This window comes from Globicephala melas, chromosome 16 (assembly GCF_963455315.2).
Source record: "Globicephala melas chromosome 16, mGloMel1.2, whole genome shotgun sequence".
Lineage (NCBI taxonomy): Eukaryota > Metazoa > Chordata > Mammalia > Artiodactyla > Delphinidae > Globicephala > Globicephala melas.
This window is the reverse complement of record NC_083329.1, coordinates 50,298,726-50,368,898: the sequence shown is the minus strand read 5'-3', so window position 1 is coordinate 50,368,898 and position 70,173 is coordinate 50,298,726. Positions and strand designations below refer to the sequence as shown.

Genomic DNA, 70,173 nt, shown 5'->3' with positions numbered 1-70,173 from the left:
AAGCCACAGCAATGAGAAGCCCACGCACCCCAATGAAGAGTAGCCCCCCTCACCGCAACTAGAGAAAAGCCTGCGCACGGCAACAAAGACCCAACACAGCCAAAAATAAAATAAACAAACAAATTAATTAATTAATTAATTTTTTTAAAAAAAGAACACAAATAACAGATGTTGGCAAGGATGTGGAGAGAAGGGAACCCTCATACACTGTGGTGGGAATGGAAATTGGTGCAGCCACTGTGAAAAACAGTATGGAGGTTCCTCGAAAAACTAAAACTAGAACTATCATATGACCCAGCAATTCCACTCCTGGGTAGGTATCAAAAAAAAAAAAACAAAAAAAACACTAATTCAAAAAGACACATGCACTCCACTGTTCATATTCATAGCAGCATTACTTACAATTGCCAAGGTATGGAAATGACCTAAGTGTCCATCAACAGATGAATGGATAAAGAAGTTGTGATATATAAATATACACAAAGGAATACTACTCAGTCATGAAAAATAATGAAATTTTGCCATATGCAGCAACATAGATGGACGTGGCGGGCATTAGGCTAAGTGAAATAAGTCAGATGGAGAAACACAAATACTGTATGATATCACTTACATGTGGAATCTAAAACTTATGACTAATGAATATAGCAAAAAAGAAGCTGACTCACAGATATAGAGAGCAAACTAGTGGTTACCAGTGGGGGTGGGGAGGGGCAATATAGGGGTAGGAGAGTGGGAGGTACAAACTGTTGGGGTAAGATAGGCTCAAGGATGTATTGTACAACATGGGGAATATAGCCAGTATTTTGTAATAGCTACAAATGGAAAGTAATCTTTAAAAATTGTATACAGTTTTTTTAATTTTTAAGAAATAGATAAATAAAATAAAATATATTAAAACTTTTTAATTTAACAAATAAATAAAGAGCAGCACTACTATAAAAAAAGAAAGAAAGAAGAAACATCCATGTTAAACAAGAGGAAAAAGTTGTGGCCTGTTTTCTATCCCTCCATTCTACTTCCATGTACTGGCTCCCGGGTAGATGCCTTCAGCAGATCTCCGAGGGAGCAGCCCCCTTCTCACCCATGGCTTCATTTTCTTTCAGTTGCTGGGAGGATTTAACTGTTGAGGTTGGCACAGTTTTGTCTCTCACCCAGAGTCAGATGCTGGCTCTGTCATATAGAACACGCCATGGTCTGTTGATGCCCATCTGGGTGTCTTGCCCATGCATATTTCTGGTGACCCCTTCACTATTGAGCAGTGTCTTGAAGGGTACAAACAAGCTGGCCCATGCTCATAGCTACAGTCTTGAGTTTATCCAGGCCTCAGGGATTCTAGGACTCTCTGACATAGCAAACTTTAAGACCAAGAGAAAACAGGGTGAGGAAGATCTTGACTCCTTCATACCTGCTTTGTTTTCTGCCACTTAAACACTATTTGAGAAGTTGGTCTCCTGCGTTCAGAAATGTCACCAAACTTTCAGAGAAGAGCACCTTTGTTGGGAAACACGGTGACCACATGAGACCCCGTTGGGGAAGGCAGAGAATAAATGTCACAAATTCCCTTTTCAACTCTCTTTCAGCCATACCACATCTCCTGATGGAAAAGTCTAGTAGTGTTACTGAACATAAGTTCTGTAAGGTCGGATCTTAACAAACGGCACCGCGAAACAGAGGAAAGCTTCAAGTGAGCTTTATTAGGGAGCGCTCCCGGGCGAGATTCACTGGTCCTAGAGAAAGGGGCCAGAGAAGTGCACCCGGGCGAGGGTTGGGCAAGATTTTATAGGGGAAGAAGGGAAAGGGGTGTGGTGAATCTGGGAGGGCGCAGGGTATTCCTTATTTGGTGGTCTTTTCAGGTATCCTGGGGGACCGTTTGTCCCGCCCCTCGAAAGGCGGGAAGGCTGGGCTGGGTTCAAAGTCCCCAGGTCAGTTCCTGGAACTGGGTGGTCCGGAGAATTTCGGTCTGATGCAACCTGTGAATCTGATTGTGTTCCCCTGCCTCGGGACAGTTGGCCTTACAAGTTCGTGTGGCCAGTGGACAGTAAGGCCAAACAAACCAAAATTTGTTTGAAGCAGAGAAAGGTTTATTGCAGGGCCAAGCAAGAATGGGTGGTTTATGCTGAAAAACCCCGAACTCCCAATGGTTTTTAGGGAGAAGTTTTTAATGGGCAAAATTTGCGGGGAGGGCTGCAGAGTGTGTGACTTTCTTCTGATTGGGTGGTGGTGAGGCAACAGGGCGATACCCCAGGAATCAAGAGCTCAGCCTGAAGTTACCATCCTCCACATGGGTGGGAGATTTTGTTCCTGCAGAAGAACTTAAAAGATATTATGTACATTCCATGAGAAGGAACCAGGAACCTGCCCCAAGGCTGCATTATTGTTTCTTCACTGCTCCTCCCTTGTTTCTGCATTCCCCCACTTCCCTGATTGGCAACTGTTTGAATCTGCTCTTTGGAGCTCAGGGAAGATCTAGGAGGCTGAAGCCTTTATCCTGCAAATAAGAAATGAGGGACCTGGAAAGGCTTTTGCACGCAGAAGGGCCCTTCAGCATCTTGCTCAGTTTCAGTAAGACAGGGTGAGGGTATTTATTTTAACTAAAAAGAAATAAAATATTTTTAGTCCTCGAGTCTGATTTTTCTCCTCTATAACCCACTCTCCACTTAGCCAGCAAGTGGAGGATAAGAAACCACTCAGCAGCCTTTAATAAAACTTGTAGTGTATATACAGCATTAGGATTTGTGATTCATGACTTTTTATCTTATCTGTCCTATGCTCCAAGGTCTTAGAAGCAGAGAAATTACAATTTAACACTTCATACTGAGTTTTATCTACTTCCCCCACATTTGTACCTCATCCTGTAATCTATCTCTAAACTAATGGTGCAATTATCCACACAGTTTCACTCAATTCAGAACAGAGGGATTATCCTGGGTGCCACCCTCTTCCTTATCAGTGATAGTCATCAGTCATTAAAACCTGTAAATTCCTCCTTAGTCGTTTATCTGTCATACACCCCTTCTCTGTCCCTCTGTCTTAATTCCAGCCTTCATCACTTTTTGCTTAAACAATTGCAGTAAATTCCCAATTGGTTTCAAAGTCAATGAAACCTCTCCTCCCTCCACACTAAGCATATCTTCCCAAGGATGTGACAAGGTAACTCTCCTGACTCAAAACATTTAACAGCTGTGTAAACAACACTAGCCCCATAGGTAAGAAAAGGAAACATGAAATCAGAAATGTTTCTTCTTTTTTGAAGATAATAAACTTTAATCAATAATCTTGAAGCAATTCACTAAGACTTAAAAAGGTATTTCGTTTATTCAGGTACTGTGTTGTGAATGCCTTCTCTTTGCTGGTAACAGAAGCTCTAGGGGAAAAATAGCACTAAGGGAACTAAACAGAGAACTTATTTGCTAGCTGATTAAATTGGGTGAAGATCTAAAGTAAGATTAAATTGATCATGCTCGATCTGTTCACTATCTCAAGCGACAGATTTCTCCAGTGTTTTCCTGCCATTTTCAGAGTGAATAAGACCTGTGTGCTGCCAAGCTGTTTTATTACCCACATAAAACGCAAACCTTTTTGTTTCTCAAGATTTACATGGTTAGAGGATTATCGTAAATCACAATTAACAATAGCTTAGGAGATTAGGTTCATGAATTTTACATGTTATTAATCACCTTATCGAAATAGTGCCCGTCTAGGGTTTTACGCAGATTTATTTTTCTTCTTAGTACTTATCACTAACAAACATTTTGTCTATTTTCTTGTCTCCACCAGAAAGTAAACGCCATAAGGGCAAGGAGTTTGTTTTGCCAAAACAATGGTACAATATGTCTTTTATTTGTATGTATCCCTAGTACAGAATTTGGTACAAAGTGAGCCTCAGTAAATATTTGTTTAACGGGTAAATGAGAATGATAGGAGGGGAAAATCTTCCTCACGTAGCCAAGAAATGGTTTTTCAACTTACAAATTACATGCATACGAATAGATCTCAAAACAACCCTGGGTAAGAGGCAGAGCCTGTTGTACCAACCTATTATACTAGCTAGTATTCACTGAACCTTGAAAATGTGTCATGGGGAGGTCACAAAGCAATGAAAGAACTCCTAAAATCCGGCCAGGCGGCTCTCCCACCTCGTGCGACTCAGCTCCTTTTGTAGATTTCACATCCGCCGCAAGAAACCCGTTGGCTCCGGTCTGAAACTGCCAATTTGGCACACTATCTGGAAATAAATTCTTGACAAGAGGAAAGAAACGGGACGAAGGAATAATTTTTAATTCTCATACTACCCTCTTTCAATTTTAAAATAATTTTTTAACTGCTGCAAGTGAAACTGTTGAGAGAAAAACGAAGGTGAGCTCCGCTACCCAGAGCTAAAATGGCTGAAATGCCTTCTCTGCCCACACCCGCGATGGACGTTGACTGCAAGGCTCCCAACAATCCTCCACTGGCCCCGCCCCTACAACTAGGAACCCCTCCTTCCTACTACCCGCCCTTCCGTTAGGCCTCCGCTCATGATTGGCTGTCCGTAGTGTTTGCGACTTCTCCGGATGTTGCGTCACGCAGCGAGCTAAAGAGACTGCGCTCACAATCAGTAAGAGGTGGGCAGAGGGCGCGAGAGGTGGTGGTCGTTGCGTTTCGCCGGCCCGGAAGGGGAGCTGCGCGCTTGAGTTGACCAGGGACTGAGGTAAGGCTCCCCCGGGCCGTGAGGCACCGCGATCCACCGTACTACTGACAACCGGCCCCGTTGGGCCGCTGCGTGTGTGTGGGGAGGACTGGAGGCGGCGGCGCTGCGGGCTGCGTCACGGGCTGGCGGCGTGTCAGGGCCGTCCTGCAGGTGACCGGGTGGAGGGGACGGCGACTTCGGGGCCTGGGGCAGGCGGGCAGGGGCCCGCTGTCTCTGCCTGCTTCTCCCTGGGCAGCGAGGTGCTGAATCATCCCCGCGGCCGGGCCGCCCAGGCGCCGCTGTGGTAGATAAGGGGGTGCCTGCGGCTGGTGTGCTGTGGAGTGCGTTGACTTTGGGAGGCTAGAGTTTTTGCTGCCGGGCTCTCATCCGAGTCTTGTGATCCGAGCTCATCGATGCACACGAAAGCGTACGGGGTCGGTAATAGTATCTATTTTGTAGTTAAGGCACCTGAGTCTCAGGGATCAAACATTCGCACGAGGCCACTTCTAGCCTGTGATAGAAGTAGAATTCCCACTCTGGAGGCCTCTCTGAGCTGGTGCTCCTCAGTAGATGTGTTGAGGTATGAGAGGCACAGCATCTTTAGGCTGAGATGATGTAATGCCACGAAAGTGCTAGAATGATTCGGTATTTTTCCAAAGAATAGGTGTCAGTTTTGCACACCCCTCGCAGATCCCGTGGCAGAGTTGGAAGTACATTCAGATAGGTATTTAAAAGCAAAGATTCTTAGCTTTTGGGGTGCTAGTTAAAATACATATTACTGTGTCTTATTCCAAGGGGTTAAATCATTAGGACCGAAGTTAGACCTAGGAATCTACATTTTTAAGGTACATCCCAGGTGGTTTCAATACCTTGAATATTTTTACATCATATTTTGAAGGGAAGTAATACTTCGCATGCTTGATTTCCACCGATGTTGTATAACCTTGCAATGTAGTATGACCTTGAAGAGTTAATCACTTCTTGGATGACATTTTTCCTCTGCTCAGAAGTTATTCTTAGCCCTTTTTTAAATTTTCCCACTGAATGCTGGTATAAATCTTCAGACAAAACCACATGTATAAAATCCATCACACACCCCTTAATTCTCTTGATATTAAATCCACTCTGTATTGGACACATAAAAGTCATTCCTCTTGTTATTGTTCCGATTGGGATTTAAACCCATTTTGGTGGTCCATCCCAAACCAGTTCTGTGGGATGGATATCTTGAACTAACAAGGGACGAGCAGAGTATTCATCATTATCATTTTAAAAGGTCACTTTATTTCACCTTTTCTCCTAAGAGATGATTGGTTCTTTCTTAGAGCCGGTGGGTTGGTTAATGGGTGATTTTTTTGTCTCTGTCTCTAACTAGCGTTTCAGATCTGCTTGGTAAACCTGGTGCACCACCATGCTGGCCGCAAGACTTGTGTGTCTCCGGACACTACCTTCCAGGGTTTTCCACCCAGCTCTCACCAAGGCCTCCCCTGTTGTGAAGAATTCCATCACGAAAAATCAGTGGCTCTTACCACCCAGCAGGGTAAAGATAATCTGAATATTTTTATATTGTCTGTCTCTCTGTATGCTCCTGGGACCATTTTTTTGACAGATTGTGAAGCTCCCTATTCTACCATTAGTGATTTACTGAAACAGCGGTGAAAATGTACCAAATCAGCTCTTTCTCCCTATTAGTGTTCTGTTCCATCTTTATCATATATGAAAAAGAACTCCTGTAACTTCTCCTTTACTTACAGCTCTTGGAATTTCTCATTCAGAGAATTTAGAGTAATTTGTGAAGGATTGAGAGCTGTATGGTTCAACAGAGAGATCGTGGAGCCTATTTTCAAAAGCTTAAGAATATTACGATTTGGCCAATAACTTATTAATAAGTTACTAAACATGTCATTTCAGCTCTTGTTTAGAGAATGGTAAAACAAAATCTGTCAAGTTAGAGAGAAACCCATTTCCTTTTGTAGTAGGTTTCTGCTCTAGCATTCAAATTAGGAGTATAAATTTTGAAATGTGAGGTAGATAAGGAAATATACAGAAGCTAGAAGAGGCAACTTTTTTCTCTTAAATTAAGTGTTCCACTGTTGAAAAAGAGCTAAAATAGAGGTAGTAGTCATCCATCCCTTTGGCTTTGTGTTAAAGGAAGGATTGAGCCCATTTCCCAGATGAAAAAATGCAGCTAATATTTACTGAATGCGTATCTTTTAAAAGTTAGTGTTTAAAATATGATAATTCTAGAGATATAAATAAAATTTGTAGTTTATGAAATAAACAGTTCTGAAACCTGAACTAAGAAGTTAGGTTGTAATGAATTAGTGAATCACTTCGAAGATAGAGCACAAGTAGGGTCTACATTTAACTTTTTAGATTGGCTAACATACTTTCATAGTGACGTATGTATGATTTACATACATTATACAGAGTTTTCTAGGGTGATGAGATTCTCTGTTTTATTTTGTTGTTAACATTCTTTTGGTGTGGGTGGTGTGTGTCTTTGTTTCCATGTGTATCAGGAATATGCCACCAAGACAAGACTTGGAATTCGTCGTGGGAAAACTAGCCAAGAACTCAAGGAGGCAGCTTTGGAGCCATCACTGGAAAAAATATTTAAAAGTAGGTGCCAGCCTTTAGTAAACTCGTGTTTTAAAAAAAGGTCCATGAACAGCCTCCTTAAAGTATATGCAAACTTGTACATATGTGCATTTTGTGAGAAGAAGGGCAGTCATCCTCAGGTATCTGATGACCCTGAAAAGGTTTGTACTTCACACTGAGCTCAGTGGTCCCCAGTCACGTTTCTTCCAGAAAAAAATTTTACTTTCACCATTTTTTTTAAAGGATTATTAGGTAATGTGCCATGATCTGAAAGTTATAATCTGTTATTGAAGTTCATTTGAAGCCACGTAGAATCTTACTTCAAACATAATATTTGTATATGTTTCAGGTCAAGAGTAAATCACCAAAACATAGATGTTAATAAAAAGCTAGTTGTTCAAGAGGGGTCATCTTGATTGGCTGCCCATTTAGGGCCTCTCAGGAAGCAATACCCTAATGACATCAGTTTGGTTCACAGTTTGGATTTCAGCTTTGCAAGTTCAGAATCTAGATTGGTAATCTACCCAAAATCAAAGAACACTACTGCTCCTTCACAGCCTTGCAAAAGGTCAATACCCATCTTCCCTGACTTAAAATGGAGTTATGTCCTGATAAACCCATCATAAGTTGAAGATGTCCTGAAGTTCAAAATATATTTAATATACCTAACTTACCAAATATCATAGCTTAGCCTAGCCTACCTTAAGCGTGTTCAGAATACTTAACATTAACCTACAGTTGGGCAAAATTATCTAACACCAAGCCTATTTTATAATTAAGTGTTGAATCCTTCCTGTGATTTATTGAATCCTGAAAGTGAAAAATAGAATTGTTGGGTGAGTACAGAATGGTTATAAGTGTATCGGCTGTTTACCCTCATGAGCAACTGGCTGACTGGGTGCCGCTGCCCAGCATCACAAGGGAGTATCGTACTGCATGACAGTAGCCCAGGAAAAGATCAAAATTAAAAATTCAAAGTACAGTTTCTACTTGAATGCATATCGTTTTTTAAAAATCTTAAGTTGGAGACCATCTGTATTTTAAAATGGGAGAGAGCCCTAGTTGGCATCCCTCAGGGCATTTCTGTCGGTCAGTTGGCCCTAGAAACCAAATTATATGAATCATAGCAACAGTGTAGTAACATTCTCAGGGAACAAACTTTGACTAAAGGGAGCAAGATGCTCTTTGTGAATACCTCCGTCCAGTTAAGAGTTGATAAATTATTTCCTCTCGGTACTCTAAAAAAACAAGAGCACCCTCTCCCTTGATCCTGCTGCATAAACACTAATTACATTTTTCTTTGGTTCATTTTTTTCTTGACTCCATGTAAAGCATCATCTTTGTTAATAGCACTTTAGACACAATATTAAATATAACATGTGATGTTAACATGTTTTTCTCATCTTTATTTTCTAAGAATGTCACGAGAACACACATCTCTTATGAATAAAATAACATATCACAGAAGTACCCCTACATCTACAGATACACCACCTCCGCAAATTTTGTTAGAGTGAACTTAAAGATTAATTAAGTCTAATCATTTTAGTCAAGACAGCAGTATTAACTTGCATTTCCTCCTGTGTTCTGCAGTTGATCAGATGGGAAGATGGTTTATTGCTGGAGGGGCTGCTGTTGGTCTTGGAGCTTTGTGCTACTATGGCTTGGGAATGTCTAATGAGATTGGAGCTCTTGAAAAAGCCGTGTAAGTAAATTGTTCTCAAACAATTCGTGCCTTAAAGGTTCCAGTTTTCTTCTCATCCTTATCTTTCACCACTTTTGGAGTATTTTGTGTCCAGTGTTCCAACTATGTGGAAATATACATGAAAAAAAATAGAATCTCTCATTTCCTTGGCATATATTTATTCAAACAATAAATAAAAATCTTTTACCAAGGTTATATATGTTTAAGCAAGAAGCAAATGTGTTGTTTTGTATATGTGCCAAGGGCTTATATGTTTTATATTACTTAATTTTTTATGGTAACTCCAACATGCATCATTATTTCCATGATACTGGAATAAGATTTAGAGCAATAAAGTGATATTTCTCAAGATCTCCCACCTAGTAAATGATTCAACCAAAATTCACATTCATAATTCTATAAATTAACTGTGTTGTGTTTCTTACAGAATTTGGCCTCAGTATGTGAAGGATAGAATTCATACCACCTATATGTACTTAGCAGGAAGTATCGGCATAACAGCTTTGTCTGCCCTGGCAGTGAATAGAACTCCTGCCCTCATGAACTTCATGATGAGAGGCTCTTGGGTGGTAAGTTAGCTTGTTTTTGTTTTCCTTTCCCACTAAATAGCAAAAGATTAAATGAAAACTATCGGAGGAGGGGATTAAATGGAAAGAATACCTTACTATATTAAACAGATCTTTGTTCAAGTAATATATGAATTATTAGTGCAGCTGAAACAAAGTAGGAAATACCTTCTTAGGCAAGTCAGCTATTATTCCTTGTTGAATATGTATTTTAGTAGCAGCAAAGATGTTGGAACCTAAACTTACAGGAACATTCTACTTATCTAGCAGCAGATATCAAACAGCTCTATTTTGTAGTAATTTACTAAAAAATAAAGCCGATGAAAATCCATCTTATGTGGCACATATATACAGTGGAATATTAGCCATAAAAAGAAATGAAATTGAGTTATTTGTAGTGAGGTGGATGGACCTAGAGTCTGTCAGACAGAGTGAAGTAAGTCAGAAAGAGAAAAACAAATACCGTATGCTAACACATATGGAATCTAAAAGAAAAAAAACGGTTCTGAAGAACTTAGGGGCAGGACAGGAATAAAGACGCAGACGCAGAGAATGGACGGGGAGGGGGAAGGGTAAGCTGGGACGAAGTGAGAGAGTGGCATGGACATATATACACTACCAAACGTAAAATAGATAGCTAGTGGGAAGGAGCCGCATAGCACAGGGAGATCAGATCAGCTCGGTGCTTTGTGACCACCTAGAGGGGTGGGATAGGGAGGGTGGGACGGAGACGCAAGAGGGAAGAGTTATGGGGATATATGTATACATATAGCTGATTCACTTTGTTATACAGTAGCAACTAATACACCATTGTAAAGCAATTATACTCCAATAAAGATGTTAAAAAAAAAATCCATCTTGGAGGTCAGTGGAGAATAGCTGTCACAAAAACCCAAGCACTCTATACTACTAGGAGTAGAATAGTGCTGGCACTATTCTGAACTTTTCTTGACCCTATATAAGGTTTTATATTCAGTGAGAGTTTCTTGAGCATTTGTTGTTTTACTAGCATTTTTTTATTTTAGTAGGAGAGGACAGGGTAGTCGAGTTTTGTGAAAAAAAAAACAGCTTGGGCAAAGGAGAGGAGGTAGTCATTACAAGTGACTTTATAATCCCATTCAAGTGAAGTTTAAGTGTTTGAGGTCTGGAGTGTGAAGAAGACACAATTAGAAAGGGTGTGTTTGATTGCCGAGCTGAGGAGAGCACCTAAGCGGTTAGAGGCCATTGCAGATACTAGGACAGCAAAAGTATGATTTGTATTTGAGCTTTAAGAACTAATGTGGAAGAGACGGGAAGCAAGTGTACCAGCTGTGCCTTTTCAAGGTCTAAAATGATGGTAATGCAAACTAGAGCATCGAGTGTGAGACTGGAAGGGAATGGGAGATGGGAAAGTTTATATAACACACACTTCCCACAGCAAATTCCCACTGATTCTTCCCATGGGCAACCCAGATCCCTATGACTTCCAAATCTGTAATGTTTCCACTATTCTGTACTTTCCAAAAGGAGAACCATTTCAGTTGTGTAGCCATTTAGACACTTCAGTAGTAGGGTCTTGCTTCTCAGATGGGTGTCATGAATCTCCTAGCCTAGAGGTTATTGAAGGCACAGAATCAACTTGTTGCATTCTCATCAGGTATGTCAGTTTTAATCAGAGGTAAACAGTTTAAAGCAATGCTTTTGTAATAAAGCAAACATGAAAGATTAAAATATACAAAAGAGTTTAGCCCCTAAAATAAGACTTCAAGGAGGTTTTGTGCTTGGGCCATATTCTCAGGTGCTTGTGGGCATAAGATCAGTCTCACCTGCCTTTAGGGCTGCTTAAGTAAAATAGTTTAGAAAGCCAGACAGGTGCTACAGAGAGGAAGAAGCCTTTGGGAGGTGACAGACATACACACAGATAATGTCAAAGTTTGTACCAAGTGCTTTTGGAACAGAGTAGAGACATCTGACACTGCTTATTACAGCCAGGGTAACTACCAGAAAAACTTTTCAGGCAAAGAGGTAATCCTTGAATATGTCAACCAGATAGGAAGGAGGTATTTTTAGGCACAATAAACAAAATTAAAGAGGTGTGAAACTGGGGCATGTTCGCAGCCTACCAGTTCAGTGTACCTGGAGTGTAGAGTATGGGAAGGTAAAAGGCAAAAAATGAACCTGGATGATGAAGGACTTTAAAAGAAAAATATATAATTGTGTTAAATATCCTGAAAATGCTTTGCATAGAGATAGATGAAGTAGCTTTTAGTAATTGTTTCTCCATTGGAAGGTGGTGAAGTAGAACCCAGCGTGCTTTTCTGTGTTTTGAGTGAAGGCTTTCGCATTCTCAGCAAAAACAGCTGTTATGTTTACCTGTACTTTACCTCAGAGGCTGACCGTTCAGATGCCCATGGGTTAGACATAATGCAGATGAGTGAGGCAGGCCTGGTATGTCACGTGGGATTTTGGCATCTAGAGAAAGCCTTCCAACTAAATGCGTTCTCACTCAATTGTTTTTTGAATAGTTGGCCAAACAAAACATCTGCTGCCTGATCTTGCCCAAGGGCTGCAAGTTTGCAATTTCTGCTTTAAATTTCCTGAAGATTGATTATCATCTTTCATTACAAACATTTCTTCCTTGTTATGCACAAGGAATATTTAAATGTATAACAATGGATAATCGAAGATAGACAAAGAAAGGAGATGAGGGCCAATTCAGCCAGAAAATTGGGAGGATAGAAATGTAGAATCTTATTTCTCATCTTTTCCATGTGCTGCTTTTTTTCACGTTTTCATTTAGCAAATATAGAGTTTGAGACAATGTGAGAGAGATATATATATATATATTCTAATTGGTGTATCATGACTAACTTTTTTAATGTTACTTGTGCTATACCAAAATAAATATAATTAAAAATAATTATTCTGGGATTTTTAAAGGGGTTTTGTTATACCTTTGTCTAACAAGAATAAAATTTTTTAAAGATGATGTTATCTTCCAGAGCTCTACTCATTCACTTAAAGTTGTCTGGAAAACTTTATGTATGATAGTAGGGGGTGCTCTTGCTAATTTGACCAAACTGAAATAAGCACAAGGCCTTTTAATGTGCTAGAAAAATATAGGATTCTGTTTATTATCCTTCATCTTTTTAAACATGGTTTATTGGAGGGACTAACTGGACTTGGAACCTGTGAGTTTCTACTTTGTTGTTGTATAAGGATCAATTTTTCTTAGTAATACATGTCTTTCAGACAATTGGTGCAACCTTTGCAGCCATGATTGGAGCTGGAATGCTGGTCCAGTCGATATCATATGACCAGAGCCCAGGCCCAAAGCATCTTGCTTGGTTACTACATTCTGGTATGTTCTGTTTTACAATTGTTGTTAAACAATCTTAAATACTGCCTTTTTTGATGGCTCTTCACAGTCATAAATGATATGTACACAATTTAATTAAGCCTCATGTCTGCTAAATACTTACGGTTTTCTGCACTTATTCCTGGTAGTATTATTGCCAGATCTCCACTCTGGAAAGTTAATGATTGTGATACTAAGACCATGGACAGCCCCAGTATTACACTTGCCTCTGGTGACAGTCTAGTATATGCAGAGATTTCCTTTTATGTATTTTATCTAATACCAGGAGGATTTCAGATCTGATACACATCACTTGAGAATTGTTCTTGTTGTATATCTTTAGAAAAATAAGAAACTGGGGGTCTCTACCAGAGAAGGAGGACGTAAGATGTGTGAAAGAATAGGAGCAGAGGTTTTTGCAGTGGAGCATTGGGAAGAAGAAAGCAGTCAAAAAGATCTTTGGAAATTCACTTCCGTGTGTGATGCGGTTAGCTGGGTCAGTAGATAGTTTTTGGCACAAAGTTACTGTGGGCAGGACAGAGGCTGTCCAACCCTGGTATTGCGGAACAGTATTAATATTCCTTTAGGTATATGTAATATTTTCCTTAATTATGGAAAGACAAATATTTTAAAGTTTACATAAAGTATTTTCCATTGCAAGTATCCCAGGGTATTGTGCCTCTGGGTTGAGTAAAGAACACCAGATGCAGAAACAAAAATGCTCTAGATGCATGATCTTTACCACAAGCCAAGAGAAATTTTATAAGCATTTCCCTGAAAATTCCAGGGAGACAGACTGAAATGTTTTTAACGTGGGTTAATAAATGGAAATTAGTTTTGGGGTACCCAGTATGATGAATTTCCAGTGTGAAATACATCATTTGTATTCTTCATGTGCTGGCTTTGTTTTGGTGAATGTGAGAGAGCATGACTTCCCAGCCTTGGTTTTCAAGCCTCTCTTCCATTAGGTCTTAGGTAATTCAACCATAGATATTTTCCATGGACCTTTACAAGACAGAACTTTTGTGGTTGGGAGGGCGATGGTCCCAATATTTTCTTCTAATACCAGTAACATGCTTTTAAGAAAAAAATTACTTAAAACGTAGTGTGTGCATTTGCTATAAAATTTAATATCTCTTAGTGCCATATAAATATTCAAGGATTATTCAACGTCTTAGCCAGTAAATAGAGTTCTACACCTGTTTCCCATTTTAGACACTGTTTCCTTGAATAAACAGGTTCAGTGTCATTTTATCTCTGATAAATAGTAGATCCACTTGTTGAATTAAAGTAGCTATGTAGTTTTAATTCGAGCTAGAATAAGTAAGCCTTTCTACCTGTGTTGCTTAGAAAACCTCTTCTTATCTGATATTACTGTAACATATAAATTACTTAAGTTCTGGGTGGTTTTGGGGGGGTTTTTTTGGTTTTTTTTTTTTTTTGCGGTACGCAGGCCTCTCACTGTTGCCTCTCCCGTTGCGGAGCACAGGCTCCGGACGCGCAGGCTTAGCGGCCATGGCTCACGGGCCTAGCCGCTCCGCAGCATGTGGGATCTTCCCAGACCGGGGCACAAACCCGTGTCCCCTGCATCAGCAGGTGGACTCTCAACCACTGCGCCACCAGGGAAGCCCAGTTCTGGGTGTTTTATGTGTGTTGGAGGGCAGTCCCCAAGGCCACCCATTCATTCAGCAATTTGTTAGATGGAGTCACAGGACTCAGCATATAGTTATACTCAGAGCTAAGGTTTATTACAGTGAAAGGATACACAACAGGATCAGAAAGGGAGAAAGAGACAGGCAAAGTCTAGAGTGTGGAGAAATCCACACACAGGCTTTCAGTGCTGTCTCCCCCCTTTGAGGGCACACGGCAAGAATGCGAGATGTGCAGTAACATGTACACTGTTTCTGCCCAGGGAAGCCCATTAGAGACTCAGCACCCAAGGTTTTTATTGGGGGCTGACCATTTAGGGACCCTCCTAGCAACTACCAAAATCCAGACTCCCAGAAGGAAAGCAGGCATTCAGCATAACTCATTTTTTGCATAAATAGTCTAACCCTAAGGTTAGAGAATGGTTCCAGTGCCAAGTTCTCAGATGCCAGCCAAGGACTAACCTTGCAAGCAGGTCTCGGTAAAGGTAGGCTTAGGTCTGCTCTGTTAACCCTTTCTTGCGCAGTATGAATGCCATTTTTTTCTTTTTTTAATTTGTTTTCAGAATTTGCTTTATTCTTCATAAACATCTTGGGAAGCTGTGTGTGCAGGCATTAGCCTGTCCATATGTTCATGGATGAGGAAGCTGAGGCTGGGTGAAGTCACAGCAGGAAGTGCCAAAATCAAGACTGACACCCCCCAATGTTATTTCTCTTTTTTTCTTTTCTTTTTTTCCCATAAACTTACTATTTATTTATTTATTTTTGGCTGCATTGGGCCTTCGTTGCTATGCGCAGGCTTTTCTCTAGTTGCGATAAGTGGGGGCTGCTCTTCGTTGTGGTGTGCGGGCTTCTCATTGCAGTGGCTTCTCTTGTTGCGGAGCATGGGCTCTAGGCACATGGGCTTCAGTAGTTGTGGCACGCAGCCTCAGTAGTTGTGGCTTGTGGCTTCTAGAGCACAGGCTCAGCAGTTGTGGCACACGGGCTTAGTTGCTCCGCAGCATGTGGGATATTCCTGGACTAGGGCTCGAACCCATGTCTCCTGCACTGGCAGGTGGATTCTTAACCACTGTGCCACCAGGGAAGCCCCTAATGTTATTTCTTAAAGTCCAACTCTCTGTCTAATTCTTCATTCACTGGCATGATGGAGTTTCAGACCCCTTTAATCCAACGTGGATGACCTAAGGGCAACCACTCACAGAGTCAAAGAGACATCAAAGCCAGGTTTTGACCCAGGATAAACATCCCAATGCATTCTATTTTCATTTTTCATACAGATGTTTAATACCTTGTGGACACAGCTGTGGTCTCAATCAGGCCTAAGTGATACTGTGCAAGAATTACTGAAACGCTCGCTGAAAGCTAGTCTCTTCTGTGTTTTCCCCCTGCTTTATTGAGATATAACTGATACATGATGTTGTATAAGTTTAAGGCATACAACATGTTGATTTGACACATTTATATATTACAAAATGATTACTACCATAGCATTAACCTTCATTTCGTATTTACCGTATCTTTTTTATGATGAGAACATTGAAGATCTACTCTCTTAGCAGCATTTATGATGTGGTATTATTAGCTGTAATCATGATGTACATTACGTCCTCAAACTTGTTAATCATAACTGGAAGCTTGTACCCCTTGACAGGTATCTCCGCATTTTCGTCTCCCCCCAGCCCGTAGTAACCACCACTATGCTCTGTTTCTCTGTTTGACTTTTTTAGATTCCATGTATAAGTGAGATCATACGATATTTGTCTTTCTCTGTCCGACTTATTTCACTTAGCATAATGCCCTCAAGATCCATCTGTATTGTCAAGAAGTGCAACATTTCATTCTTTTTTGAGTCTGAATAATATTCCATTGTTTATATATACCGCATCTTCTTTATCCATCCATCCATTGACAAACACTTGGGTTGTTTTCATATCCTGATTTCAGTTCCTTTGCTTATAAACCCAGAATTGAGATTGCTGGATCATATGATAGTTGTGTTTATTTTTTGAGGAACCTTCATACTTGTTTTCCCCAGTGGATGTACTAATTTCCTGAAGGGCAGTTTTCATTCACAATAATAATCTTGAGCTATTCTTATTAGTTTTGTAATTGATTTGTCCTTAAGCAGCAAACATCTATTGCCATTTAAGATTTCTATCAGTATCACTGGAAAAAATCTCAATAATCTCCTTGAAAGTTTTTCTTAAAATTTTGCTGTCAGTTGCAAAACTGATAGGAATTCTGATAGAAATGTCATACAGACGAATTTCTATCCAATGTCTTTCCTAGAGCCAAAAATTTTTTAATTTTTCATCATCATGTGATAAAATATGCCCTATTACTTGATCTAGAAATGTTAGTCTCAAGAGACACACTGGTATTAAAATTTCAGTGTGAAGGTAGCTCTGTGCTTATTCCATGAGTTCAACTATGCACTTTTTTTTTTTTTTTTAAACGAAACCATTTTGGTGGATCTTTATTTTTAACAAGAGAACAAATCCATACTTTTATTTATTTACTTTTCAATAAGTTTAAATCCTTGAACGGTACAGTATCACTTGGATTCTGTGTCCAATGGCCTTAGCAGGAAGGTTGCTTCGGAATTTGGCACGAATCATGCCACTGTTTCCATCAATGCAAGTTGCATTTCCCTAGATTACTCTGGTTTTTTTCGATTTTCCACCAGGAATTACTGTGTGGTTCTTTGCTTTGTGCACCTAAGCACACCTCTGGCCTACATAGAATTCAGTTGCATATCAAGCATAAACACCTTTAATTTTAAGAAGAGCTGTGTGCTCCCTCAAGTTCCGGGGACCCCACTTATAGCCAGCAAAAATGGCCTTGGACCACTGCCTTCCAGACGTATTTGTCAGTTTAGAAGTCCTGTGCCCAGTAGGCTTCCACGGGCTCCAAGGCAGCTGAGAGAGCCTTTCTGGTGTGATCTTCAGGATATTGACCTCTTTTTTTTTTTTTTTTTTTTTGAACTTCATAAAGGACAGCTTTATTATACTTCTGGTTTAGTTTGTAACTTCTTTCTCCTATACAATTTTTTTTTTTTAAACATCTTTATTGGAGCATAATTGCTTTACAATGGTATGTTAGTTTCAGCTTCACAACAAAATGAATCAGTTATATATATACATACATTCCCATATCTCTTCCAGCTTGCGTCACCCTCCCTCCCACCCTCCCTATCCCACCCCTCCAGGCGGTCACACAGCACCGAGCTGATCTCCCTGTGCTATGCGGCTGCTTCCCACTAGCTATCTACCTTACGTTTGGTAGTGTATACATGTCCATGCCTCTTTATTGCTTTGTCACCGTTTACCCTTCCCCCTCCCCATAGCCTCAAGTCCATTCTCTAGTAAGTCTGTGTCTTTATTCCTGTTTCACCCCTAGGTTTTTCATGACATTTTTTTTTTTCTTAAATTCCATATATATGTGTTAGCATACGGTATTTGTCTCTCTCTTTCTGACTTACTTCACTCTGTATGACAGACTCTAGGTCTATCCACCTCATTACAAATAGCTCAATTTCGTCTCTTTTTATGGCTGAGTAATACTCCATTGTATATATGTGCCACATCTTCTTTATCCATTCATCCGATGATGGACACTTAGGTTGTTTCCATCTCTGGGCTATTGTAAATAGAGCTGCAATGAACATTTTGGTACATGACTCTTTTTGAATTATGGTTTTCTCAGGGTATATGCCCAGTAGTGGGATTGCTGGGTCATATGGTAGTTCTATTTGTAGCTTTTTAAGGAACCTCCATACTGTTCTCCACAGTGGCTGTATCAATTTACATTCCCACCAACAGTGTAAGAGGGTTCCCTTTTCTCCACACCCTCTCCAGCATTTATTGTTTCTAGATTTTTTGATGATGGCCATTCTGACTGGTGTGAGATGATATCTCATTGTAGTTTTGATTTGCATTTCTCTAATGATTAGTGATGTTGAGCATTCTTTCATGTGTTTGTTGGCACTCTGTATATCTTCTTTGGAGAAATGTTTATTTAGGTCTTCTGCCCATTTTTGGATTGGGTTGTTTGTTCTTTTGTTATTAAGCTGCATGAGCTGCTTATAAATTTTGGAGATTAATCCTTTGTCAGTTGCTTCATTTGCAAATATTTTCTCCCATTCTGAGGGTTGTCTTTTGGTCTTCTTTATGGTTTCCTTTGCTGCGCAAAAGCTTTTAAGTTTCATTAGGTCCCATTTGTTTACTTTTGTTTTTATTTCCCTTTCTCTAGGAGGTGGGTCAAAAAGGATCTTGCTGTGATTTATGTCATAGAGTGTTCTGCCTATGTTTTCCTCTAAGAGTTTGATCAACTATGCACATTTAATGTTTAAGAAAAGGGTATAGTTGAGAATTCCCTGGCTGTCTAGTGGTTAGGACTCTATGCTTCCACTGCAGGGGACCCAGGTTCAATCCTTGGTCGGGGAACGAAGATCCCACAAGTCACATGGTACTGCCAAAAAAAAAAAAAAAGAAAAGGGTATAGCTTGTTCTACTCAATACGGAAAGAATGCCTTATCTGAGATCTGTTTTTTTTTAAATAAAAGATTTCTATTTACCTTTGCTAATGAAATTATTGTTACTATACTTTGGGTGGACATGTTTATAAATATCTAACAACTAAAATTGCTTTTTCCAAGCTGTGATTACATTCCCTATTACACAAGGTAACAGCAGCATCTGTCCGTGAAGTTCCTACTTTAAGATTAGCATCATATACTTAGTCTTTCCTTTTACTGTGTTCTCTTTCAGCACAGTAGATTTGACCTTCAGTTATTTTAAGCCTTTCATCTCAGTTCTTCCAAATGTGAATATTGTTATAAAGACTATTGGTAGACTCAGATCCAAATAATGAACTACACTGAATTTGACATAGTTACTAAAACTCTAGATTAGTGTTTTTACTTGTGTGAGTTTTGACTGATTGACTAGGAATCGTGTTAGTTGTGATTTAGAATTTGGATAGGTACAAGTTTTAGTTGTGGGGTTTTGGGGATAGCGTCACCTAAATAAGGAGAAGACTTTTTGTAATCACATTGTTTAACTATAAGCTACAATATGTTCAGATGGCATGTTAGAAGAAGCATTTTCCTTTTGGTTGTTGTTTAGTAAATATTTAACTGCCTGCTTGCTCTTTCTCCAGGTGTGATGGGTGCAGTGGTGGCTCCTCTGACGATATTAGGGGGGCCTCTTCTCCTCAGAGCTGCATGGTACACAGCTGGTGTTGTGGGAGGCCTCTCCACTGTGGCCATGTGTGCACCCAGTGAGAAGTTTTTGAACATGGGAGCACCCCTGGGCGTGGGCCTGGGTGTCGTCTTTGTGTCCTCACTAGGTAAGCCACTGTGCTTTGACGCTTGGTTCTTGGTTCGTGATGTCCTAAAATCATCTGACATACTCAGGTATCCTAATGGAGAGAATTTAGTAAGTGTCATTTTTAAAAGTTGGTTAAAACATATATGCTAATTTGACTGGATTTGCTCGTTTGGCATCATGGCAAACCATTATTATTGGTTTTACCAAATACATGTAAAATGGGAAAGTTGGTCTGGAGAACATGAAAATTGCTCTGATGCAGGAACTTTCCTATAATGTGGGCAAGTGACCCATTGCAAGAATGAGTATAATGGGTTTTGAACTGAATGTATGTAAAATTAGAGCACATATTCGGATGTTTCCTTATCTGTGCAACATGCCAAAGAAGAAAACTTTTTTAAGTGATGCTGATTGTAAATCCAGTTACAGAAAAATACTTTTTCCCAGAAAAACTTTTTTTCCCCATTTTGATTTCAGGATCTATGTTTCTTCCACCTACCACTGTGGCTGGCGCCACGCTGTACTCGGTGGCAATTTATGGTGGATTAGTTCTTTTCAGCATGTTTCTTCTGTATGATACACAGAAAGTAATCAAGCGTGCAGAAGTAGTACCAGTGTATGGAGTTCAAAAATATGATCCCATCAATTCGTAAGTAGCCTTTAATGTCTTTTCTTTGTTGCATAAGGACATTTGTGTTGCTTTGGCCTGTTTTGTTTTATGACTGTGTTAGTTTCCAAGGACTGCTATAACAAATTATATAAACTGGCTGATTTAAAACAACAGAAATTTATTCTCTCATAGTTCCAGAGTCCAGAAGTCTGAAATCAAGGTATCATCAGGGTTGGTACCTTCTGAGGGCCCTAGGGGAGAATCTCCTCCATGCCCCTCTCCTAGCTTCTTGTCATGGCCAGCCATCCTTGGCATTCCTTGGCTTGTAGATATATCACTGTAATCTTTACTCCTGTCCTCATATGATGTTCTCCCTGTATCTCTGTCTCTTATAATGATGCCATATTGAATTAAGGCTCACCCTTCTCCAGTATTACCTCTTCTTAACTCACATCTTAATTATAATCGCAAAGACCCTATTCCCAAGTAACGTCACATTCACAGGTACCACAGATTAGGACTTGAACATATCTTTTGAGTTCAACCTGCAACAATGACTTTGTTGAATTTTACTATTTTATTTCTGTTATTATTTGGTCTGTTCTCTTTCCTTAGTAAGCTATGTATACACAGAACATTTGATTATATTGCAACTAAGTGTAATAATTAGGTATATATTCAATTGATTCAGAGTATTTTACCTATTTTGTTAATTAGCCTTATAGTGCTTTTGTTGGTCAATTAATTTTGCGTGTGTGTAATTTATATTTAACAGACTTTAAAACTGAAGAAAAGATGTATTAGTCAAGTGTTATTTTTGGAAAGTGTACATAATTGAAATTTTTAATAGAAAAGCCTATTTTATTAAAAATTGGAAACACTTCAATTTTTAATTTTTTATTAAAAATTGAAAATTCCATTTTGGAGATATTCAACTGTAGCTGATGTTGTGTTGTACAATAATGCTTTTTCCTTTCCTTGGCCTCTCCACCAAAGTAGGTTATTTTATTTAAGTAATTTCCTTGAGTTTCATGGTGTCTACCACATTTTTTAAAGTAATTTATTTTTATTTCTTTAAAACTTAATGTAATGATTTTTTTAAACATTGCTATAATGCTCACAGATTTGTGGCAGGTTTTTTGGGGGTAATCAGGGGAGGCATTGAGGGAGTGTGTTATATTTTAAAATGCCAGACTTGTGTCTGACACATTTTTGTGAAGGTGTTTCTTTGGTTTTTATTCTGATTATTTCATTGTCTATCACCCATTTCTTTTTTTTTAAAAGCAAGATACTGTACTCATAGTAGAGTGTCAGAGAATATAATGATTTTTAAAACTGCCCTTTAACACTTAAAACATTAATCTGCCAAAAGAAAAATCTTGATAGTTTTCTAGTCTAGGACTTCCTTAGTTGGCGTCTTTTTTAAAATTTCCATTTCATATACCTGGGACAAATAATCAGTGTTGCGCTTTCTTCTCTCCTACATTACGAAATAGTTTTTGTCATTGTTATGAGAATTACATCATATTTAACAGGCATAATTTCTTTCCTAGGATGCTGGGAATCTACATGGATACATTAAACATATTTATGCGAGTTGCCAGTATTCTAGCAACTGGAGGCAACAGAAAGAAATGAAGTGACTCAGCTTCTGACTTCCTTAATACATCTGGCTTGTTTAATAGGGGCAGATATTCTTTAAATAGTTTGTGCAAGCAGCTTTCGTTGAAGTTTAGAAGATAAGAACTTGTCAACATGTTTCAGGTATTCCAGTAATGTGATGCTTCAGGTCTGCTTTTTCTTCTGGAGAATAAATTCAGTAGTTCTCTTCCAAATAGCACACACATTTTCAATTCTTGTGTTTGAGTAATTCTAAAATGTTCTAATGAATATGAAAACCAAGTTTTGTGTTGCAGGAATTTAAGTATTTTATCTATTTTTAAATTTATTTGGTTAAGTGAAATTTAGCAAACTTGTATACGTGCATTTTTCATTTTGGATTGCAGAATATTAGCAAGTAATGTCATAAGTGATGTAGGGGTTTGGTAAAGGGACCAGAGAGAAGTAAAGCGACACCTGCAGTCTTTCTTTGAATACTTAGAACTTAGCACTTGTGTAATTGTGGTGAGCCAGTGAGGGGGTCTGGATGTTTGGAAACAAGTCATGGCTGTACATCTGCTGAACTTATCAGAAGCACTGAGCAGAAAACAAAGACATAGGTGATTCTCCAGGCTCTCCTTACGACGTGGATGTGATCATGTTTGGCTTCTCATTGTTTGACACTGTTAGGAGAGTCCACGATGCTAATCATGTGGAGAATTCCTGTTACATATATTATGTGTGTGTGTAAGTCTTACTTTTGAATCGTCTAGTAGAACAAAATATCCTTAAAACACTCAGGAAAATAATATTCGAAGCAGGAAAATTGTTGCATTTTAAGTATACAAACAATATGTGCATAGTTGCTGAATATTTTTGCAAATTTATTGAAATGTTTAAAGGAATAAATGCTTGCCTTTCTTATCTCTTCAGGCTTTAACTTTTATATCAGAAAAGCCTATTCGTGGTTTACACTTGAGATTATGAAAGCAGTTTTCCCCCTCAGATTTAGTTTCTTGCATTCCCTCTCAGAGGAATCACTAAAAAAAGGAAGGCAGGGCTTCCCTGGTGGTGCAGTGGTTAGGAATCCACCTGCCAATGCAGGGGACACGGGTTCGAGCCCTGGTCTGGGAAGATCCCACATGCCGCGGAGCAACTAAGCCCGTGCACCACAGCTACTGAGCCTGCGCTCTAGAGCCCGCAAGCCACAACTACTGAGCCCGTGTGCCTAGAGCCCATGCTCCGCAACAAGAGAAGCCACCGCAATGAGAAGCCTGTGCACCTCGACGAAGAGTGGCCCCCGCTCGCTGCAACTAGAGAAAGCCCGCGCACAGCAACGAAGACCCAACGCAGCCAAAAATAAATAAATTAAATAAATACATTTATTTAAAAAAAGAAGGCGGCAAAGCGAGGCTTCTTTCGTGAACTATATCGATCAAAATTGTAATGGAGAAAATGCTTCACTAGAGTTTCCCTTAGCAGAATTCTCCTTTCCTCCATAGGCCATTATTTAACTCTCTTGTGCCATTTATAAGTTTTTTGATACAGAAGAGTTATTTTTGGAAGTTCTTATGAATGAAATAAGTGTATGATTATTGAGATAGTTGGTGTTTTGACAAATATTTACTACAGTAATCCATAAATAACTATTCTCCCCACCTCGTTACATAGGATGCCTATTTCTGAAATAATAATGGTTCTAGCCAGATGGTGATTGGTCTGTAATTTTTCCAGCTGAACCATATGCATGTTATTGAATAGGAGATTTGTTCAAGAAAGCAACTTAATCCCTTACTGATGTAGTATATAGAGTATGGTATGATTATAACTATGGTCCTTACAGCTAGACTGCATTTATCTGAACCCCAGCTCTTCCACTTATTCCTTATGTGACCTTTGGCAAATGACTTAACCTCTCTGTGCCCATTTCCTTATCTGTAAGATGAAGATGATACAGAGCCTACCTCAGGGTTAAGGTGAAATGTGCAGGCACTTAGTAAACGCTATGTAAGTTTTAGCTGCTGTTGCTGGCTGGTTTTGAAGGGTTTTTTCCTAAGAAAGATCTATGAAACTTCTGTGTGTTCCCTTCTCTACCGTAGCCCCTGTACAGTGTGATCTTAGAGTGAAATCTTACCGGTCCTGTTGTTGTCAGTCACGTTTTAGCACACAAAGTTTATATCCTTATGTTGGGATGATATACACACAACACAAAATGATATAATTTCAACAGTGGTATCAGGCAAAGGCTTATCTAGAAAATAAAGGGGGTTTTTTTGTTTATTCTTTTTAATGACAGCATTTTATTATAGCACTTTTTCTGATTTTGCTAAGACAGTGAAGACTTCAATATAAAATGTGAATATAAGTTAAAATATTATAATAGGACTTAAATGATAACAGAAGAAAAATCACTATTTCTTTGGCTACTGTTAACATACCACTGGGGTTTTTTCCTCACATCACTCAAGGGAAGAGTGGAGACATGCAAATTGATGGGCTTTAGGCAAAAAAAAAAAAAAATCCATTTCTCATTTTCTGAAACATCATCTGATCTCCTAGGAAGGGTGTCGTGTCTTTATTAGCTCATTAGTCATGCTACCTGTTCTAAGATGCAGTATTTGTCAGACTTCATTTCTGAAATGTGTGTTCCATTTCATGATTTTTTTCCACCAAACTAAACAGCGTATCTTTAAATCAGTGGCATCTTAGAATTGAAGAAATAATGGCATTTTTCAATGATTTGTTTTCCATTTCTGATAGTTCATTGTCCTGTAGGAACTGGTATCTGATGATTCAGAGAGAATCTTCCACAACCTAGCCCCACCCAGTTACGTACTTCATACAGGTTGAATTGGACTGATTTCCCAGCAATGCAGAATGACTCCCAAACAGGAATGCCAGTAGAAGTTGAGAGAGAAAGATTTTGTGGTTTGGCGTGATCTGGCTGTTCATAAAAGGGATTAACGACTTGGTTCAGTTCAGTACTCCTTGAAGGAATGAACTCTTAGCACCAACTGTGGGGAGAAACCAGGGTGAATGAGACCCGTTTCACCCTGTTGTCACAGCCTGGCTGGGAGCTTGTCAGCTAGAAGACAGCATCAGATGGGCAGAGGCAGTGGGTGGTGGCCAGGAGAGATCTCATAGTGAGAGAGGGCCGTTGGCCCTGCTGACCTTTGAGCAGGGAATGCTGGAGACAGAAACCCTTACTGTTGGTGGGGAATTTTGTGCCTGAACACAGCAGCATTAAATTTTTTTTTTTTTTTTTTTTGCTGTATAGTTGATTTATAATGTGTCACTTTGTACAGCAAAGTGACTCAGTTATACACCTATATACAGTTTTTTTTTTTTTTTTTTTTTTTTTGCGGTACGTGGGCCTCTCACTGTTGTGGCCTCTCCCGTTGCGGAGCACAGGCTCCAGACGCGCAGGCTCAGCGGCCATGGCTCACGGGCCCAGCCGCCCCGCGGCATGTGAGATCCTCCCGGACCGGGGCACGAACCCACGTCCCCTGCATCGGCAGGCGGACTCTCAACCACTGGGCCACCAGGGAAGCCCTATATACAGTTTTTTTATATGCTTTTCCATTATGGTTTATCACAAGGTATTGAATATAATACCCTGTGCTGTACATTAGGGCCTTGTTGTTTATCCATTCTACATGTAATAGTTTGCATCTACCAACCCCAAATTTCCAGTCCATCCCTTTTCCTACCCCCATAACAGCATTAATCTTTACAAGTCACTTTTTTTAAGAGATCAGGTCAAGAGATAGGCACTCTATTTGGTACCATGTTGCTAAAATATGAGAAACAGCAATAAATGACCCAAGGTAATTGTGAAGTGATTATTGAGAAACTACAAAAGCATTATGGAGACTACTCACTACAAGAGTTCAGAGAAAGGGGGCAGTTTCACTATGCTGAGTGCCCACAGGAACACAGGTGTCCTACACACACCAGCACAGAAAGGCTGGGGGCTGGAGGGGGCTCCCAGCTTTGGTGGGAAGGGGCATGTCCGGGGCAGCCTTCCCGCAAAGCATCATGGGAAGCATCTGGACCTACTTTGCAGAGAACCCAGCCTTCTCCGCCTGCAAACCAAATGTGTTTGTGACTCTACTTGTGTGCTCACAAATTATGTCACCCTTATACTGGGTGCCTCAGAAAAGAAGTATGGTCACCTACCTCATTTAAGTAGAAGACGTATTTAAAAAGAAGTTGGGGGATTCCTTAGCGGTCCCATGGTTAGGAATCCACGTTTCCTCTGCAGGGGGCACGGGTTCGAACCCTGGTCAGGGAACTAAGATCCCTCATGCTGTTTGGCACGGCCAAAAAAAGAAAGAAAAACAAAGTTGGAGAAATTATGACAAGATTTTCACTCTTGTTATTTCTGAGTGGCAGAAAAAATGGGCATTTGGAAGGGAAATGGGGTGTTCAGTATCTTTTTCAGTATATTATATCTGCCCATAAGTAGTTTTTTAGAAAAGTAAGTCCATATGGAGAGAAAATACATTGAACACCTCAAAAGAAGCTTTTCAGATTTTAGGAACTTAGTGGGAAAGCAGAAACTCTCTCCACCCTGTGGCCTTTGGCACCATCTCACCTCTGAGTGGAACTGAACCCAGAACCTTCAAGGCCCTTTTAGCCCTGAGGTGCTGTGTCTGCAGTGACATCAGGGTTGAAGTTTAGCCCAGGATGGCAGGGCTCTGTCAGCACCTTGCGCATCCGCCTGGTCCTAGTGCTTCCAGGAGTGGGGCAAGAGTAAGGGAAGGGGACACCTCTCCTCTGGGAAGCCTGCTGCCAAACCTGCAAAGCACGCAACAGACACTGACAAACAGGATCCATCCCAACCCCACCTGCCGTTCTCCAGCTCCAAACGCTGGCAAAAGCCGGAAACCTTGGCATCCTCCCTCCTCCCCATTGCCCAAGTCAGTGGCACTTGCTTTGCTGGTCCTCTCACCCTTCTCCATCAAAATCCACACATGTGGGTGAGTCTGCTATCAGTCCTTTAGACCTGAATTTCAGTGTTTATTTCTTCTTTGCCCCAAATCGTGGCAAGAAAAGACAGTCATCATTCCACGTTAAAGAAGCGTCATACATCCTTGAGCACAACTGGGGAATTGGTATTTCTTGGAGACAGGTTATTAAAAAAGGGAGGGAAAGCTATGCTCCCCACTGCTGACAACTGACTGCCTAATATAACAAAAACTTCTTTTCATAGGGCACGATGCTTTAGCATTCACTTTCATCAAAGGGATCTCTTCCTCTCCAACTTCAGTTACTGTTTTACTGAGGAGGAGAGAAACTGAGGAACAGAGAAGTTGAGCAACTTGTCCAGGGTCACACAGCTAAAGATTGCCAAGTGTTCTGCTGAGAACCTGCATCATGTGGCTATAGAGCCTGTGCTTTTCATGAGTGTAGGGGAGTAAGGGAGACAGAAATAGAAAGCAAGCGTCCTGAGTCCCCTACTCCAGGCTAAGACCATGGGGTGGACGTGAAGGGGTGGAGGCAAAAGGCCAGGGACTCCAGAGAGAGAGCAGAAAGCCAAGGGACTATTCCCTTTAGGGACTCAGAGATGGTGGCTTCACAGGTGTTCCAGCACCAGCATGGGGTGGCCACAGGATAGAACACAGTGCCTTCTAGCCTCCCCAGGTGGCTTTGTGGTGTGGAAGAGAAGGTCACATTGTGGCACATGCCCATGCAGGAGCCTGCAGGCCTGCTGGCAGCCACCATGGTGAGGCAGGGTAGCCCACACCAGTGGGGAGGGAGGCATGAGTAACAGTGGGTGGATTCACAGCATCACTGAGTACCTAGGGGACCAGCAAGGGTGAAAGTGGAGGCAACAGACCCTGAATTTACCAGCCTTGTCCCCAGCAGCGGGACACCCAGAGGCAGGCGAGATCCAGTGGGTTGGAGGCTTATGAGGAAGTTCAAATTCATTGTAAAAAATAGAGGAAGTTGTCAGGTTTTGGTACAATTTGAGGGTAGTGTGTAAGCTAAACTTAAGTGTAGTGGATTCTTTTCAACTACTCATGAGTTCTAACGGTACCACTGTCAGGAAAGAACCTCTGATTTGGCGGCAAACACACCTGGTTCCAGGTGAGAAGTTGCCATAACATACTTAGGTGAAGGAAAACTTCCCTTTCCCTTGTTGTAAGATGGAAATGAAACGCCTGCATCCCTGAGGTGGGAGGAGAATTAAATGAGAAGACAACTGAAGGATCACACCAGATGCTGGCCCCTCTATTATAAACTGATCTGCAATTTCCTGAGCAAATAAAGGATGGAGAGTCATTTCTGATCAATCACAGGGCCCATATAACAGCCTTAAAGAAGAGCATGGTGGCCAAGAGTGAAGGAGGGACATGGGTCAAAATGCTCTAACCATAAAGGGCTCCAGGCATTTTCCTAATTGACCTTAGAAATCACAGATTTGACTTGAAAATTTTTTTCTTCCTTGTAAATTCCCCTGTGTGTTAGGTGTGTCTCTGGAGACTTTTTTCTCAGGAAGATTGCCAAGTGTTCAAAAATCATCTCTGGAAATGATTCAAAGCCTCAAACTTGATTATTTTTGTACCCAAACTGCATGTGCTTAAAACTAACAGGTGTTCCTGTTAAAATGCTTCTCATTTTCACCTCTCTCAGCTCAACATGAGATTTCAAATATTCTAAAGAGCCAGAGGTGTTTCTTCCTTTTTTAAAGTAAGAAGTTGACAGTTATCTTTGAAATGTTAAAAAAGCAGGTGAAAATCTGTGAACGGGGATTGTCTCTGGGGAGTGGGGTTTTAGATGGAACTTATACTTAATACCCTGTGTTATTCAAATTAATGCATCATAGATGGCTTCAGTAATTTTTTAGAAGCATTTAAAAAGCAGGTCGAATTCTGACCTCTGAATCTGCTCTTCCCATTAAACACGTCGTCCTGGGAATACCTGCAAATCCGTGAGTTGTATGTGTGAGTGTGTAAGGAACAGACTCCTGAGATTACAAGTTCTTCCTGTTCTTAGCTGTTCAGTGCCCCCCAAAAAGCTGTACTGAGAACCGAACCTAACCTAGCAGTACAGAACCTAGCTGTACTGAGAACCTAACCTAACAGAGTCTATTTCTGACTCTGTGGCTGAGGGTTCTGGGAAAATTACCCAAGCCCTGGCTTTTGACTGTGTTTCCTAACGAATCTCTCTCTTCACTAGCCTGGGACTCTCTCCTGATTTCTGCACCACTGCTAAGCAGGTAGAGTTCAGCTTGAATATGCGGCCCAATCCCTGCCCCCTCTGCCCAAGTACCTCGTTCTTTTCCCCTCTGATGATGGCTTGCCAAAAGGAAGAAGGAGCCATGCCAATCCAAAGAGTACCTGTTACAGCAGGTAACGAGTGAGTGGCAGCCAAAGGTAGGCTGTTGCCCAGAGAACTCAGTGGGGGCACCCTAAATGACCCCAGAAAATAGTGGTAATAGTCCTTGATGTGGGTCATGGTTGTAATCTCAGGAAGCATCTTTGGGAAAGTTTGCTGGGTTTAGGAACCTATAACAAGCAATCTAAGAAAAAACAGCATGAGGGCTGACGGATGGAGACTCAAGACAAGTCCCATCCTCTTCTCGACGCTCCTTCGTACAATGGCCACGCCTCAAGCATTTCCTGGGCCCCAGCTCTGGAGCTGTCCTTGGTAGACCCCTTGGGTCTTCCTGACCACACCGTCTGCCATGGCCCCTGCCCGCTCACCACAGAGAGCAGGATTCAGAATGCAGCCTGGAAAGGGAATCAGGCCAGGGCTGGGCAGGTGACTAACACAGTATGACATTTTGGTCCTTAAGCGCCCCAACCAGTTTCTTTGTGTGGATTGGTTTTAAGGTTCTTGGGAACACATGAAAGCATACAGGCTGACTGTCAAAATATCCCCTGGCAAACAGTTTGCTCACCAAGCTGTCTGAGCATGTGATGTATCCTGAATCTCTAATCTCTAGCAAGAGAATAGAGCCAGTTCCGGGCAGTGGGGACTGTCTGAATTGACTGCCGGGAGCCAGGATGATCCTAGAGTGTTGAACCTGATACTATCATCTTCCCACTTACCCTTCGAGGCTGGGAACCAGCTCTTTGGTTAGAAGGGCACACTTCTGAAAGGACAAGATGGACATAATATTTCAAGGGAAGATGCAAATTCTGTGTGTCTGCATGACTGCCTCCACCACAAGAAGCTCCCTGAGACCAGCCAGGCAGTGTCTTCTGTGTCCCTGGGGCCAGGTGCACAGCCTAGCCCATGGTGTGTGTCCAATGGATACGGTGATTCCTGAGGCTCCTGCACCATTAGCCGACTTTCCCCCATGCTTGCCGTTGTAGGATGTTCTCTTTCTCCACATCTTGGCTCAGTTTGATTCTGTACCTGACATGTTCTTTTGCTTCATCACCGTCTTAAACGCCCATCAAGGTGCAGCCGCTGGTCCACCTCCTTTCCAGCCGTACAAGCATCTGCCATGTCGCAGGCGGCTCCTCACACATGTCCTCGTTCAGGTTTGTGGGAAAGAGAGCACTGTGCCCATTTCACAGACGGGAAGCAGATTCAAAGCTATTCAACGTCAAATTCAAGGACACACTGCGGATATGTGGCAGAGCCAGGACTCAAACCCAGGTCATCTGATTCCTAGCAGTGTGCTCCCTATTTTTCATTCACTGCTCAAGACTCTTCCCTGAGGCTTTGCAAGGGGTTTTATGGGCCTCCCTGCCACATCTAAGGAATGAACAGGAAAATCTGTATTTGATGGAATGAATACTGACACTAAAAGTTAATATTCAACCCTGAGAAGTGGCTCTTCCCTGCCAGGAGCTTTCTGAGGCCATTGTCGGGAGCTCCTTCCTGGGGCTGGGCATTTATAGCTTTCTGTTTTACAGTTCATGAAATGCTCTCAACTTCTCGAAAAGCTGAGGGTTTTTTCCTCCTGGGAGGGGCTGACTCTACCCTTTATGAGAATTCCAAGGCTGCTGGTGCCCTGCCCACCAGGAAACACCTCTCTCTCTGCCACTCTATAAAGGTCCCCGGTGGCCCCAAGGGAGGACTTCTGTGGCACAGCGGCTTCCCCGGGACGTGACGTTCCCACCCGGCCACCATGAGGTTTCTAGCCCTCGCCAGCCTACTCTGCATCTTGCTTCTCTGCTTGTCCGTCGTCTCCGCAGAAGGTAGGACTGTCCCCCTCCCCCGCCCAAGGTGCTGGTCCCTGAACAGGGATTCCCATGTCTGGGAAGATTGGAATCAGGAAATGTTGGAGGGCAGGCCCTCACAGGCAGTGCTGGGCCCTGAAAGACGGGCTGTCACCCCTGAACCTGTACAGCACCTCTATCCACAGTGGCAGCACCGGGGGTGGCTCGGGAGGTTTAAACCCCTGCCATCTCCATCCACAGCCCCAGCTCCCCAGACACACACACACACAAACTAAGTAAAAGCAGTGTGCTGACCACTCGGACACACAACCTGCCAGCTAGATTGCTTCATGCACCGAAGTCCTCCCTTGCCGGAAGTTCTGGAGCCGATCTATTACACGTGCATGAAGCTTGGGGCACGATCTGTGTTGAGTGAATGAATAAATTAACTAGTAGACCATCTGAGTCTGAACACCCCCAAATCTCACGCACAAAGAACACCTGTGGCAGACAGATGGGATGAGAGTATGTGGTGGGGGGCATGTTCGTGTGCATTTGGAACTGGGGGAGACAGCCCTTGCCCTTCCGTGGATATGAGTATTTAGCTCTTCTGTCTTTCTCAATTCAGATCGCTGAATATTTTTAGCTTTTACTCTTGCCTAACCCTCTAAAAACTGCCTACTTTTTTTTGTTTGTTTGTTTTAGCAATTATGGTTATTTTAACATTTATTGGAGTTTGGGGATATAGAAATAAATATGGAGGGAAAAACACCCATAGTTTCATGACTCAAGAATGGCCATGTTCAACATTTTGTTTATTTCTTTTCGGTGTGCATACAAGCATCTTTGTAATTGAAAACCCTCTGTGTGTTCAATCTCGTATCTCTTTTATTGATCACTATATTATTATAGTCACCAAAAATACTTATGATTGAAATCTGGAAGCATTTATACCAGAATGTCAACAACAACCATCTCTGTCTGCACGGTAGGATTATAGAAAGTATTTGTTTTCTAAAGTTTCTGCAATGAACATTGCCACATATACAACATGGAAAACAGTGATTAGAGTTCCTCATAAACACAGTCTATAGCAATGCAATTTATCAGACCTCTTCTGTCGGAAAAGTGAGAGGTTGCCAATGTTACCTTAATGACAATTCAATGAAGATGAATACCTTTCCTCGTTAAGTTTCCTATCCATTTAGGAGTATATCCAGCAGATTCCCCAAAGTGGTGTTATTTCACTAATATTTTTAGGTATAACTTGCCATCAGGTGAATGTGCTGTGATGAATTTACATGTTTAGACATTCAAATGAGTCACAACTTTGCACTATTTTAAGTATATGGTAAAAATCATGTGTGTACATAGTGTCAAAGGGCGTAGACACTTCTGAGTGACGGTGCTGAACTGCTACTCGGACAGGGACACGAGGAAGACGTATTCTGGAGGCAGAGTATCTCCCCACACTGACTTTTTTTTTTTTTTTGCGGTACGCGGGCCTCTCCCTGCTGTGGTCTCTCCCGTTGCGGAGCACAACGCGCAGGCCCAGCAGCCCAGGCTCACGGGCCCTGCCTCTCCCCGGCATGTGGGACCGGGGCACGAACCCGCGTCCCCTGCACCGGCAGGCGGACTCCCAACCACTGCGCCACCAGGGAAGCCCTGACTTTTTTATTTACGGAAAATAGATCACCTCAAGGCCCACTCTTCCCACGGGCCCTCCTGTAGCCTGGCCCATCCTGAGTTTCCTTGAATAAACATTCCTGAGCCCTCAGCCTTGGGAGTTGAAGTTCCCTCCTGTCACTCTTGCACAGACCCAGTCCCTGGCATCCCCAAGCACGCTAAGAGAGGGTCTCTGTTCCTGTGTCTGCCCTCAGGGAGAAAGCATCTGAGTCATCCTGCCAAGCCCGGGAAAGGCAAGCCCTGCTGTCCCCGAGTTCCTGGCCCTGACGTGATGACCCGGAAAGGTAAGCACCACGCACCTGCCCAGGTGTAAGGAGAAGCTCTGGGGAGGCCGTGAGACAGGCCGTGTATGCACCCCCTGGCCCCCGTGCCTGGGGGACATCAGGCACTTTTGCGGAAGGGCCACAAAGAGACCTGATCTCACCCTCACTGAGCTTCCCGTCTAGTGGGGGAAACTGACCCCCCCACAAAAGTCAACAATTAATCACCTTGAACTGAATACATTCCCACAAGGGAAAGAACAGGATGCAATTAGAAAATGGGATGGGGAAGACCCCTACCCTGGGTGGGAGGCATCAAAGCAGGTGACACTTGTGCGACCTGAAGAAAGACAAGGAACTGGCACCCGGAGTGTGGAGGGGACAGGGCAGGCAGGGGAAGCAGCAGGCGAGCAGGCAGGAAATGGGCAAGAGGGGTGGGGTGGGGGGAGTCTGGAGGCACTCACGGAAGCTACGAACCAAGGCAGGGCTGACCTCGTGAGTGAGCTGGCACGTGAGGCAGGGTGACCAGAGGGGATGGGGCACACAGGTCCAGGGAGTCCCAGAGCTGTGGGCAAGCAGCGCCCGTCCAAGGCGCCAGGCTAGAGGTGCAGATCCGGGCTCCCTGCCAGGGCGAGGGCTCGAAGAGCAAGGCTACCCTCTCCTCCAAGGCCGGAGGGGACTGGGGAGTGAGGGAGACGGGCCAGCAGAGGGCTGCAGGCACCCAGCTCCCAGGACTGGGGCACCAGGCCAGGGGCACCAGGCCAGGGGCAGGCTGACGCATGGGAGTTGCCTGACCCGGGGTGCAAGGTTAGGACAGCTGGACCTCTGCTGGCCTTTGGTAGGAGGGTCCTAGAGCCTGGGCCTGGCAGAGCTCCCATGGCAAAAGCAAGCCAGGCCTGACACAAACCCAGGGTTCCTGCCTGCCCGCCCCCCCCCACTCCCCCCCCTCCCCCGGCCCCTGCAGCCTAAGGCCACTTCTCAGAAGTCGGAGAAGGCCCCAGTCCTGCTGGCTCCTCTGGGGCGGTGGCCCAGGGAACCTGTGATCAGAGCCGAGCTCCCACACCCCTCCCAGCTACCAAGAGTCCTGTGCACCAAGCTGGGGGCGGGTGGGGGCCTGGGTGTGAAGCAGAGGGAGGGAGGCAGGCTGCACGGCTCAGCCTCGGGCCACTTCTCTGGAGAAGCTGACAGCCCCTCCTTTGAGACTGGCCTCACATCCTGCTGAGACCGGGTAAAAATAACCACTTCTCACACACTGAGCCCCAGTGTGACGCCCGGCCGGGGCTGGCTGACTGCAGCTCTGCTCTCCCCGGAGGCTCCAGCCTGGAGGAGGAGGTGTGTGAGTCCTTCCCCATAGGGAGGGGCAGGGTATGCTCAGACCCTGCAACCCCTCCCCAGGATGGACTTGCTCAGAGGCCCTTGTCGATGAAGATAATCAATAAACAATCAATAATAAGAATAGAATATAGTTTGATTTGAGCCAAACTGAGGACTAGCCCAGAAGCCCGCCTCCCAGATTACTCTGAGAAGATGTGGAGAAGCAGGGTTTTCAGCACAGTTTTTTATCTTGTCAGAGCAAAGAACATTAAACAAGTCAGGGTTGCATTTCTTCAAGGTTTCAAAAAAAAAAGAACAGACCAGCATGTACACAGCGACTCAGTATGACCTTGGCACCAGGGAAGGAATGCTAATCAAAGGAGTACCAGCCCTGGCATCCCAGGAAGAGGGGCATTTAATCTATATTTTAAACATGGACATTCTTTACTTCTGGTCAATGTGCCCTTTTACTATTCAAAGCAGATGTACAATGTATGTTTGATAAGGCCACACACAGGCTATTTTAGTTAGCATAAAATTCAAGTTAACTCGCGTATAAGCCAGAATGACTTCCCTATTTCTCAATATGTGAAAAAAATTTTAGTTTTTGACCACGCTGCACAGCTTGTGGGATCTCAGTCCGCCGGTCAGGGATTGAACCCAGACCACGACAGTGAAAGCCCAGAATCCTAACCACTAGGCCACCAGGGAACTCCCTGTGAAAATTTCTTTCATCACAATAAACATAAGAGAAGTTAAGGATGCATGGTGCGTGCGCACACATGTACACACGCACAGACAAGCCCACACGGTTCATAGGAAACAGCTGGGTTAACTCCTTGTGCACAGTACAATGGCAGCTCTTTTTTCAGTCACACAAGACTTTAGGATAATCTAAGTGCATGGCTCCCATGCTGAGTCTGGATTTCTTGTAGTGTATATGTCTTTTAAATTCCATTGCAGGAATTTGCAAACAACTTAGAACAAGAAGAGCAAAAAACATTTTTACTAGGTCCCTGTCATGCGGTCTCATTTAAATGCTTGGAACCACCCTGGGGAAGCACGGTCACCACTTTACAGATTGGGAAACTGAGGCTCAGAAAGACTATGAGGCAGAGCCAGGAACTTGGATCTGTCTTCCTCCTTCCACTGCAACAAACGCTGTCCTCCAGAGAGAGAACTTTCCAGCATCACGCTTATGAAGACATGTGCGTGCCCAAGGGAGACTGCATACTTTCTGGAAGGAAAGTTCCATCTGGGTTGGAATCTCAGCTCCACCACTGGCTAGCTGTGCGCCCTTGAGCAGGTACCCCAGCTCTGCTAAGCCTCAGTCTCCTCACCTGTGAAAGGGTATAATAATGGACTCTATATTTTCATAGAGTCTATTACCTCATTGTCCATGGGGTCATGACTATAAAGCCAGGCATTGGCCTGGCACCAGCTACCCCATAAACTTGCCCTCCCGTGGCTGTGGAGGAAGTCTGAGCTTGCCCAGGCTTGGAGGTTCCACTCGCCATCTTCCAGGGCTGACCCTGGGGCTCACTCAATGCTGTGGAATCAACAGCAGGGACACTGGGTGTGACAGGCTCTGGGAATTCAGCCTCTCTATCCCAGTTCACTGACATAGGAGTGTCTGCGCATGTCTGTCAAAAGAGAAGGTAACCTGGGGCAGCCTGGAGGATGTCCCTGAGCTGACATCACCAGCTGTGACACATGCAGGACAATATCACCTACCCTCCAATCTAAGGCATCTTTCCTGAGCATGGCTTTTACCTATGTGCTCTTCTAGGACCGTGGCGGTGACAGGAAGAGGCGGGCACAGGACTCTGGGTCAATTTGACAAAACCATTGTCAAAAATCAATGTGCTGAGTGGCCAATTTGCTGAACTTACCACATTTACCAATTTACTAAAAGAGGGCTTTCTATAAAGCATTTGAAAAGTTTGTAGCAATCTATATGGCAGCACTTTTAAAAGGAATGTTCAATTTGTTGATTCTGTTAGCACTTGAGGAACCCCAGGTTTAGGCTGGGGTCAGACTGACAGCTGTCTAGACCCCACCAGCTGGGAAGTTCTGTGACCCTGGGGACTCTGTCAAGCTGCCCTCCATCCATGTGTCCTGAGGCTGTGAGTGAGAGGGAGCTCCTGGGGAAGGCTGGGGCGGCCTTGTGGGAGGGTCCCTCGAGTCTGAGAGTGTGCCTGCCTATCCCACAGACTTCCCGAGGCCTGAGAGCTCCGTGCCACCCTCGCTGCTTTGAAGCCCAGCAAAATGACTTGACCCATAGTGGGAGACAGGGGCTGAAAGGGACACAGAGAGACTTCTTCCCCACCGTGGGGTTGCCACTGTCTTCAGAAAGGAGCCCAGACTGCAGAGACAAAGGTTACCCACTGAGGACCACGAGTGTGATGACTTGAGAATTTTGGCAACTTTGGGTGGTAGCAGGGTGGACACAAGGGCTCAGTACAATGGATGCAGGAAAGGAGGAGGTGGAGAGGGTGCCCGGCCCATACTGCCCAGTGGACCAATCAGAGGGACTCAGATCAGCAGTCTTGCTCCTTATGATTATACCTGTCAGCCACGGCTGCATAACAAAACACCTCCAACTTCAATGGCCCAAAACAATAAGTAGTTATCATTTTCCATGTGTCAACAGGTCAGTTGAATGGTTCTTCTCGTCTTGGCTGGGCTCACTCATTCTTCCAAGGGTTGGACAGGCACTTCTGCTGAGCTTGGCTGGGCTCTCTCACATGTTTGGGGGTTGGTGGTCTGAAGCTAGGATGGTCTCAGTTGGGCAAATGGACTCTCTTCCACATGGTGTCTCATGCCTCCAAGTCTGAGGCAAACTCAGACTTGTCTACCTGGGGCTGCAGGGCTCCTCCTATGTGAGTGGAAGTACCTAAGTCCTCTTCAGGCCTCAGAACTGGTCCACCTTCATCTCCACTGCATTCTCTTGGTCAAAGCAAGTCACCAGGCCAGATTCAAGCAGCAGAGAAATAGACCCCTTATCATGATGAGAGAAGCTGCAAAGTCACATTGCAAAGGGAGGGTGGAGAACTGCACCCATATTTGCAGTCAGTTAACTGCAGTATTTATTGTAGGAGCCACAGAAGAGAATCTTGGGGCCTGAGGGTGGGGACAGGGGGTGGAGGGGAAACAGTGATCAGGAAATCATGGTTCTCCGTCAAAAATGCTGGTGGAAAACTCTCACAATATGATACTAATAGAAAGGAGTAGTTTACAGTGTATATTACTATGGTTATCACTATGGAAAGGCAAAAGCACTTTCAAATAGGAAGAAAAAGAGAAAATTACACCAATATTAGCACTTATTTATGATTAAGAGATGAAGCTATGGATGAATTACGATAATTAAATTTATTTTTCATATAGCTAGTGATTATATAGCAATTACTGTGCAGCACTTACATCTGCTAACTCATTTAATCCTCACAATAATCCTAGATACTTTTGCTATCCTCATTTTTACAGATGAGGTGCCAAAGCACAGAGAGGTTTAGTAACTTGTTGAAGGTCACCCAGCTAGGGTGGGTAAGTAAGTGGCAGAGCTGGGCTTTGAATCCAAATAATCTGGCTCCAGATTCTATGTTCTTAACAATCATACCACCTTGCATATAATAATAATCCAGAAACGAAAACAGGAAAAAGAAGAATTTCATTACCATAATTTAATAACCCTCCTCATTCATTTGTGTTTCCTTTTTTTTATACAAACATACTTACCTAGTTTTATTTTTATTGTACCTCATTTTTTAATTTTTAAAATTAACATTGCATTGTAAGCATTTTTCTTCATGATGCTATATAGTCTTCATAATCACACGGTTTTATCTCTGTTAAACATTTCCATCATCACTAGGTACCATTTACTAATTAACCATTTCTCTACCATAGGATATTCAGATTGTTTCCAGAATTTTTTTGTGCTATTAAAAACAAAACTATGGGGACTTCCCTGGTGGCGCAGTGGTTGAGAATCCGCCTGCCAATGCAGGGGACACGGGTTCGAGCCCTGGTTTGGGAAGATCCCACATGCTGTGGAGCAACTAAGTCCGTGCACCACAACTACTGAGCCTGCACTCTAGAGCCGGCGGGCCACAACTACTGAGCCCGTGCCACAACTACTGAAGCCCGCACACCTAGAGCTCGTGCTCCACAACAAGAGAAGCCATTGCAATGAGAAGCCCACACACCACAACGAAGAGTAGCCCCGACTCACTGCAACTAGAGAAAGCCTGCACACAGCAAAGACCCAGTGCATCCAAAATAAATAGATAACAAAAACTACAGAGCTTCCCTGGTGGCGCAGTGGTTAAGAATCCACCTGCCAATGCAGCGGACACGGGTTCAAGCCCTGCTCCAGGAAGATCCCACATGCTGTGGAGCAACTAAGCCCGTGCGCCACAACTACCGAGCCTGCGAGCCACAATTACTGAAGCCTGTGCACCTAAAGCCCGTGCTCTGCAACAAGAGAAGCCACCGTAACGAGAAGCCTGTGCACCACAACCAAGAGTAGCCCTCACTCACCACAACTAAAGAAAGCCCGGGTGCAGCAGCAAAGACCCAAGGCAGTCAAAAAATTAATTAATTAATTAATTAATTAATTAATTACCTTAATAAAAAACTATGGGGACTTCCCTGGCAGTCCAGTGGTTAAGACTTGGCCTTCCAATGCATGGGGTGCCGGTTCGATCCCCGGTCGGGGAGCTAAGAAGCCACATGCCTCGTGGCCAAAAACCAAAACATAAAACAGAAGCCATATTGTAACAAATTCAATAAAAGACTTTAAAAATGGTCCACATCAAAAAATCTTAAAAAAAAAAACAAAAAAAAACTATGAAGACTAGCTTAATGCATGCAGGGTTTTTTTTCCTTATGGATTATGCCTCCCATAAATGGCACTGGTTTGTCAGAAGATGAGACACATATTGCCTGAGACAGGGAGGAGACAGCCTGAGGGTCCAAGGGCCTGCAAGTAGGTGTGGGTGAACCCTCCCACCACCGCCATCAGAAACAGGGCTTCCAGACCCCTCAACTTTAGTGGACTCTGCTCTTGACAGAGACAGCTGAACAGGTAAACTACCTTCTCTCCATCTTCTGCCTGTAAATCAGATTACTGCCTGCTGGGATAGAAATAGCCTGGGCTGGTCATGTTTGCAATGAAAAGCCCCCTCTGGGCCTCCAGGAAGGAGTGTAAGATCTGACTCTTGCTTTAATTTTTTTTAAAAAAATATTTGTATCTAAAAATTAATCTTAACTGTATTTTCCCCTCTCCCCCACCTTGACTCTGTCTGCCTCTCTGCCTCTTGTCTGGTCTTGTCTGCCCACTGCTCCTTCCCAGGACACCATGTGAGAAGCTGCAGACCATGCAAGTTCAAGCCAAAGCCCCACTCTTGGGTGGTGCCTGGGGCACTCCCACAGGTGTAGTGCTCCCCAAAACAGGCTCCATATAGCCGAGACCCTCATGCTCAGTGCCTTAGACACCCAGAAGACTTAGGTTCCCCCAGAATACTCCCCTCAAAGTTGGGGCTGATGACAAAGCCTCTGCCCATGAACCTGAGCCTCTTCTCTTAAACACAACATTTCTTGCCTGCCATGTTGGACTGTGCTCATGCTGCCTTTTAGAAAAGCCAGAACCAGAATCTTCTGAAAACCACCACATGGATTCAAAGGTCAAAGTCCTGGAATGCCTGTCTTGTTGTGTGGCCCTGGACAAGTAACTTAGCCCCTCTGGGCTCATGCTGGCTCAGAGATATAAAATCCAGCGAGACAAAACATACAAGGAAGGCATCAATGGGCTTCACTAACCCCTTTCAACCTTCATGGCAGTGAGCTGGGACGTTGGAGGGCTTCGTGTCGGGCAGCAAAGGCCCTGGGAAAGTTCCAGAACTCCAGATCCTGGTCTCAATCATGCCACCAACCTTCAGAGTTATTGTGTGCCAGGTTCAGCCCACCTGGCCTCAGTCTCCACCTGGCGCCTTGAACGCTGACAGTCAAGACTCCACCGTGACCTGTGGCAGCTACAAATCTGGAGACTTCCGAGCCTGCTAGGGTGCAGGGTAACAGGAGCCCAAGAGCAGCCAACCAGCCATGCAGAGGTTCATCTGTCCTGAGATAGTACACCTAAGCCCCACATCCCGTGGCTCCTGAAGGAACCCCTTCCTGACTTCCCAATGTGAATCTGCTGGAAAGAACGCTCAAAGAAACAAATTGTAAATAAATAAACAAAATGCAGGGCACATGGTTGCTTGAGAAAATTGGTGGTAGGGCCTGAGCCACAGCTTTCTACTAGAGGAAACCCCACACCCTGAGGTCTCTCCTGCAGGCCACGCCTTCCTCACAGCACACCCTAACCAGCAAAAGAGGGGAGAGAGGAATAGTGACAAGAGCAAGGGTCTTGGTCCGACGCACCAGGACTCAAACCCCAGTCCTCCCCAGGATTTTCGTGTGACCTGGGCAAGTCAGTTTCCCTTGTCTGTAAGATGGAGAGTCCAGGACCTATTCAGAGGGTTAACATGAGGCTCCGGCAAGTAGACAGCTGTAAAATGCCCACAAGGGGCCTGGCACACAGAGGAGCTTGGTTCCGGGAAGCCCCTGCCTTCCCTGCCCCCCACCCTAGGGGAGTGTTTATGCCCAAGTGAACACAGAACTGCGGAGAGAAGGCTCAGAGGGAACAGATGGCCCAGGTCTAAGCGGCTTATCCCTCAGTAAATGCCTTCTAATCTGATTCTCCCGGCAAGGTGAGAAGGCCCTCCCCACGTCATCCCACAGGCACGTCTGAGAAGTCCAGGCCCACCAGGTGCGAGGCTGATAGGCAGAGCTTCCCTGGCCCTGGGCAATGGGGACAACGGTCCTAGGGCAAGCCCAAAGTCCCTACCTTGTCCTAGGACAGACCTTTGCCTTCCTTCCAGGAACTTCATTTGCGAGCTCATTCACTCACTCACTCAGTCACCCATTCCTGGGGGTAGGTAATGGTCAGACGGTGCTAGCTGTGAGGCTCAGAGCTGAGCAAATATGGTCCTCGAGGGCAGAGAAATCGTCACGCAGTTGTGAGGCAAGAACAGAGGACCAGGCACGGGAATGGACGTGAAAAGAGGAGGAGCTTATGCTTGCACTGAGTTATGGGAGAGTCCCAGTGGGAGAATGTGTGTGTGTGTGTGTGTGTGTGTGTGTGTGTGTGTTCGTGTGTGTGTGTGTGTTAGGGTGAAGCAGGGGTAAAGACTTGAGTGTTTGAGAAGAATCTAGCAACTGGACAGCAAAATCGCGGGACAAAAGGGAAGTGGAGTTTTCAGTCTGGGGCCATGAGAACACCCAAACGTTATCAGATATTTAGAGCTTATCCTGAGGACGATGGAGAGCCAGAGCTGTCTGTGAGCAGGCAAGAACGCAGGTAGGAAGGACCATCAGGAAGAGATGGAATGAGCTGGAACGAAGGCAGAACAGCAGGGGAGGGACACAGGGGAGGGATTCCAGGGGCTTCTGAACAGCAGTGGAGCAGCCTTGAGACTAGGTAAGTGTATGGGCTGGGGGCCAAGTCCACAGTGGACATTTCCTGCGCTGTGTGGGACTCTCACCAGGAACTCTCTTGCAAGGTGAACCCCTCGCCACCCAGCAATGGGGGAGCTGGCCATTCCAGATCCTCGTCCCTCACCCATCTCCTCTCCGCTCCACCGCACTCCACCGTACCCAAGAGAAGATAAAGAAAACACTCACACGAAACTAAACACGCGTGCTCGAGAGTCAACAGGAGGAACAATTCGAAGGCCAACAATTCCTCAGGAAAGCACGACCGCAGAAGTCCCGGCATCTTTGAGGGCGCACTAGGGAAGTCATTTAAGGTACGCAAATAAAAGGAAGACACAACCTGGCCCTTGGGAGGAGGCTGTCTCTGAGGGGCAGGAATGCAGTCCCTGCAGCTCTGAGCCACTGGCCTGGGGGAGGTGAGTGCCAGAAAGAGACCAGCCTTGGGCCAGATGGACAGTGACCCAGAGTGGCTTCCAGGGACACCAGCCCTCAGAACAGCCCAGGCCAAAAGTGGGAGGCACAGAAAGGAGCTGAGGACCCTGCACCTGCCCGCCCACCCTGCCCCACCTGTCCTTCCTCTGAGGAGCAAGGGAAAGACTGAGACCAATTCCCAAGCAAACAGAGGTGCCCATGCAGAGCCGAACGCTGTCCAAATGCCAAACACTCTCCTTCCCACGCTCACCTGTGGGATGCCCTCTCCAGAACTTGTGACACGGGCTTTTAAACTTGATGGAAGAACTTAACCCTCAAAGGGTATTGAGTTGACAGGGAAAGTCTTATGAATAAGGCTATTCAAGGCTCACAGGGACCCTAAGAGGATACAAAGAAAACCCAGACATCTGGAAGTGACTTTACGTTATAAAACTGGAATTCTTCTGTTGCCTTAATTGACTCCTTGAAGAATCTAAACACACTGGCAGGTTACAGTAGTGTCGCTAGAGAAAGTGTGCAGTCTCCATGGTAACTGAAGGGGCCCACACTCCCTGACTTGGTGGGACCCCTAGTGTAGTTGACAGAGCACAGGCTTCCCAGACGGACTTGGGTTCAGGTGATGGCTGACTGTATGACATCACGGGGGTCAGACGACCTCTCAGAGTCTCAGGTTCCCCATCTGGAAAATGAGGCCAAGACTGCCTGTCACAGAGGGCTGTTAGGGAGAGGGAATGAGAAAGAAATGTCTGGCTCTGAAATAGAAGCCGAACTGTCACCCCAGATCTGTTTCCACCAAACTAAACGGATCCAGAACGCTCCCCCTCTCCACCCCCGTTCAAGACTAGGTCTTCAGGTACAGAGTGAAGTAAGTCAGAAAGAGAAAAACAAATATCGTATATTAATGCATATATGCAGAACCTAGAAAAATGGTACAGATGAACCGGTTTGCATGGCAGAAACAGAGACGCAGATGTAGAGAACAAACGTATGGACACCAAGGGGGAAAGTAGCGGGCAGGGATGCTGGAGAACCTGCTGTATAAAAAATAAATAAAATAAAATTCAAAAAAAATTATGTGAATGAGCTCTTTAACATTCGGTAATTCTACACTGCTCTTTTATAACTTATATTTATGTTCCAGTTCCCCATAAAATGTCATCCAAATGTAATACTTTTTGTGTTTGAAAAACATTTTATTGATCACATCTTTGCAATAAAATTATGTATGTATTAAAGTAAAATTAAAAAAAAAAAAAAGACTAGGTCGTCCGGGACCAGTTCCATCCCCAGCTATCACAGAACCTCCTGTTGGAAACCACACGCATTTTACAGCCCTGTGTGCCCACCCACTCTGCTGACTCATCTCTGAGCTTATCTCTGGGCCAACTGTCCAGGGTAAACCACTTTCTAGAGTCCCAGCTGGTTAATGTTCACGCAGGACCCCACATGTGACTCCCTCCAACTGACTCCAGAGCCACTTGCCCTGCAGTGGAAGCATCATAAAACTTCTAGGATATGGGTGTGTCTAGGTATCTAGTCTGGTTTCCCAAGTGGTGGTTGGACCTTGCCTGTTTACAAGCAGTCTGGTAACATGTGGCCCGGTCCAGAGGCAGGTGGCAGGCTTGTTATCAACAGCTCCATCACTGGAAGAGGTCTTTGGTTCATCTGCTGTTTAATCTGTCAAACTGCCCTGACCCTCAGGATTTGCAAAGTATGAACCAGAGGGTGGAATTTATCAAATTACAAGATGTCAGACCTTTTCCACGTCAAAATGCCACCATTTCACTTGTTCAACTCAACGTTTAAATACGCTATAGATATGGACGCTTACACATGTGCAGTAGTTCCCACCACTCCCTATTACCTTTCCCTCAGCCATTTCACACCTTTCCACATCCTGCCTGGCTCAGCAGGCATTTCAGTGTATACCCTTTGGCTACTTCAGCCTACCCATTTATGGATGCGTGGAGGGGGAGGGAGAATGTCAAAGGCCTGAAGAGGGCCAGTTGTTGACTAGGACCAGGAACCAAGACGTATGACACTGTCAGGTGTCTCTTCATTCATTCATTTATTCAGTCATCATTCAGCGAGTCAACAGCTGCTCATCAAGGATCTATTGTGGGACAGGACCTATGTGGATACTGAAGCAACCTATGCATGAAACATGGTCTCTCCCCTAAATGATTCACGGCACTCTGGGGGAGACACCAAAGCAGACAGATTACAGCACTAAATTCTTTTAAGGGCCTGTCAAGGTCCCAAGTAAGGACCAGTTCTGTCTGGGGACAGAAGCATACTACTCTCTGGAGGAGAAGACATTCTTGGGAATGTCCCCTACCCAGGCTCAGCCATCTGGCAGGCTGAGATAGCAAAGGAGACGGCTATAGGGTGAAAATAGGCAACGCCAGGACTGGAGTTTCTGCCCACCTGTGTGAATGCCACAGTGACCAAGAGCCAGCATTAAGACACAGGAATCCCAGCAAGTGGGTACTAGTTCCAGCTAGATGGAGACTGGGGGACTAGGTGGCAGCCCCAGATTCCTGCAGAGTCTCTCAGTTAGGGGAACAAGTCGGGCCTTAGACAGATAAGAGGAAGAATGCCATCCCCATGTCAAAGGACACTGAGGCAGCCACCTTATACCTGGCCTGGACACAGCAAGGGGTCAGAGAGTGGCCACATTTCAGAGTAGATAATGTCCAGGACTCCTCAGCCCCACAGAGCCCACTGCTGTAGGGAGGGACTCCCAAATTCCAGCCAGGTGGGTATACCTGACCCAGACCTGTAGAGGACAGTCCTCAGGACCTCACCTGGGCTGGGATAGGTGGGACCTCACAGTCGTGTCCAGAGAAGGTACATCCCCTGACCCTATGCCTTCATGCTCAGTACCAAACCCCATCCTGGACCACGGCTTCCCTGTCATGAGCAGTCATTTTGTTGGAACTCGGCAACTGAACAGAACAGCTCAGGATGCCAAGTTCCAGGGCAGACGTTAGTCTGCCAGATGGTCTCATCCCAGACAGCTGGGGCAGTAGCAGGGTGCTGGAGACCAACCCTATCCCCCTCCTAGATCAGAGTCATTAGGAACATGAGCCCGAAAGCAGGCCTCTGCTGCTCAGCAACAGAAAGAGCTGAGAGTGCTCCTTGCCCAACCTCCCCTAGTGCAGGTGCACACACGTGACCTGGGCATGCGTGTTTAAATGAGGAGATGTGAGCGATCCGCTGGCTGTGCACGCATGTGTGCACAAATGGGTCTGCAAATGGGACTAGAACTCGTGTGTTTTCGGGCAGCTGTGCGAATGTGCGTGCATGTATGTGGGCAAAGGCACCGCGGGTTAGCACGCTCAGATCAGATATGATCAAAGAGGTCACAAGAGCCTGGGGTGACATGCTGGCACATGGGGCTAGAACACACGTGCATGCCCAGTCTGGCAGCTGGCACTCGAATTCCCAATTTCTAACAGCGGGACCAGCTGTTTTACATCTACCTGAGGAAGAGCTCTCGGAACCTGACCTAGAGATGACCTGAGTTGGTATTTCACAGCAGGTGCCATGGTGAGGAGGCCCAGGGGAGAGGGAGCTTGTCACCATGCAGGGGTGACGGGCCCGTGGAGGATAAGGTGACAGGTGTGCCCGAGACTGCCCGGGGTCTTTGAGTGAGGGCCAAGCCCCATGTCTCATGGCAGGTGGGACTTTCCTTCCCAGCTATGAGAAACTGAGCCCTCCAGGCAGTTTCCAGACCCTCAGCACCACAAGGTCAAGATCAGGGTCCATGGTGAGAACCTCCATAAAGAGCTGCTGTTTTTTTACGTTCTCAGATGCTTTGTTTGAGGACAGGGGCCGGTCTAGAGTGACTAACTCATTCCCGTTTAAGTCAAACTTTAATGGTTTTAGCATTGAAAGTCCAGTACCCCGGAAATCCCCTCAGTCCCAGGCAAACCAGGCCGCTAGTCACTGTAAGAGATCTGAACCTGTACATCTGAAGGGGGACAGAAGAATATAAACTACAAATACAAAATTAGGGCTCTGGAAGGACGTGTGAGAAAGGGGCTCAGGAGCTGAAGCTTCAGGAGCTTCACGGTCATCTTCCTCTGCCATGGAAAGAGTTTCAACTATTTTTACAGCCAGGCCAAACTGGGTGTGAATCCAGACTCTTTCCCTCACTGGCTGTGTGAGCCTGGGCAAGTGACTTACCCTTTCTGTGCTTTAACTTCTTCCTTTCGAAAGCAGGGACAATCACACCACACACACACACACACACACACACACACACACACACACACACACGGCATGTGGGGTACTCCTTCTCTATCCCTCTCCAGTACAAGTCTGTTGACTGAGTGAACTGAGGCGAAAGGAGTCAAAAGCACCACAACCACTGGTGAGGAGATGGGCAGATGGGACACAGGGAGAGCTGGCTTTTCTCAGCACGTTGACACTTGCCCCAGGAAACCCTGTCTGTGCCTCCAGCTCACTGGGTGATCTACAGAGAGCCGCAGTCTCCTCATCTCTGTGTAGAACACAGGGAATGCTTGCCCTAGCTTTGTCCCAGCATTTTGTAACACGAATGATGCAGGAATGTCTGTGCAAGTTAAAGCGCATCTTTCCAGCAGACTCACAGATACAGAGAACAAACTAGAGGTTACCAGTGGGGAGAGGGGAGGGGAGAGGGGCAATGTAGGGGTAAGGAATTAAGAGGTACGAACTATTAAGTATAAAATAAGCTACAAGGATATATTGTACAAGACAGGGAAAGTAGCTAATATTTTATAATAACTATAAATGGAGTATAACCTCTAAACATTTTGAATCACTATATTGTACACCTGTAACTTATGTAATATTGTACATCAACTATACTTCAATAAATAAAATAAAATAAAAATAACTGTTATACCTTTTCAAAAAATAAATAAAGTGCACCTTTTCAGTGATAGGGCCAAGCCCGAGGGGATTCAACATGAAGGGTTTTGGTTAATTGGGCCTGAAAATTGCCAAACACTCTGGGACTGCTCATTCATCTTCTCCTTGGCCTGAATCCCTAACTCTCGCTAACAGTAGATGGAGGGGGACTGGCCTGGGGGATGGGGGATGCTCTACTCCTGTGAACGCGCTTGGGGAAGAAATGTTGGGACCCCAGCCTCTCTGGGGAGCACACAAAGGGGTCTTCTCTGTCTGTGGCCACACCCTCCCAAGGATATCCTTGAGAGTGACCAAGCTCGGGCCTGAAGTGTCCGCCCTGTACACCCTGTGAATATAAGGAGAACAGGCTGCTTCTTCAACCAGATGCTGGTGTCTGAGCAAGAGAGTGAAGGTCCAGCCCGGGGAAACTTATCAGCAACCAGGAAGGCTCCTGAGCTTAAGTGTTTCTCCCAGCTGTCAGCACCCGGGGCCCCCATAGCAGCGCCTCGCTTGCCTAAACGTCTTCCAGGGGTGGGAAGCTCACCCCTCCTGGGACAGTCCATACCTGTGTTGGCCAGCTCTGTTAGCAAGTCTGTGCCATCATGGGGCCTGAATCTGCTTTCAAACAGTTCGCCCTTCCTTGCGAGGCGTGCGTGGGTCTGCTGCTTCTCCATGGTCACAACTGGGCACTGCAGATGGGGAGGGAGGCTAGCCTGCTGCCTGGCAATCTCTGCTTCCACCTTACTAGAGACTTGAAGGCCCTCTCTGCTGCCCACAACACACGTGGACCCCCACTAGTGACCAGACTAGTAATCGGACCCTCTGGGAGAGCTAGCCTGGCCTGGGGGCGGGCAGGACAGGAATGGGTTGAGATCTCAGAGAGGTGGTCCTGATAAACCCTCACCATCTGCCCCTTTCCCAACCGCAAAGCTCACCCCCAAAGCCTTCAGGGCCACATCCCTGGAGTCGATTTGGATTTTTCAGGCCATGCCCTTCCCAGAGCCCACCCACCCCTTTCTGCCCCGCCCTCATTTCTCCTAGAGACTAGTGGGAGGGATCCTTCCGCGCTGAGGTTGCGCCCGTGCCCTACCGCTGTTTTACAGTCAGGTTCAAAGAGAGCGGCAAACTCCCTGACAGTCACAGAGGAAGTTCATAAGAAGGGAAAACTCCAGTGGAGCCCAGCCCTACCAGGATTTGCAGACCTGGAAAAAGTCCCAGTTTTCCAGTGCTCTGCGGCCCTGGGTCCCCTTGGCTCCTGCGCTCCAGACCTGGGGGCAGAGGTCGCGGTAGCACAGAGGAATGCCCTCCCGGCCCCCACCCCCGCCCGCTGCTGGTAGCGGGTCCCCTCAGCTCTGCACCCACTAATTGGTCTCATTCCGCTGCGGGCGGGAGCGCTCCAGGGGCGCCGATCCGAGCCGTGTCATCCGCTTAGCGCCCTCCGCACCTTTCGGCGCTCCCGCCCACGCCCGCCTCCCGCCGCCGCCCCCACCCCACCCCCACCCCGGCTCTGCACTCGTCGCGGGCCCAGGGCATGCTCCGTGCTCCGGCGCCCGGCCTCTGCTGCTGGGAGCAGCAAGACCCGCCCGCGGAGACATGGGGCGCGGCCTGCGGGCCGTCCTGGCCCTGGGGCTGCTGTTTCACCGCCTGGGTGAGTGGCCGCAGGCCCCGCGGGCCCCGGTAGGGACGAGGGGTGGGTGCTGGCACCAGCCGGGTGGACCCAGGGACAGTTCTGGACCGTTCATTTCCAGAGTGGGGCTCGGGATGGGGGACGGGGACACGGACTGGGGAAAGGGGATTCTCGCTGCTCTCCGCTTCTTCAGAAGCGCAGTCGGAGGTTTGGCAGCTGCCCCGAGGGCTGTGGGAGGGTGTTTTCACTCCCCGTGTGACCTTGACCAGGGCACTGCCCCTCTCTGGGCGAGGCTTCCTAGTCTGCCCATTGATGGGGCTGAGACTGGCCGCTGCCTGAGTTCCAAACGCCCAGATGGTGCGTGTCCCTGACAAGCCGAGCCCAGCCGGAGCCCACGGGAGGAGGTGGCCGAGGGCCCCGGTGGGCGCGCTGGGCTCTGGGACGGGAGCCCTCGCCTGCCCGCGGGTGGGCCAGACGCGCGACCACGCCGGTGCCGAGCTGTCCCTGCGCGTGTTCGGGTGTCCTCTGTTCTGTGTTCTCTTCCTAGCCCAGGCCAACTTCGCCCCCTACTTTTTCGACAACGGGGTGGGCAGCACCAACGGAAACATGGCCCTCTTCAGCCTCCCGGAGGACACTCCTGTGGGTGAGCACGCCTGGCGTCTGCCCCACATAGGTCTCCCGGAGGTGCGGCCCACGTTCCCCTGGACATAGAGACCGAACCTGTGACTCCCGGGACATCCTGTTAGCGCTCTGAATTCCCTGGGGCAGTTGCAGGAAAGGAGGGCACGGGCGGCCGTGGACACCTAAGCTGGGCCCGTCCTGGAGACCCAGGCGCCGAGCCCAGAGACGGGGCCGGCCCCAGGGGCAGGCGGCAGTCCTCAGCGCTGGGGCCTTTACCCACTGCATGACCTTGAGCAAAGTACTAACGTGCCAGAGCCCCAGGGCTCTAGGCTTTAAAATGGCCCCAGAACAATGAACTCAGTGGCATCTGCAGGGAGAGGAGCGGGAGAAGGAGGGAGGTTCACACTTCCTCTCCATCACCTGGTCTGGGAACCCTGAGCAAAAGGACCACTGCAGTGTACAGGAAGCACTTGCTCAGAGTTCCCTGAATAATCCAAGCATGGGGAACAGTGCTGCCCGTGGGTCACCCCTCCACCTTAAGGCTCCTCCCTTTTCCCTCATCCCGCATCCCCAGTCTTGGTTCCTGGGACAGGAGTCATTTCCAGGCAGAGACCCTAGAGTTAGACCCAGCAGCCCTGAAGCCCTCTGTAATCCGTATTCTAGATTACAGTCTGTAAAGTGGCAGGTACTAACAGCCATCTGATAGTCGTGAAGAATAAAGAAAAAGAGTAGGAAGCAGCCAGCTGGGACGGGGCCAGCAGTGAGCGCTCAACTGTCTCTTTCCAGGCTCTCATGTGTACACCCTGAATGGAACAGACCCCGAGGGAGACCCCGTCTCCTACCACATCAGCTTTGACCCCAGCGCTAGAAGTGTCTTTTCGGTTGACCCCAATTTTGGAAACATAACCCTGATTGAAGAGCTGGACAGAGAGGTATGGGGACCTGTGAGGAACATTGCCTGCCAGGCATGTAGACAGACCTCTGTGGGCGGGAAGGTGCCCTAGAGAGCATCCTAGGAGAGCTCCCATAAATCACAGAAAACTCAGCCAGCGGATCAGGGCTGGAAAGACCGGTTTAGAAAGCGGCTCTGAGTTTGCTAAAACTCCTCCCCCTCTGTGCCCTCTGAACCTGCGGGTGACAGGGCATGGGCTATGTGTCCCTTGTGAGATCCCACACCAGGCTGGCGGACCAGGTACCTGGACCTCAGCCGCGGGATGCTGCCAGCTCTGATCCAATGGCAGACTCCACCAGTGCAGAGAAAGGAAAGGGTGGGTCCCAGAGACAGCTGGGGGACACAGCAGAGGAGGTGAAACTGTTCTCCCCTCCCTGTCACCCTACGGGACGTGGGGACCTCGACACCCACCGTGTCAAGGGGAGAGCTTGAGACACCACAGACCTGGACCTCTGAGGAACTGTAGAATATGGAGAGTTGAGGGAGAGATAAGGGGCAAAAAGAGGAAAAATTTTAAATGGACTAAAAACCTCTTCCTGGGTCCTCCAGCACACTCGTTAGCATCTCTCATTCTGACAGGGGTGTATTTTCTGTTTTCACCTCCACCCTCTGGGTTTATGAGAACCCCTGATGGGCCAAGCCCCAAAATAAGGTCTCAAGCATGGCCAGAGGCAGCTTTCAGCCACTCCGCCCTGCTCCAGGGCTCCCTTGAAATGCCCGGGCCTCCTCTGCTGCACCCAGCCTCCAGGGGTCCCTATGGTGCCTCAGACTCCTGGACACTTTGTCCTTGTGCTTCACAGAGGGAGGACGAGATTGAAGCCATTGTCAGCATTTCCGACGGCCTGAATCTGGTGAGTACACACTCCAGCCAGCCCCTGGCAGCACGCGGGGCAGGGCTCCCAGCAAACCCGAGCTGAGGTCCAGCAAGATCTGCCCCAACGTGCTCATAGGAGAGAGGGGAAGGAAGGGAGGGAGAGCACACCCACATTCCTCAAGCAGTGTCTCCTCAAACCTGCTTGCCCATCCATCTCCTCCCGCCTGGCTCCTGGCTCTGCACCGTCACCCAAGCTGAACACCTGGGCACCCGACCCCTCCTTCCTCCCCTCCTTCCCCACAGCTGCCACTTTCGCCCAGTCCTCATCACTGCTTCCCGGATAATCCTGGGGGCTCCCCTCCCTCCAAGGCTCCCCGACCTCAATCCACATCTGGAGCCATCACTGTGCAGTGCAAGGCCTGGCCACAGATCCCAGCTCAGAAAGCGCTAGCAGCTGGCCTCCACTGCCCTCAGGGTGGAGTCCAAGCTCCAGACTGCCATTCAGAGCACCGTCAGACTCACCCGCCTTCTCTCCCACATTCACCCCCCCAGCCGCGTAGCCCTAAATCTGCTTCTGCGCTCTAAACCCACGTATGTGCTTCGCTCTGCCTTTGCCCGTGTTGCTGCTTCTTCCTGACACACCTTCCTCCTCTTCCCCTCTCACCTGACAAAGTGCTGCAGACCTTACTTCTCACACCTCTGTGAGGCCTCCCTGCTGTCAGCCACCGCAGGCTGGGTCAGATGCCTCTTCTCTGGGCCTCTGGATGTAGCCCCCTAAACTGGTGCCTTTGCCGAGGCTGGGGCACACGGTGCCCCCAGAGTCATGTGGTGCAGGCCCCAGCCCCCAGCGCCCAGCCTGTTGTGGTTGCCGCCCTGAATGACATCACGACTGTTCTTTCATATGTTGCTATTTGCCCACCACTCCACCCTGCAAAGTTCACACCATCAGACTGTGTCTTCTGTCTCCAGCATGGAGCACAGTGCTTGGCACCGAGTAGTTCCTTAACAGTATGTGCTGCATGAATGAATAAAAGAGGGAAGGAAGGAGGGAGGGAGTGGAAGGGAGGGGGAAGGAAGGGGCAGAGACATACACCTAGGGTGTTAGAGGCCATTGTCCCTTTATCACCCGGAAGGTCTCAATGCTCCAACACCTGTCCCCTTTGCCCCTTCTCAGGTGGCGGAAAAAGTCACTATCCTGGTGACGGATGCCAATGACGAGGCACCCAGGTTCATCCAGGAGCCCTACATTGTCCAGGTTCCCGAGGTGAGCAAGGGGCCACCAGGCAGGGTCGATGCACTCCCGCCCCAGGCCTCTGGGCTGCCCTGTGACCTGGCCAAGGGGACCAGGCATTGGAGTGAAGAGCCCTCTCCATCACTCACTACCCTCTGGAGACCCCTCCCCTCTGTGTCCTCCTGCCACCTCTGTTGCCAGCCCCTCACATTTTTATTCCAAAGGAATGTTCATTGACCATTTTCCATTAGAATTATAATGCACTTTCTTTTTTGGGGGGCACCCTCGCCCCCTGCAGTGAAAATGCCAAGTCCTAACCACTGGACCATCAGGGAATTCCCTATAATGTACTCTTATCGTGAAAATGTGAATTGTACAGAAAAGTAGGGAAAAAAGAGTTTCAGAAACCACCCTTAATCCCTCCAGCTTGAGACAACATTGTTAAATTTGGGGGTATTTCCTCCTCATCATTTTCATGACCATAGGTTCTTGCTTTCTCTTTATTTTACATAGTTTTGACTATACTAAACATGTGCTTTCTGTATTCTATTTTTCACTGAATTTATAACATAAGAATTTTCCTCAGTAATTGTAAAGTTGCGGTAACTAAGATTTTAATAGCTTTCCTTGAGTGCATATTCCAGCATTTACTGAACTGTTCCTTTATGTTTGGATATTAAAGATACTTTAAGTTTTTGCCGTCATAAGAAACACCAAACAACAGACTCTGAGCATAAAAGTTCCTTTCTCTAATTGGAATGATTTGACATTGCTGGGTCAAAGCCTGGGTGCCTGTGAGGTGTTGCCAGATTGATTTTCCAGAATGGTACCTGTTTGCCTTTCCCCTAGGATGTGAGAAAGGGTTTGTCTCCTGGTTCCTGGCCGACACTGGCCATTCTGGGAGTTTTAAATGTCTGCTAATTCAGTAGGAGAAAGATATTTGCGCTGGCTCTAAGCTGCACGTGTGTGATCCCTGGTGATACGGAATATGTCTGTGTTTGTTAACTGTTTACAGTCACTTCATATTTAAAGCCTTTGTCTATTTGGAGCCGTTCTCAGGGGGAGGATGTCTGTTTGTTCCTCCTTCCCTCTGCCCTTTCCTGACCCCGCTCTGACTCCAGTGTGTCTGCTCCATCAAGGCCCCTCCTCCTATTGGATGCTCCCTGGGTCAATCACCACCTTTCACCTCTTTTTCACCCCTCACTTCCCTGACTCCACCTTTCCGTGCCCCCAGACCCCAGTTCCCCGAGCATCTGTCACTGCCCCTGGGACTGACTTTCTGTGGCTGTGACCCCTCAGGACACACCTGCTGGGAGCAGTATTGCCAAGGTCCGTGCAGTGGACAGGGACACAGGTTCTGGAGGGAGTGTCACCTACTTCCTGAAGGTAAGGTGGGACACACAGGAAATAACCAGAGGCCTGGGCTAGCAGGGACACCTGGACAGCCCCCATCTCCATCACTAAAGCCCTTAGGTCAGTGCCTCAGCTATTCCCAAAGATTGTCAGAGATGGTGCATCCCACCCAAAAAGGTCTCAGTAAATGCAGGTGTGGGATGAATAGGTGGGGACCTAAGACTGGCCTGAGAGGAAGCCATCTTCCCCTGACTGGCCCATCCTGGCTCCCTCTGAGTTGACCTGCCTCCCTCTCCCCAGATCTCAGGACCCTCAGCTCTCCCCCTACCAACCCCTCCCCCAGAAGATGGCCTGGGCACTTTGCACACACACCAAGTAAAAGAAACTTGTCTGCGCCTAGAAGTGTCAATCGGAAAAAAGGCAGAAGGGGCAACTCTCAGAATGAGCAGAGCTGTGACACCTCCACCCTACCCTTGTCCATCCATCCCACCCTGTCGGAGGCGGAGACCCCTCCCCACACCTCCTGCCTTTCCCTGGACTCCTCCGGAACCCACTGCCCTCCTTCCCATGGCTGCTGTTTCTGCAGCATCTTCTCTGCTCTCCACAGTTAATCACTTGCTCTCACCATTTTCAAGGCAGTATAGCTCAGTGGCTAGAGACACCGGTTCTGGAGAAAGCCCCTGGGCTCCACGGGTTCTGGAAAGCCTCCACCACTTCCCACGCATGGGGCTTCCGTCATTGTATGACTTTCCCAGCTCAGTTTCCTCCTGCGTAAAATGGGCAAGTCGAAAGCGCATCCTCATTGGATAGTTGCGAGGATTAAATACATGTCCAGCTCCAACAACAGCTCCTGACACACAGTCACCCCTCTTCAGATTGAGGATTGTCCCCTGTCCCCATCTGACCGCCCCAACCCCCTACCCAGATGCTGCTGACTGACCCCCAGTCACTTAATGGAGGGGTTGGAAGATCCCGAAGGCTCTCTCTGTCACTATGGCTCTCAGCCCTCACCTCCTCTAGGTTAGAGAACTCTGCTGGCATTTCTGCCTGCTGGAAACTCCAGGCCAGAGCTTAGCCCCGAGCTGGGCCCCGTTGTTTTCCAGCTGAGCTGAGAAAAGAGCTGAGGGCCTGCTGGAAGGGAACGTCTTTGCTGGACTGAGGGAGAGGGAGGGGAAGCCCAGAGCCCTAGGAAGCGGGACCCTGGGGGCCGGGAGGACTGAGTGCCCTGAAGTGTGCATCTCAGCCCTGAGACCAGAGATCGTGTGATGAAGGGAGGACGGTGAAGACCCCCTTTCAGGAAGCAGAGCAGGTGAGGGCCCTGGGTCCCTCCCCAAGGCCCAGCCTGCCCCTCGCTCTTTACAGAATCCACACTCCACCAAGTTTTCTGTGGACCGCCACAGTGGTGTACTCCGCCTCCAGGCTGGGGCCACCCTGGACTACGAGAAGGCCCCGGCCCACTTCATTGCTGTGGTTGCCAAGGTAATAGAGAGGGAGGAATGGCAGCACCTGGACCCTCCTCAGCCTCCGTCAGGGGAAGCTGCCCTTGGATTGGAGCAGCTAGGTTCTACAACTGGGGGGCAGTTCGGGGCAGAAGGTACAATGGGGAGGGGATGGGGGGTGCAGCCGCTCGGAATCTCTAATGCGTGGAGCCTGCCCAGACATGGACATATTCTCCAGGGAGGCTGGTGTTTCTGAGCCAGAGAGGGCTCGCATCCACACAGCCTGGCCTCTGGGCACCTCTGTTTCTCTGCCCGGGCTTGCTCACCCTCCTCTTCCTCTCTGTGTGACCGGTTACCCTCTCTGAGCCTCAGTTGTCTCATCTGCCCACCCCGAGACTTAACTAAATTCCTCATACTTCTAAAGCGTGTGACATGGGATCTGCAACTCAGCAGGTGCTCGGCCAAAGCGGCTGCTCTTTCCCGAGGGCAGGAAACCCCAGCCGTCCCTCTAAGCCCCCCATTTTCTTTTCCAGGAAGGCCCCTGCTGGTCACATATTGGCTACAGGGCACCCCCCTCAGTCTGCACCAGGAGGCTCGTGCCGGGCCTGCCTGCCAGCCACTCCACGAGCGCTGGCTTGGTGGGCGCACGGCTCCATTATACACGCTCAGGCGCGGGTCCACATCGTGCTCTTAGCAGGTGCTCAGGAGTGTTTGAGGCTTGGCTCCGGGCTGGGAGAGGGATTTGGCTCTGACCCCCTCCTCCTCTGGTACTGATCAGACATGATTCCCCTGGAGAGAAACCTAACCCTCTTTCCAGAGGAATGCCTATGAGCGCCTACTGCGTAGCAGGCACTGGTTGAAGACCTTCTTGCCTCATCTCATTTAATTTTCCTAACACCCGTATGAGGGCAAAATTATCTCCAGGGGACACGGAAGCAAACGGAAATCAGGGAGGGCAGCCAGTAAGTGACAGGAGCCGGATTCCGTGGGAGTCTGCTCAACTCCAGAGCCCAACCTCTCTTCCCTCTCCGACCCTTCCCCAGGATGGCGGAGGGAGGCTGCGAGGGGCCAGTGTGGTGCTCTCGGCCACCACCACGGTCACAGTCAACGTGGAGGACGTGCAGGACATGGCCCCTGTCTTCGTGGGCACGCCCTACTACGGCTATGTGTACGAGGACACCCTTCCGGTGGGTGGCTGCGCCCCTCAGCCCAGTGTCACCTCCAGACACCTCCTGCCCTGTCCTTCGCGCTGCCCAAGGATCCCCCTGCTGGATGGCTGGGCTCGACCTGGCTCGCGCCTCAGCTCACGGGGAGGCCGGCTCTGGACCCCTCACTCAGGCCACAAACAGGTCGTTTTGCATGGGGAAGTAGGCCCGGGAAGAAGCGGCGGCTTGTGTGTGGAGCACGTACCGGGTGCCCAGGCTATGCCAGGCGTCTCTTCACTCACTCAGGCTTACGCCAGCCCGGCTGCACATGTCAGCCCTTCAAAAGGGCTGAGAAGAGAGGCTGGGAAGAGAGCTGATGATTTGGTTTAGGTGGCCCTTTCCTCCACCTCGTACAGGAGGTGAGGTGCCTTTCGCTTCCCTCCCTCCAAGCCTGTATAGCCTGGGGCCCCTCAAACCAGTAGTTCTCCCACAGTTTGCTGCTGAATCACCACAACCCTTGTCAGACATCACACGTGGGCCCAGCTGGAAGGCTGGCCTCAGCTTCCTCCCCCTTCAGTGCAGTCTCTGTCCCTCCTTCCCGCCCCCCCCCCACCGCCACCCCTGTGTTTTGTGTTTTGACCTCTCAGGTTCCAGTCCTGGGCCTGGCATCCAGGGTCTGGCCTCCCCTCCACCCGGGAGCCCCCACCATCCTCTACTCAGCCCAGCCCAGCCCTCTCACCACTGCACCCTTTTCCTTCTGCTGGACACGTGTCCATGGGCCTAACACCTCCTGCCCTTCTCGGCTCAGCCCAGGCACTGCTTTCGCCGACATCTTCGGTTGATGTCTGCTCCTACGCCCAGCACGCCCCTCCACGGGCACGCCCCTCCTTGGGGTGAGCCCATGTGTTTATTTGCCCCCTCAGCCACACCTCCCATGGCCACAGCTCAAGAACTCTCTGTGGAATGGAATTGCATTCTCAATTTTCACTTCCCCGGATTCTGATAATTCCCAACTTTATACAACAATGAAAACACTTACTGAGCACTACTCATGTGCTGGGCCCAAGCTAAGACATCACCTTTTCAGATGCTGGCAGCTGAGTGGTGCAGAAGGGCACAGAGTGAGGGAGAGAGAAAGGCCGGGCTGCTCCCATGGGGGCCGCAGGTCAGAGCAGGGCGAGGCCCAGACGGTCCTGCTGAGGAGCTAAGCGGGAAGGAGGTGCCGGGGCGGGGGGAGAGGACAGTCAGGAAGCTGCCATGAGGATGGATAGGCCTCTGGGGAGATGGGCCTGAGTAGGGAGACCAGGAGCGGGTGGCAGGCCAGGATCGAGCAGGGCTTGTCAGGTGGGGCAACTTCCCAAAGCCTTCGAACGGCCTCCCAGGGCCACAGGATAAAATCCTTATTCCCCCCAAGGGCTCAGAGGTCCTGACCGTCGTCGCCATGGATGGAGATCGCGGCAAACCCAACCGTGTTCTCTACAGCTTCGTGAACGGTGAGTCTGGGGCTCACTGCTGGGCTGCAGCTACAACTCGTTGGGTAACCAGAGTGAGATCCAGCCTCTCCGGATCCCAGTTTCCTCATCTATAGGCCAGAAGCACAAGATGCGTGGAGAAGAGTGGCTGGGTCCCTGCAGGAGGCGGCACGTCTCCTTGGGCGTCTGCTTTGGTCCCTGCTTCTCATTATGTCCAGCAACAGGGAGAGACGCATTGGGCAGGGAGGGGCTGGGGGCTGGATACTGAGAGCGGCACAGGTGGTGCCAATTCACGTTCCCACAGGCTCCTGGGCATACCTCGTTAATGGGAAGGGGTGGCAGGATTTCTTATACTCTTTAAATTGCCATGTGTTTTTCTCATTCTTTTAAATGTTTTGGCCTAGAGCATAGAGTTGAATTCAGTGAATTAAATGCAGTGATGATTTTGCGTGTGCCTAGTACTAGCCCTGTACATGGGTGAGAAAACTGAGGCTCAGAGAAGCTAAATTATCCCAAGTTCCCATTGGGTTTGAACCTAAGTCTGCGGGCTCTTTCCACAGCTGGGCAGCAACTGAGCAGGAGAAGCCAGCCCTGGGGAGGGCTCTTGAGCCCTCAGTAGCTGGTCCCCTCCAGGGGACCACCACACCTCGTACCTGGTCCCCTCCAGGGGACCACCACACCTCGTACCTGGTCCCAGACATGCACACATCTCTATGCTCTCACTCAGACACCATCACCTCCTCTGACCCTGTCCCTGGGACATGCCTGGTACACACTCCCCTTCCAGCAGCTCACACACGTGCAGATGTGTCCACTATCACACACAGGCATCTCTCCCCAGGCATGCAGACCTCTGACTGCCTTCCCTCCCCTCCACCGCTGCAATCCTTCAAACACCTACCGAGTGCCCACACCACACCATCTCCTCTCCTGTCTTCTTGCATCTCCCTCTACTCCTCCTCCTCCAGTCTTTCTCTTTCTTCCCTCCATTATTTTCTCTCCTTCTCTCCACCCCCCATCTCCCTTCTTCTATACCTCTTTATTTCTCCTTTCTCTTTCTACCACACACACACACACACACACACACACACACACACACACACACGAAGCAAAATACTAGAGCACCTGGGAGCCAGAAAGTAGTGAGCTTGAGTCCCAGTTCTGCACTCACTGTGTAACCTTAGATAAGTTACTTAGCGCCTCTGAGACTCAGTTTCCTCATTGGCAAGACACAGATGATAATAGGGGAGACTTGAATGAGATAACGTCTGAGGAACGTATGGCACCCTGCGCCACCGTGTGGCCTTGTTCAGAACTGCAGGGCACATCTCTCTTCTGTGGCAGGCAGTGATGGAGCCTTTGAAATTAATGAGACGTCTGGAGCAATCTCCATCACCCAGAGCCCTGCCCAGCTCCGGAGAGAGGCGTATGAGCTGCATGTACAGGTACCCTCCCAGGAGCTTGGCGTTCCCCACCCTTCGGCCCTGGAAGGTTCCAAAGGTGATGAGACCTGGGCTGCCCCCTTACCCCCCAGGGCTCGCAGGATCTAGGGAGGAAGGATCTAGATGTTGCTTCAAGGAGCACCTACAAGAGGTGGTACCTGGCGAGGGGAGCTGTGATGAGGCAGGAGAAGGAAGGATGGAAGCAGCGATGCCATGAACATGGGTAGGACCCAGCAAGTGGAGACTGGTGTTGGGGAGCACTGTTTAGGGTGGGGCAGGCAGAGGCCTTGCAAAGCTAGGAAAGCCCAATGAGCAGAGGCTGGAGGTGAGAGCACATGATGTAGCAGGGGCGCAATGAGGGGTCAGGTGGGACCGGAGCCAAGAGTCCACAGGCAGCACGTAAAGGGGAAACGGTTGGAGCCCAGCTGGTGCCGGAGGAGCAAAGGCCTTGAATACGAGGCATGGGTTTTCCCTGCAACAGGGCCAGCTTTGCGGCCATGCAACCTGTGAGATGACACAGGAACCACAGTTAGAAGGGTCCCATGCTGGGCTTAATGCTCTGCTCTTGCTGTCTTGAAATTCTTAAACAGTTTTTTAACAAGGGGCCTCCTATTTTCATTTTTCACTGGGCCTGCAAACTATGTACCTAGTCCTGCCCAAGAGCAGGGAAGAGCCATGGAAAGTTTTGAGCAGAATTAGAGTCTTGTTAAAAGCTCACTCTGACTGCTCACTAGACCAGTGGGATTCCCAAAATCAGAGAGCTTGGAAAAAAAAAGATTTCCAGGACACACTCCCGAGGATGGGTATTTAGTATGTCTGGGGGAAACCCAGGATTCTGCATGTTTTGAGCTCCCAGGTGATTCTGGCACCAGTCTCAGCCTGACGTTTGAGAGCACTGGTCCCAACTTGGGTTTGGAGGGAAGTGGATGAGAGGTAGGGAAGCAAAGCCATCAGCCCAGGTGACAGATGCCGAGGGGCCGTGGGGATGAGCGGAGGCGGAACGGTGAAAATGGACGAACGGCAAACTGTGAAGGAGACAGACTCCACAGAACGGGGCCATGAGTTGGGGGGGGAAGGAGAGGGAGGGATGCATCTAGGGTGGTACCGTGCCATCAGGAACACAGGTGAGAAGGCAAGTTGAGTAGAATGGGCATGAGACATTCTGGTGCCTCGGGGACATTCAAGTTGAAACATCCAAACTTGTGGGTACAGGTTTGGACTTCAGGGCAGACAGCATCAACATACAGGTAGCTGTGAAAGGAGGGGAGGGCATGAGGCCACCCAGAGGAGGGCTGGGGGGAGAGAGGAGCCACCGGCTCAGAAGGCCACTGCGGGAGCACCCCAGGGTAAGAGTGAGGAAGAGGGAGGTGCCAGGGAAGGAGAGACCGGGGTCAAGTTCAACCTGCAAAGGGGAGCCACTTTAGCCAAGGGGACAGCACACTCGGAAGGGGGAGGGGGAGCGGGCAGTGCCACCTGCAGCATGGAAGTCAGTGTGAAGTATCTGAGTTGGGGATGGGCTGAGCATTGAAAGGGAGGAAAGGGGGCAGAGGGCACAAGCTTCTACCAAAGAAGAGTTAGGAAGCAGCTAGTGTGTGATGGAGTAGAGGGCAGGGAGGGTCATTTGAGGATAGGTAAGACCAGACATGCTCATAGGAGAGCAGAAGGAAGCCCTTGCAGGGCCTCATATGGTATTTGCCACCCGTTCCTGAGGTGCTTGTGGACTCTTGGCCCTGGCTTTGCAGCCTGTATTTGTCATCCACTGTGCATCGCCACACCTCCCCTCCCTGCAGCCTCGCCCTGGACAAGTGGACACAAGTGCAGAACATGGTAAAGCTAGGGTTTGAACCCGCCTCTGGCTGCAAGGAGAGGGCAGTGCAGTGAGGTGGAGAGAGCACTGCCTAAGGAATCAGACACATCTACTTTCTTCCTAGCCCAGCTGTGTGACCCTCACTCCTCTTGCCTCATCTGTAAAACAGGACAAGTAATAGCACTATACTAGTTTCCTATGACTGTTGTAACATATCACCACAAATTTAGTGCCTTAAGACAACACACATTTATATCTTGCAGCTTTTGTGAGTCAGGAGTACAGGGTCAGCTTAGCTGGGTCCTCAGATTCAAGGCCTCTCACGTAGCTGCCAACAAATTTTCAGCCAGGACTGGGTTCTCATCTGAAGACCCAGCTGGAGGAGGGTTAGCGTCCAAGCTCACATGGTTATTGGCAGGATTTAGTACCTCGTGGGCTGTCAGACTAAGAACCTCTGTTCCTTGCTGGCTGTTGGCTAGACATCACCATTAGTTCCTAGGAACACAGGCCTCTTCAACACAGCTGTTTGCTTCATCTAAGCCAGCAAAAGATAGATATAGATAGATATCTTCTATCTGTCTAGAAGATAGAAGTTATGACCTAATCTAATCACTTATTAGTGATTAGATTAATCACAAATTAGTGACCTAATCACTAAGTGATATCTCATCACCTCTGCCATATCCTATCAGTTTGAAGCAGGTCACTAGGCCAGGCCACACTGAAAAAGAGGAGATTACATAAGGGCATGAATACCAGGAGGAGGCAGGGATCATTGGGGCCATCTTGGAATCAGCCTGCCACACAGCCATAGCCACCTGTCCCCACCCCAGGTGACTGAGGTCAGCTCTGCAGGGACCCCAGCTGCCCAGGCCATGGCCCCTGTCACCATCCGGATTGTGGACCTCAACAACCATCCGCCGACATTCTATGGAGAGAGTGGACCCCAGAACAGATTTGAGCTGTCCATGTATGAGCACCCGCCCCAGGGGGAGATCCTGCGGGGCCTCAAGATCACTGTCAACGACTCAGACCAGGTATGTGGTCCTGCCCTCCACTCTGTCTTCCTGCAAACCACATGGGACCAAGTCCCAAAGCTGAGCCTGCATGAGCCTTTCCTGCTGATGTCACAGGGGCCTGGAGAGTCACAAAATGAATGACGCAAGAGTGGGTAACCAGGAGAGAGAGGAGGGAGGGTAGATAATCAAAGACTAGCTGCTTGGCCTAAATATATTCACAATCAATTAAAAGGAAAAAGCCAGTCAAATGAAAGCACCTGTGCGTCTGACCCTCCAGACAGTGCAGATGTGGCCTGTTGCCTCCTGTGCCCGGCTCAGGGCTAGGCTTTCTGTGCTTGTTTCCTTGGTGAGTCTTCATAGTCTGCTCAACCTTTCTGATTCTTCATCACCTCCCCTGTAGAAAGAAGTAATAATACTCACCTCCCGGGGTCAAGGGCACGTGAAGGCTCCTTGCACAGCGCGACTATCTAATGAGTTTCTGTTCTCATCCATCTTCTCTGTTTCCTCTCTCCAAACTGTTGTCCAGGGAGCCAATGCCAAATTCAACCTGCGGCTGGTGGGACCCGGGGGCATCTTCCGAGTGGTCCCCCAGACGGTCCTGAATGAAGCCCAAGTGACGATCATTGTAGAGAACTCAGCCACCATTGACTTTGAAAAGTTCAAAGTGTTAACCTTCAAGGTAGGTGATGCTTTGCACTACCCTGAATGGGGGGTCACAGCAGTACCTAGATTCATTCCTAAGGGGTCCCTTGTCACACTCTGCTCCTCCTGGCCCTACTCCTTTCCTCTCAGTTTCTCTGCCCCTCCTGCTGATTTGAGGAGTAAGTGGAAAAGGGAGAAGAAGAAACATGACACAAGAACCTTCTCTTACTGCACACAGCCTCACTGAGCTCCCGCTTCTAAACTACGACTGTCCCCAGTAATGCATGGAGGGGTGTCCAAAGGAAAACTACCAATATGATGTGCCATGTGAATAGATTGAGAGAAGAAAACCATTTGATCCTCAGGATAGATGTTTTCTCATACACATTTGACATATGTCATCTATTCTGTTAAAAACTTTAGCAGGAGATGAAAAATATACTCCTTTGTACATGTAATTATTTAAAATGATAAACATAAATAAATGCATATTATACATAAATATATAATTTATATTAATAAAAAGGAAAAATACTTTGTTGATATTTTTAAAATTGTTTTAATTATTTATGATTATAAATGCATAGACACCGATAGCTAGCATCATGCTTAAAAGTGAAATTCCACACAACATTGTAAAGCAACTGTACTTCAATCAATCAGTCAGTCGATAAAAGTGAAATTCTAAAAGCATTCTATGAAGTCAGGAACAAAACGTGTATAACTGCTCTCACCACTATTCTTTAACACTATTCCTAGAATAACATTATTCCTGGATAAAAAAAGGAAACAAAAGGTACAAACATTAGAAAGGAAGAGTTGAAAATTATTATTATCATCATTATTTTAGATGATGTGATTGTTTGCTTAGAAAAATCTAAAAGAAATGATCGAAAAACTGTTAGACACAGCAAAGTTGCTAACATGATTGATTATAAAGTTGATACACAAAACCTAATAGTTTTCCTACGTACAAAAAACAGCAATGAGAATAATGGAATAAGAGGGCACTTTTACAGTAACAACTAATAGATAAAATTTCTAGGAATTACCATAACAAGAAATATGCAGCATCTAAATGACAAAAAAACGCACAAATCTAACAAAAGGACATAAAGAAGGCAAGAAGTATAAAGACACACCCTGTTTAAAAATGCAAATTCTCGTCAATTAATAAAGGATCACACCACCTCAATTAAGTCTTACCCAGAATTTCCTTAGGGGAGGAGGGAGGGGGCTTGACACAATTATACTGGTTTTTATCTGGAGAAATAAACCTGAATAGTCAGGAAATTCAGGTAAAAAGAATATGAGGCAGGAACTTGCTCTAACAGATATTGAAGTATATTATGAAGCAAAATAGTTTTTTTAATGGAATTTTAAAACAAAGGAATATGCAAATCAGTGGAGCAAAAGAAATTGGTCCCAATGCAAATGGCAACCATAAGGAAACGGGCATTGCAGTCAGTGGGGAGGGAAATGATGGGTGCCTTAGAGGTGCCCCCTGCAGGTGGGGGCAGGCATAGCTGGCTGGCTGCTGAGAAAACGGGAGACAAGGCAGGGATGATACTGAGACGGGACGTGGCAGGCTCTCTGCAGAGCGACTGCCACCCAGACAAGTCCTCCTTTTCCTTCCTTCCCCAGCTCCTGGCCATCGAAGTGAACACCCCAGAGAAGTTCAGCTCCACAGCGGACATCGTGATCCAGCTCCTGGACACCAATGACAATGTCCCCAAGTTCACGTCCCACTACTACATTGCCAGGATCCCCGAGAATGCCCCAGGGGGCTCCAACGTGTTGGCTGTCACAGTGGGTTGGGGCTGACCCAGGGACTGGGGGTGAAGGGGGCCTTGTGAAGTCAGACAAACTGGGGCTCCAGTTTGAATCGCAAAGCCCACACTCACTGGCTGTGTTCTTAGACAAGCTACCTGCCCTCTCTGAGCCTGTTTCTTCTATACAGTGGGAATAACAGCACCTCACAGGACTGTAATGAGGACATATAATGAGAAATACAAGGCCTTCCAGATCTGGTTCCTCCAATGCTTGAGATCTCCTGGGGCGAAACTAGGGCTCCAGAGCAGGGCTCCAGATCAGTTTCTCCCCAGCTGGGCAAACCCCCCAAATCCTTGTTTTGCCATTGAAAGCAAGAGCTGCCAGCATGCCCTGACAAAGGGGCAGGGGCCACTGGGAGCTTTCTCTCTTCCAGGCCGTCGATCCGGACACAGGTCCCTGGGGTGAAGTCAAATACTCCATCTATGGATCCGGGGCAGACCTGTGAGTAGATCCAGAATCCCGGACAGGACCTCAGGCAAGGGATTTGGGAGGCTGAGGGTGGAGGAGGATCTGTGCTAAAGGCAGGAGGAGCCTGGGAAGAGCAGGACCTGGGTCGGGGAGGCGAGCCTGGGCGCAAGGAATGGAGGGGAGCTGTAGACAGCCTGAGGTCGAGGTGTGGGGACCCACCAGGTGAGGTGAGTCTGAGAGGAGAAGGGACATCATTATGGCCTGGAGCTGGGGCTCGTGGCCTTGGGGGCCAGGCAAGCAGTGCTGGGCTAGGAAGGGGCAGGTGGTGGGAGGAGAGGGAAGGGCTGTGACTCGGGTTAAGTTCTACATTGATAAGACTGCTAAGTAGGTGGGTGGTCCTGCGGGATGCCTTGGGGAAGCTGCCTGGTGCATTACCGCCCCTTCCTGTAGGCGGCTCCTTACCGCAGGCACGTGTGCACCTCTGTGAGTGTACACGCATGTACGTGAGTGTGCTTGTGCACACCCTCGCCTGCTCTGTCTGTGCCCGACAGCTTCCTGATCCACCCATCCTCTGGGATCATCTACACCCAGCCCTGGGCCAGCCTGGACGCCGAGGACACTGCCAGGTACAACTTCTACGTGAAGGCAGAGGACATGGAGGGCAGGTACAGCCTAGCCGAGGTGTTCGTCACGCTGCTGGATGTCAATGACCACTACCCCCAGTTTGGAAAGAGCGTCCAGGAGAAGACAATGGTGCTGGGGACCCCAGTGAAAATTGAGGTGGGCTTCGAAGGTAGCTGAGCTCCCCTAAAAGTCTTGTCCCTGCAACTGCAAGCGGCACTGTAGCATAAGAATTTCTTTTAAAATATACTGGATTCCTGAAATAAGCAAGGGTTTTTAAGGTACTTTATACACCCTCATCCCCACCTCAACCCAGAAGTAACCTCTGAGAAAGAAGATATTTTTGCCACTTTACACATAAAAATAAATTAAGGCTCAGGCAGGTTGCATGTTTGGTTTGCCTGAGTTCACACAGCTGGTCTGCCTGCCCTTACAGCACCGCTTTCCCCGCTGCACTGCCTTCCCGATACGGAAAAAGCATGAACCCTGGAACCCAACAGACTTGACTCTGGATCCCAGCTGCCCTCCTTCTACCTTTCCATCCTTAGACAAGTCACTCCGCCTCCAGGCTTTTGTTTTTTGACAATACTGGACTGCCTAGACTTGTCCTGAGAATGAATTGCTACAACACACATAGAGAGCCAAGCGCAGACCCACCCTGGCTCATTCAATTCCTCTCCCAGCTCCATTCACTCAAATAGGATTAGGACCATTTCCCTTCAGCCCAGCCAGCTCTATATGACGTGTTGGTTGAGCCAGGGTACACAAGTATCGCCCCCGAAGCCCAGCTCTGTCTGTCCCTCTCTGTGCACAGGCCACAGACCAGGACGCAGAGGAGCCCAACAACCTGGTAGACTATTCCATCATCCACGCAGAGCCAGCCAACGTGTTCGACATCGATATGCACACGGGGGAGATCCGGCTCAAGAACTCCATCCGCTCCCTGGATGCCCTGCACAACATCACGCCCAGCGGGGACCACACGTGGTCGCTAGAGGTGCAGGCCAAGGACCGCGGCTCCCCATCCTTCAGCACCACGGCCTTACTCAAGATTGACGTCGTAGACACTGAGGTGGGTACGGAGCCCTGATCTGCGGGAGGGTGGGGGGGAGGGCCAGAGGGCCAGCTCAGACCTCGCTGCCACGTGGCCAGAGGGAGAAAGACCACCTTCCTCCAAAGACACCCACCCAATGCTCTCGAAGACCACCTGTGCCATCGAACACACAGGCTTTGAAACCAGCTCGAAATCCTAGTCTCAACACTTTGTGATGGTGTGACTTTGGACTTTACTAAGCCTCCACTCCCTTTCTGTAAAATGGGACTAATGATGCCTCCTTCACATGGGTGTTGAAAGGCAGAAGTAAAATCATTATGTATAGTTCTCAGCTCAGGGTCTGGAAGGAAGTCATCACTTAAGAGGTTCTTAATGCACTTGGGCAAACGTGACACACACTCCCCCCAGTCAAAGGAAAGCAGTAGCAGCTAATGCAGGAGTTCTTCATCCAGAAGAGGTGCTTGCATCATGCTCTCTCTGTGTGCACTTTTCTGCACAGGTGCATGCATTGTGTTTTCTCTGTGTGCATTTTTTCTGCAATGAAGCCCGTAGTGCTCAGCAGATTCTCCAAGGGATGCCTGACCCCAGAAAGCTTAAAAACCATCAGGCTTAAGGGAGCTTACGGCCCCTGCTCTGTCCTCCGGGGACGAGGCAGGAGCAGCCGAATGCATCTTTCTTCCAGATGCTGTCCCGAAACCCCATGGCTGCCTTCCTGATGCAGACCAAAGACAACCCCATGAAGGCCGTGGGTGTGCTGGCCGGCATCATGGCCATTATTGTGGCCATAACCGTCCTCATCTCCACCGCCACCTTCTGGCGCAACAAGAAGTCCAACAAGGTCCTGCCGGTGCGGCGTGTGCTCCGCAAGCGGCCCAGCCCTGCACCCCGCACCGCCGGCGTCAAGTGGCTCAAGTTCAGAAGGACCAAGGCCGCTGACAGGTTTGTGCTCAGAGAGGATCCTCCCAATGAGAACTGCAACAACAACAGCCTGGGAAGTGCACCGCCCCCCAAAGTCCCCGCTCCCCCTCCACCACCCAGCACGACGCCCAGCATGGGACCAGCCCATTGGATGGTGCCTACAGTCTCTGGCTCCCTCGCCCCTCAGCAACTCCATCCATCACCAAAACCCAAGGCCTTGGCGGAACACGAGGCTGCGGGAAGACCCGTCCAGTCAGCTCTGGTCTCTGAGCTCAGGCAAAAGTTTGAGAAGAAGAATGTGCATAACGAGGCTTACTTCTAGAACGTGTCCTGTGGTCCCTCTCTCCCAACCCGATTGCCCAGCTGCTTGGGCCGTACTCCCCAGCTCTGCCCCTCAGGGTCACCCCTGTTTTGTGCAATGGTGTAACCCCCACATCCAGGCCTCAGGACAGTGCCTTGGGCGAGGAATTTATTTCTCTGGTTATGGATGCAATTGGCAAATACTTTCCCGTCACCCAGATCCTCGGCACGGCTTCAGTGCTCCCTGTTTTGCAGAGGCTGGGAGTTGACGAGGAGCCGGATCTATGTCTTCTACTCACCAGCCCCAGATCTCACAGTGTCTCTTGGGTCCTGCTGGGGCCCCAGCTTTCTCAATCCAGGAGCAGGGCCCTGGCCACATGTGACAAGGTCAACTAGAACCTGGATCCCGAAGTCTTCAGCTAAGAACAGGAGCAGAAAAAGGGGGTTCAGTGCTGACTAAGGTTGAGGGTCAGCGAACCTTGCAGGCTGTAGGAGACCAGATGCAGCAGGGGAGGGCAAAGATGCACTGAGAACTCACGCTGACTGTGGGCCTGTGCCTAAAAGCCATTGGAAGGTGGAGGATGGTGTCTGGGCAGAGACTGTGGGCCCCTGCTCTGCCCACATGGGCCTGCCCTGGTCCCAGAAATAGCTGGAGCCACGCTGGCAGCCCTAGAGATATCTGGAAAAGCATCAAGTCCCCTTAGCAGCTGTCCCACCAGAAGTCCTTGAAGAGGCAGTGCAGGGCTGAGATCTGGGGAGACGTCCATTTTTATCCAGCTCTTCTACTCACATGCTGTAACCTTGGGAAAGCTGTTTAAACTCCCTGCTCATCCTCTTTCTCATCTGGAAAATGAAGAAAGTGAGTCTGCCTCATTCATGGGTCTGGGGCGAGGCTCAAAACAAGTAGTAGCGACAGGGGCTTTCACCAAGTGCAAAGCAGCACAAATGCAAAGTATTTTTCCGCAGCCCAGTTCTCTGGGGGTGCAGCTCTTCCACAAAGTATTGGGAGCCCCTCAGCTATTCTTCCAAGCACCCCCCCCAGGAGGCACTGTGCTGGGTGAGGGCACTGCCACTGATCCACCACAGCCCGAGCTGGGTGATGATGGCATAGCTTCCCTTCCATGTCTCCTCCCTCCCCACCCCACCTCCAGCTACATCCCCCGTGCAGCCCAGGACAGCCATCGTCAGAGAGGGCCAGAGCTGGGCAGCACATCCAGCCAAGGCTCCGTTTTGCCAAGATGACGAAAGTGAGTTCCCTAGAGGAGTGATTGCAAGAGGCCACGTAGCAGTTTGGCGGCAGGGACCTGGTTTGAGGGCTCCCGGCCCCTCAGCATGTTTGTGTAGCTGGGGCACACCTCATCAGCTCGTGACCACGGCCTCCAGCAGAGACGACATGCAGGCCTCTATTAATGCAAAGAAGTTCCATCTGACTTTAAGGAAATCTGCCAAGAGGAAATCTAAACGTGTGCCCAGAGAGAAACGGAACAATTCTTTGTGTTTCACTCCACTCACTAATAACCTCTCTAGAATATGTCCGTGATTTTATTTAAACAGATTACATGCACATGTGGTTTTCTTGATTTTTGAGTTGGTGTTTGAAGGTGTGTTACTCAGATGTGCCGGTGTGCAGGCTCCTTGCCAGGGTTTCTGCAGTCCACAGCCCAAGCTGTATTAAGGGTTGGGCTCTAACAAGCCAGGAGCCCAGACTGAACAAACAGGTACAGGTTTCAGGACAGGGCTGTGCTGGATCGTGTTTGCCCTCCATAGGCAATGCAGCATCCTTACAACTTGCATGCAATCAACCTCTTTTGTAAATGGTAAATAAAATCTGTTAACCAAAAGCCAAGCTGACCTCTGGCTGCCTGCTTAACATGAGTGTTAGCTGACTTGTGGAGACCAACTGTCCCGACAGCCAAGCTCAGCCTGCTGCCTGGCTCCTTTGGTGGATCCATCCCCCGACCCCCAGATCCGACTGGCGGGGGGGGGCTGCAAAAGTTTGTCCAACTTGCCACGCATACATCTGTAACAGCAACACGCCTGTGGGGCTTGTCTACCTGAGTGTGGCTCATCAGAGCCTGGATGAGCAGGACACGCCTCAGCAGGGCTGCTTGGGGAGGAATGGCAACTGCAGCTAAAATTAATTCTCTCCCAGCC

At 47.5% G+C, this 70,173-nt stretch overlaps 3 protein-coding genes and 1 pseudogene across 5 annotated transcripts; 3 read left to right on the top strand and 1 right to left on the bottom strand.

Annotated features, from left to right (window-relative positions):
- Positions 1-4,556: 4,556 nt before the first annotated feature.
- Positions 4,557-22,994, top strand: GHITM (growth hormone inducible transmembrane protein). Its single transcript, XM_030862778.2, has 9 exons — positions 4,557-4,693; positions 6,048-6,212; positions 7,195-7,294; positions 8,867-8,978; positions 9,406-9,547; positions 12,776-12,884; positions 19,688-19,876; positions 20,335-20,506; positions 22,021-22,994. Exons 2-9 carry the CDS (start codon positions 6,084-6,086, stop codon positions 22,103-22,105), a joined length of 1,038 nt encoding a protein of 345 aa, XP_030718638.1. The 5' UTR covers positions 4,557-4,693; positions 6,048-6,083; the 3' UTR covers positions 22,106-22,994.
- On the bottom strand, positions 17,059-17,517 carry LOC115856274 (large ribosomal subunit protein eL33 pseudogene; annotated as a pseudogene).
- An 8,163-nt stretch (positions 22,995-31,157) lies between the features above and the next one.
- GPR15LG (G protein-coupled receptor 15 ligand) lies at positions 31,158-40,153 on the top strand. The gene is made up of 3 exons (XM_030862780.2): positions 31,158-31,227; positions 33,069-33,158; positions 39,808-40,153. The coding sequence occupies exons 1-3, from the start codon at positions 31,158-31,160 to the stop codon at positions 39,891-39,893; spliced, it is 246 nt and encodes an 81-aa protein (XP_030718640.1). The 3' UTR covers positions 39,894-40,153.
- Positions 40,154-48,834: 8,681 nt separating this feature from the next.
- Positions 48,835-69,849, top strand: CDHR1 (cadherin related family member 1). Of its 3 annotated transcripts, XM_030862783.2 has the most exons (17): positions 48,835-48,969; positions 49,496-49,591; positions 50,356-50,501; positions 51,322-51,372; positions 52,510-52,599; positions 53,866-53,952; positions 55,282-55,398; positions 56,402-56,545; positions 57,918-57,996; positions 59,320-59,420; positions 62,058-62,261; positions 62,770-62,922; positions 64,530-64,694; positions 65,092-65,159; positions 65,678-65,906; positions 66,562-66,819; positions 67,484-69,849. In XM_030862783.2, exons 1-17 carry the CDS (start codon positions 48,915-48,917, stop codon positions 68,039-68,041), a joined length of 2,601 nt encoding a protein of 866 aa, XP_030718643.1. In that variant the 5' UTR covers positions 48,835-48,914; the 3' UTR covers positions 68,042-69,849. The 3 variants fall into 3 exon arrangements, with proteins under 3 accessions (XP_030718643.1, XP_060142110.1, XP_030718642.1); XM_060286127.1 differs by lacking the exon at positions 55,282-55,398; XM_030862782.2 differs by lacking the exon at positions 48,835-48,969 and having other exon boundaries at positions 49,234-49,591.
- Positions 69,850-70,173: the final 324 nt, after the last annotated feature.

Excerpts from the sequence above, each read along its gene's own strand:
- GPR15LG (XM_030862780.2), top strand. The coding sequence starts at position 31,158 with ATGAGGTTTCTAGCCCTCGCCAGCCTACTCTGCATCTTGCTTCTCTGC. Across the intron at positions 31,228-33,068 it reads GTCCGTCGTCTCCGCAGAAG|GGAGAAAGCATCTGAGTCAT; the intron begins GTAGGACTGTCC and ends GTCTGCCCTCAG. Across the intron at positions 33,159-39,807 it reads TGACGTGATGACCCGGAAAG|GACACCATGTGAGAAGCTGC; the intron begins GTAAGCACCACG and ends GCTCCTTCCCAG.
- CDHR1 (XM_030862782.2), top strand. The coding sequence starts at position 49,303 with ATGGTGCGTGTCCCTGACAAGCCGAGCCCAGCCGGAGCCCACGGGAGG. Across the intron at positions 51,373-52,509 it reads TTTCCGACGGCCTGAATCTG|GTGGCGGAAAAAGTCACTAT; the intron begins GTGAGTACACAC and ends GCCCCTTCTCAG. Across the intron at positions 59,421-62,057 it reads CGTATGAGCTGCATGTACAG|GTGACTGAGGTCAGCTCTGC; the intron begins GTACCCTCCCAG and ends TCCCCACCCCAG.
- GHITM (XM_030862778.2), top strand. The coding sequence starts at position 6,084 with ATGCTGGCCGCAAGACTTGTGTGTCTCCGGACACTACCTTCCAGGGTT. Across the intron at positions 7,295-8,866 it reads ACTGGAAAAAATATTTAAAA|TTGATCAGATGGGAAGATGG; the intron begins GTAGGTGCCAGC and ends TGTGTTCTGCAG. Across the intron at positions 8,979-9,405 it reads GGAGCTCTTGAAAAAGCCGT|AATTTGGCCTCAGTATGTGA; the intron begins GTAAGTAAATTG and ends TGTTTCTTACAG.